Below are 70909 nucleotides of genomic sequence, written 5' to 3' on the forward strand. Positions count from 1 at the left end.
CCTACCAAGAGCACCTGCAGCCTGACACTCTCCTCAGGCAGTCTTCTGAGCCTCACCTCCCAAGTGCCACAGTGCCCTGAAGGACCCCCCACTCCCCATGAGTTCTTTGACAGACACTTCAGTTCTTCCTTTTCTACTTAGCCTGAAAGAAAAACCAGATTCTCCCTGATCCCCTGAGGGGGTGTCGATTCTAGTGGCCCTTCTGACTCATGTTAGTCCTCCAGATTGTGCTGCTTCTGCCAGTGTACCCACTTGCATCAGAACAGTCCTCCCACTACCCAAGGAAATTCTGCCAAGAAAAGAAGCCCTGTCTCTCCAGCATTCATTCCCAGGATTTAGCGTAAAGTAACGTGGAACTGCCCTTCCAAAAACTGCTTGTTACATTTCAGGTACACAATTAACCTGCCCAATTAATTTTGCAGAACCTTGAAATAAAACATGTTTTACAGTAAGTTCACACACACGCTTAATGCAAACCAGAGTAATGCACAGATGATTGCCAAGACCATATTGACAAATTGTGATTAGATTATAACACATAGTAGCCTGCCTTACATTCAGCAAGTTCAAACAGGACACAAAACCACAGTCAACTGAACACAGAGCAGCTCTCTTCGGAAGCATCTCCAGTGAGTGATGCAGAGATTTCAAAAATACAAAGCAGGCAACTTATATACAGCAAATCCTCACACTGCCTGGACATGGGCCACTTTTTTGTTGTTTTTAATATATTTTTCCTTCCTGGTTGCTAGTTTAGACTGAATTCTTAAGGATTTATCTTGATGACTTAGAAAAATACACGTGTCCTTTCTCACTTTGTTTCAGGTAGTACACAGTCATGAAATTGAGTAAGTCTCTTAAAAAAATGGAAGTCCACAGATCCCACTGTGGAAGGTTTCAGGAACCCCTCCCCAGGTAATGATCACGGGATCTTCAACAGCTCAAGGAGTGCTCCAACAGCTCCAAAATAACCCTGAAAGAAAATACACCAAAAATAAGTGCAATTTTCCTTAGACTTATTCAAATCACCTTACACATGATGACTAGTGTTAAAGCCAACAATGCCCTTCACACAGCATACCCATTTCCTGAGCACCCCAGAAGAGCCAAAGCCAGCCTGGGAGCAGAGACGCCCTAAGGAGTCCCTGTCTGGGGAGGGGGGCTGGATGTCCTAGACTATCCAAGCACTTCAGACCATTGTGATAAGAGCAAAACCAAACCCGCAGTGAGGCCGACAGGAGCTATGAGGCCAGCAGCAGCTCAGTTACCTCTGGTAAGAGACAGAACCTGTTTCTGGGGAATGAGGTGAGAAGCAGCAGAGGCCTGGAGCATTTCCAGACAACGCAGGAATGAAGGCGAGGTGGGATGTGAAGTGCAACGAAACAGGTGAAGTTGGGGGGTGGGTCACAGAGGGTGAGAGCCCGACTGAGCTGGGGGAGGGAGGGAGAGTAAGAGATAAGATGGATTCAAGATTCACCCCTAACAGAGGACAGGACAGCAGGAGGGGGCAGCATCCCCGAGAAAGGGGACACGGGAGTAAGAGATGTGGAGAGCAAGGCCGGTGGGTGAGTTCCCCACAGGACATGGGAAGCTGAGGTGCCCACAGCAGCCAAGCAGCTGTGCCCGGGTGGTCACCAGACACCTGGATCACTGGCCCAGAAGCAGGCGGTACAGGAATGAAAACCACCACCCAGAGGCAACGTGAAGAGAGGTACAGAACAAAGAGCAAAGCCTGAGGAAGCATGGAGGTTCCTGAGGGAGGGCAGCCCTCAGCCCTCCTGAGACACAGAAGCAGCAGCTGAGAGAAGACAAGCACTGTACTGTCTCCAGAAGCAAGCAGTCAGGTCACATGCAACCAAGAACTCAAAACCAAAACACAGGAATAGCACATGAGAGAAAACGGGGCAAACCCCATAATGACAGATAAGAGAACACTAGCAAGAATCAGAGGCAAATCCTAAAGCGATGCAGAATCCATCAGGGTCTCCAAACTGTAAGGTAAGGTATCAGACTACTTTTTAAAAGAAATAACTAAAAAAGGAATGAGAAGATCTTCAAAGACTTGTGTATGGATTTTTTAAAAGTAAGTCTCTGAAACATAAATAACTACCACTCTATCTTTCACGAAAAGCTTCTTCAAGAAACATGTGATCAAACGAGAGGCCAAAGCCTTTCTTGTCACACTCTAGTTGGCAATTTAAAAGAAAGGCATATTGGCTGGGCGCAGTGGCTCACAGGTATAACCCAGCACTTCGGGAGGCCGAGGTAGGTGGATCACTTGAGGTCTGGAGCTCGAGACCAGCCTGGCCAATACGGCAAACCCCATGTCTCTACTAAAAATACAAAAATTAGCCAGGTGCGGTGGCACGTGCCTGTAGTCTCAGCTACTCAGGAGGCTTAGACAAGAGAATCACTTGAACCCAGGAGGCAGAAGTTAAAGTGAGCCGAGACTGCGCCACTGCACTCCAGCCTGGCTGACAGAGTGAGACCCCATCTCAAAAAACAAAAACAAAAGAAGGGCATATTGACCATCTTTGGTTTTGGTGTGTATAAATAAAATAAAGGCAGCCACACCAATCTGTGATGTGAGGCGGCCAGCAGCTACAGGACAAGGCACAGCTGAAATACAGAGGCAAGGCTGTTTGTCTTAATAGTTCACTATACAGTTTGTTTATACATATATATGGAGAGAGAGAGAGAGAGAGAGAGAGAGGTCCACTGAAGACTAGGATGCTACTATCAAGACAGAAACAGGTGGTTATAAACTACAACGTGCTAAGATGAGAATAAAGGATCAAAGAGGAAAGGCTTGAGAGAATCTATATGAAGCTTTCACAACAAAAGTTAAAGTGACTTCAATGTGAGGGCAAGAAAATATTTCAAGGCTCAGAGAGGCTAAAATAATCGAAGTTCCGAACTGAACAATGAGAACACTTGGACACAGGAAGGGGAACATCACACACCGGGGCCTGCCATGGGGTGGGGGGAAGGGGGAGGGATAGCATTAGGAGACATACCTAATGTAAATGACGAGTTAATGGGGTGCAGCACATCAACATGGCGCATGTATACATATGTAACAAACCTGCGCGTTGTGCACATGTACCCTAGAACTTAAATAAAAAAATAATAATAATCAAAGTTCCACAAGGGCAGAGATGAACACAAGAGTCAAAGGCCTGAATGCAAATGGAAAACACAGGTACAAATGGACCAGCAAAGCTAACCAGTGGGAAAAACAGAGTCAGCGAGCAATAAGGACAAAATGCAACCAAGAATTTCATGAAGGCTTATAACTATTATGACAATATCAGTTTGGTGTTTTGTTTTTTGTTTTGAGATGGAGTTTCGCTCTTGTTGCCCAGACTGGAGTGCAGTGGTGCGATCTCGGCTCACCGCAACCTCTGCCTCCCAGGTTCAAGAGATTTTCCCATCTCAGCCTCCCAAGTAGCTGGGACTACAGGTATGTGCCACCACATCCAGCTAATTTTTGTATTTTTCGTAGAGACAGGGCTTCTCCATGTTGGTCAGGCTGGTCTTGAACTCCTGACCTCGTGATCCGCCCACCTCGGCCTCCCAAAGTGCTGGGATTACAGGTGTGAGCTGCTGCGCCTGACCTGTTTGGTGTTTTTGTCTTGTTGTTGTTTTTTGTTTTTGTTTTTGAGACAGAGTCTTGTTCTGTTGCCCAGGCTGTAGTACAGTGGTGCGATCTCAGCTCACTGCAACCTCCGCCTCCCAGATTCAAGAGATTCTCCTGTCTCAGCCTCCCGAGTAGCTGGGATTATAGGCGCCCGCCATTGCGCCCAGCTAATTTTTGTATTTTTAGTAGAGACAGGGTTTTGCCATGTTGGCCATGGCTGGCCAGGCTGGTCTCCTGACCTTAGGTGATCTGCCCATCTCAGCCTCCCGAAGTGCTGGGATTACAGACGTGAGCCACCGCACCCAGCCTATTTTTTTTTTTAAGGTTAACTTAAAAAACTAATCTCCATGTTCTACCTAGAAAAAGGTTAAACAAGAGGCAGAAATAAAACAGAAAAAGATCTAACATTCAAGTTTTAAAAATTCTAATATAAAGCAAAATAAAATAAGTCAGAGATCACAAAAAAAGATGTATACAGAAACATTATAAACTGTAAGAAACTTAATGGCAATTCGGTGCTGGTTTACAAATACAGTAATGTTAGAATTTTAAAACTAAGTTAGATGACTTCAATTTTAAGCTTTTTGATATGGGGATTTGTGTACTTTGGACTTCAACTATGAACTAAACCAATTTAAAAAGAAAAACTTAAAGTAAAGGAAAATGTAATCTCTAGCACTTCTAATCTGTGCTATTATCTGGACTTTGATTTCCTTTAATTCATATAGACTGTTAAAATAAATATGCAATACAATTCTGAAAAATGTTCACAATAACAGTATCTAAAATCCAAGAACAGTTGAAAGAATAGTTCAACTGCCCCACAACCAAGAAGGGAAGAAAGAACCCCTACACGCCTTTCCATACCTCTGCTTCTTTTTCCCCAAATAGGAAAAATAAGAGTGCTTTCCAAGACAGGCTATGAGGTTGAGCAATTTGATTCTTTTCCATTTCATCATTTCCAGCCTGTCTACAATTGTACTTAAGTTCTTACGATAGTGTAGTTCTAGTCTGAGAGGTTTACTGATCTATTCATTTTTACAACATGCATCTTAAATAACTGACACAAGAATTACAATATATAAAAACTGGCACTGAAAAAAATGAAAAAACCAGAACCCAGAGTAATGGCACAGTCAGTGCAACAGAAAAAATATAAAGGATAGTTCAGACAAAACTATGGCATCAGAAATATAGGGGAATGTTCATCAAGGGTTTTTCTCTAAAATTCCTTAAGCTTACAATTAAATTAACCAAAAATTTACCTTGCATTAGTAGAAAAAATATAAAGGATAGTTCAGACAAAACTATGGCATCAGAAATATAGGGGAATGTTCATCAAGGGTTTTTCTCTAAAATTCCTTAAGCTTACAATTAAATTAACCCAAAATTACCTTGCAGAGAAGAAACAGCTTTCAAATGTTACAAAGTTAAACTACCAAAAAAGTTCAGGCACAGTGGCTCACACCTGTAATCCTGGAACTTTGGGAGGCTGAGGCTGGCAGATCACTTAAGGTCAGGAGTTTGAGACCAGACCAGCTTTGGCCAACATGGTGAAACCCCATCTCTACTGAAAGTACAAAAATTAGCAGGGTGTGGTGGCGCACACTTGTAATCCCAGCTACTTAAGAGACTGAGGTGGGAGGATTGCTTGAACCCAGGAGGCGGAGGCTGCAGTGAGCCCCAAGACTGTGCCACACACTCCAGCCTAGGTGACAAAGCGAGACTCCGTCTCAAAAAAACAAAACACAAAAGAAACACTGCAGCCCATTTCACCTCCACCCTCTACCTCAAGTTCCATGACAGTGTGACCCACAAGCCCTCTGTGTACATAATATATCACAAGGAACAAGTCAGCTTACCTCGTGTTCCGAAAAAAGTGCTTTCAACTGCCCCTTGGACCAATAATCCAAAGCATATGCCAAAAGCCGCATGGCGATCGTATTAATTCTCAAGAAATTTCCAACAAATACCACCTGGTTAATGTTCTGAGCACACCAAAAAAAGGCAATTAGTTTTCATCTTAATTTCTATTTTCTCATAAAAGCTACCCCAAATACAGCACCATGTGCATAGCTCTTAGCAACAATTTGACTGCTGATCAAATTTAGTCCAGTTGGTCCAGGGCTACTTAAACTTGATCCCCAGACAACTCTGGACCCACTGAAAAGCATGCTAGATAATGTCACAGGAGAGGAAAACAGATTAGGAAAAACATTTGTATTAAATCTGACCAACAATAACTAGTTTTGAATACAATGTTTTATACAGATAAGTTAAAATAAACCAAAAAAAACCAGTATGACTCCAATCCAAAAGGACAGTGACACAAACAGGCAAAGTATACAAGCATTATAACAGGCAGGGAAAAATTCAAACCACTAGTCATCAAACAAAAGTAAAATTTTAGACCTATTAACCTTGCAAAAAAAAGCAACTGAAATTCCACCACCACCATCAGTAGTTGTAGTAAAATTAATCCACTCATTCACCGCTAAAGATGATCTAAATCGGTTTAGTCCTTGTGCAAAGCATCATGGCGATAAATGTCAAAATTCATGAGCATGATCATTTCTGTAGACCAGAAATCTCACTCCTAAGCCCCATATCAAGAATAAAATTCAACCAAAGAATAACTTCATGCTTAAAAATGCCTACTGGCGAGTTATAAGCAAGCAACCAAATGCCAAGCTCTATGTTATTTGATATAAAAGAACTTGATCAAATAAATATACAACCATGAAATGTGTATTTAAGTACAAAATACAAATTGTGGTATGCACACCAACTAAAATTTCTGAAAATACATAAGCACAGGAAAGGGAACATACAATAAAGAAAAAAGAAGTTATGATATTCAAACAAATGTTTAATTACTTGATGCTGATACAGTATTTTTTAATTTAAAATGAGACAAATCCTTTGTGCCTTTTGAGGTTTCCTTTTAAGCTACATGCCTATATTATCTAAAGAATAACTTCTTAAAAATAAAAATAAAAGAATAATTTAACAACTGTACACACAGGGACAAGCCATAAGCTGCACCAACTGGATCCTAGATCCTCTTTCCCCAAGGGCAGCCCATTCTTGGTTCTTTCATAGCCCTGTACAATGCTGCTTGACCTGAATGCTACAAGGCAGCACTGTAAAGAAGCTGAAAGCACAAAGACACAGCTCTGCTGAGGTGGGGGAGCCAAAGAGGGCACTCCTCGGCCTGCTCAGTCTTCTCCCAGCTTCCGTGACTTCCTCTGGATTCCTCCCTAGGGCCTCTAGAGCTCAGCAGTGAGTGTGGAGTCTACATTCAGCATCGTTATCCATCATCACCCCCAGCAGTCCCCAATATCTGGAACACTGGCTACCTTCCATGCTTCCTCTACTTTCTCCTCAAAAGATGTCATTTTACCTCTAGACAAGTGGCAATGTTTATCTTCAGATAGAAAAAAAAAAAAAGAAGATTAATCTGTATTTGAAGAGTTTTAACTTCGTGCTAAAACAAACCCCACCCCAAATGACTACATTTAGGCACTGTTCTGAGAAAACAGACATGTGATGGGGCCCACTTAAGTTCAGTATTTTCCTTAGAGTAATTAAAGAAATCCACGTCCCCTTACTTCATTAAGGGCACACATTCTTGCTATTGAGCCAATGTTGTTGGTGATGGTGATCAAAGTCGCTCTGGCAAGGTCCTCTTTACTGACAGCCTCTCGCTTCTCCTTGCTCATCATGTTTCCAAAGCTGTGATGGGGGAAAAAAAATCCCATAGCTAAACCAATGGGAACAAAGCCCAACAGAACTTGAATGTTATTTTATTGAAATAAAATCAGCTTTTAGGGCAACATTGTTGAAATCTTCAAACCTTTTATTTTGCAATGTAGCATCTGCTTGAAGAGAAATGCAAACTTTAAACAGAGCCCTCAAACATTGTAAATGAGCAGACAGCTTTCCCTGCGGTTTCTACTGAAATCTAGCTTTGATACCAGATATTCACACATTCAGTTCGAATCTCATCAGATGCACTGGAAGGCATCACTGCTCCTGCAACCAGACAGTTCCAGGACAACACCTCTAACAGCAATTCATCTCAACTGCACAGTTGTTCCACTCAGATGTCACATGCACATCTGGTAAACTGCTCTATCAGAGCAGAGTAAAGCACAGACAGCTGAGTCCCAGAGTGAGCTGCTTAAGAATTTCAGGTTTCCCTAGAAAATAAAGTACTTCAAAGTACATGCCCAGCAGAACTGCTACAATAATTTTCCAATCAGAAAAGGAAGTGATGACCAACGAGCAAATGTTACAAACAGAAAATCAACAGCATTTACCAAGTGCCTAAACTTAGTAAACAAGCATATGTGATTTTTCTATTAGTAAAAGCCATGTGCCCCAATATACGAAAAACAATTGTACTTCTAGACAATCTCAAAATGGAGACAATGATTTCATTTATAATAGCATCAGAGAATAAAACGCTTACGGATATACCTAACAAAAGTATTAATACCTATACAATAAAATCTACAAAACACTGCTGAAAGAAAGCAAAGATCTAAATAAATGGAAAGACATTCCATCTTTTTGGATCAGAAGACTTTGTATTAGGATGGCAATATTCTCCAAATTGGCCAAAAGATTCAATGTAATCTCTATTAAAATCCCAGTTGTCTTATTTACAGACCTTGCCAAGTTAACCCTAAAATTCATATTCTCAAGGTACCCAGAATAGCCAAAATAATCTCGAAAAAAGAACAAGTTGGATGATTCACACTTTCTTACTTCAGAACTTAATACAAAGCTACAGTATCAAGGCAGTATGGTACCAGCATAAAAACAGACATATATATCAATGGAACAGAACTTAAGAGTTCAGGATTAAACCCAAACATCTATGGTCAACTAATTTTTGACAATGGGGCCAACAGAATTTAACAGGGAAAGAATCATCTTTTCAACAAATGGTACTAGGACAACTGGATATCCACATGCAAAAGAAATGAACTTGGAGCTCTACCTCACACCATACACAAAAACTTACTCAAAATAGATCAAATATAAGAGCTAAATATAAGAGCTGAAACTGCCTGGCATGGTGGCTCACACCTGTAATCCCAGCACTTTGGGAGGCCGAGGCAGGCGGATTACAAGGTCAAGAGATCGAGACCATCCTGGACAATATGGTGAAACCCTGTTTCTAATAAAAATACAAAAATTAGCTGGGCATGGTGGCACGCACTGTAGTCCCGGCTACTCGGGAGGCTGAGGCAGGAGAATCGCTTGAACCCGGGAGGTGGAGGTTGCAGTGAGCCAAGATCACGCCACTGCACTCCAGCCTGGTGACAGAGCAAGACTCCATCTCAAAAAAAAAAAAACAAAACAAAAAAAACATACATACATACATATATATATATATATATATATATATATATATATATGAGCTAAAACTATAAAACTCTTAAAAGAAAATAAACAATTCTTCATGATCTTAAATTAGGCAATTCTTCATGATCTTAGATTTCTTACATATAACACCAAAAGCACAAGTGACAGAAGATAGATAAGATTAACTTCATCAAAATTTAAAATTTCCATGCTGCAAAGGACACCATCAAGGAAGTGAAAAGACAACCAACAAAATGGGACGAAACATTTGCAAATTATGTATCTAATAAGGGACTTGTATCCAGAACTCAATAATAAAAAGACAATCCAACTAAAAACTTAGCAATAGACTTGAGCAGATATTTATCCAAAGACTACAGACAGATGGCCAGTAAACACATGAAAAGATGTTCGGGCTGGGCACTGTGGCTCACACCTGTAATCCCAGCACTTTGGGAGGCCAAGGTGGGTGGATCACTTGAGGTCAGGAGCTCAAGACCAGCCTGGCCAACATGGCCAAACCCTATCTCTACTAAAAATACAGAAATTAGCCAGGCATGCTGGCATAATTTACAGGTGTGCCTGTAATCCCAGCTACTTGCGAGGTGAAGCAGGAGAATCGCTAAAACCCAGGAGGTAGAGGTTTCAGTGAGATAAGATGGTGTCACTGCACTCCAGCCTGGGCAAGAGAGAGAGACCCTGCCACACACACAAAAAAGATGTTCAGCCAGGAGTGATGGCTCACACCTGTAATCCCAACATGTTGGGAAGCCAAAGTGGGAGGATCACTTGAGGCGAGGACAGCCTAGGCAACATACCAAGACCCTATCTCTACAAAAAATAAATTAGGCAAGGCAATGCACAGCTGTAGTCCTAGTGACTCAGGAGACTGAGGCAGGAGAAACACTTGAGCCCAGGAGATCCAGGCTGCAGTGAGCTATGATCGCAACACTGCACTCTCATGTGGGCAACAGGGCGAGACCCTGCCTCTTAAAAAATAAAAACGCTACAAGATATCACTTCACTCCTATTAAGACAACTAAAACCAAGAAGACAGATAATAACAAGTGTTGACAAGAAATATAAAGGCTCATAAACTGCTAAGATTGTAACATGGGACTGCCACTTTGGAAAACAGTGTAGCAGTTCCTCAAAAGATTAAACATTAAGTTACCATATGACTCAGCAATTCTACTCTCAGGTATATACCCAATAGAATTAGAAATATATATGTAGGCCGGGCGCAGTGGCTCACGCCTATAATCCCAGCACTCTGGGAGGCCAAGGTGGGCGGATCACGAGGTCAGCAAATCAAGACCATCCTGGCTAACACAGTGAAACCCCATCTCTACTAAAAATACAAAAAAATTAGCCAGGCATGGTGGCAGGCGCCTGTAGTCCCAGCTACTCAGAAGGCTGAAGCAGGAGAATGGCATGAACCCAGGAGGCAGAGCTTGCAGTAAGCCAAGATCACGCCACTGCACTCCAGCCTGGGCAACAGACCGAGACTCCATCTCAAAAAAAAAAAAAAAAAAAAAAAAAAAAATATATATATATATATATATGTGTGCATACATACAAAGACTTACACATAAATGTTCAACATTATAACCAAAAAATGGAAACAACCCAAATGTTCATCAACCAATAAATGGATAAAATGTAGTATTATCCACGTAATGAAATATTATGTGGCAGCCAGGCGCGGTGGCTCACGCCTGTAATCCTAGCACTTTGGGAGGCCAAGGCGGGCAGATCACCTGAGTTCGAGACCTGCCTGGCCAACATGGAGAAATCCTTTCTCTACTAAAAAATACAAAATTTGCCAGGCTTGGTGGCGCATGCCTGTAATCCCAGCTACTCGGGAGGCTGAGGCAGGAGAATTGCTTGAACCTGGGAGGTGGGGGTTGTGCTGAGCCGAGATCACGCCACTGCACTCCAGCCTGGGCAAAAAGAACAAAACTCTGTCTCAGAAAAAAGAAATATTATTTGGCAATAAAAAAGAATAAAGTACTGATTCACACTGTAATGTGAACGTTTGCAAAACATTATGCTAAATGAAGAAGTAATCACAAAAGATCATACACTGTATGATACCACTTATATGAAATGTTCAGAAGAGGCAAACCTACAGAGAGAAAATAAATTACTGTTTGGCAGAGGCTGTGGGGGGAATAGAGAGTGGTAGCTAATGAATACAAGATTTCTTTCTAGGATGAAAAAATGTCCTAAAATTGGGATTACAGTGATGGTTGCACAATCCTGTAAATATACTAGAAACCACCAAATTGTACACTTTAAACAGGTGACTTTATAGTACATAAATTATATCTCAATAGAGCTTTTTTAAAAAATATGCCCAATATTATTATTTTATGTCTGTCTTTTTTTTTTTTTTTTTGAGACAGAGTCTCACTCCGTCACCCAGGCTGGAGTGAAGTGGCATGATCTCAGCTCACCGCAACCTCCACCTCCAGGGTTCAAGTGATTCTCCTGCCTCAGCCTCCCAAGTACCTGGGTCTACAGGCACACACCACCATGCCTAGCTAATTTTTGTATTTTTAGTAGAGACAGGGTTACACTATGTTGGCCAGGCTGGTCTCAAACTCCTGACCTCGTGATCTGCCCATGTTGGCCTCTCAAAGTTTTGGGATTACAGGCATGAGCCACCGCGCCTGGCCCGCCTGTATTTCTTAGAACACACATGCCCCCTTACCTTGAAGCCACAGCCCAGCCTGGCAGTCCAAACCTCTCATAGTCCCCTCCATAAATATCTCGTACTAGTTTATCCACTTTGGTGCTATCTCCACGAGATGCCATTTCAAGAGCTTCTTCAAAAGTGGTACAGCCAGTAAGAAGACAGCAGAGACCAAAAAAAGTTCCTCCTCCAAGACTATGATTAAAAACAATTAACACAGTATTATAACATTTTTAAAAATAAGAACAAGAAGTTAACATTTATGAACCCCAAAACCATATTCACATATCCAACCCAATCATGCAAATGCTACTGGTAGGAAACAAGTCTGTGAAAAGATAAGGTGCCTGATATACACCTTTAAGGCACATATGCATGTGAGCCAACATGCAAAGTGCAAAACACAGGGCCCATGTCCCCAGTGCAGTCTGGCTGTCTGCCAAGTATGAAGAGCCTCAGGTGCAAATTAGCCCGACACGCCTGGGGCCATGCTAACACCTCCTCCCTTTCCCTCTCCAAGTACATTCCCTGAGTCATTCTCATCCAAGCACCTTGTCACCCTGGCTTATCAGTGCACCCCCAATCATACTCCTCCTGCAATGTGTTTTGTCATAAAAAAATTACTCCTCTATTTAAATCACAACTGTTTTTTTAAAAAAATTGTTTATCCCAATCCCTAGATCCCTGTTTTTCCTGAAGTGACTTCTGACCCTTAAGCTGAAACATTCTCTTCTTCCATCTAATCCTCTCTTTTTTTTTTTTTTGAGATGGAGTTTAGCTCTTTTTGCCCAGGCTGGAGTACAATGGCATGATCTCGGCTCATCACAACCTTTGCCTCCTGGTTCAAGTGATTTTTCTGCCTCAGCCTCCCAAGTATATGGGATTACAGGTATATGCCACCATGCCCGGCTAATTCTGTATTTTTAGTAGAGACGGGGTTTCTCCATGTTGGCCAGGCTGGTCTCGAACTCCTGACCTCAGGTGATCCACCCGCCTCGGCCTCCCAAAGTGCTGGGATTACAGGCATGAGCTGCCATGCCTGGCCCTAATCCTCTCTTTTCTTTTTCTTTCTGAGACGGAGTCTCACTCTGTCACCCAGGCTGGAGTGCAGTGGCATAATCTCGGCTTACTGCAACCTCCACCCTCTGAATTCAAGCAATTCTCCCGCCTCAGCCTCCCGAGTAGCTGGGATTCACAGGCGCCTGCCACTGCGCCCGGCTGATTTTTGTATTTTTAGTAGAGATGGGGTTTCACCATGTTGGCCAGGCTGGTCTTGAACTCCTGACCTCGTGACCCACTCGCCCCAGCCTCCCAAAGTGCTGGGATTACAGGCATGAGCCACCACGCCCGGCTAATCCTCTCTTTTCACACTACCTTCCCTCAATAATTTTTCTACTGATCAGTACATATCAACTTCTAAATCACATACGTAGAATACATCATTACTCTACACACACGTGTGTAGAAGCATGAAATTTACACAGGTTTCAAAGCTAGGTCCTTTCCCGTGCCTTCTCCTTACAGATGCTGCCTAATAACTTTAGCTAGTTTGTGTATGCACACCATAAACTATCTGAGGGCAAGGGCTACAATGAGTCTGCTGATGTGATCTTTTAAGAAACACCTAGGATAATAAATCTTGAACAGTAGAGATTAAAGAAAACTAGGTCATAAAATCAGAATTTTCAAAGAGAAACATTCGTTTGCATAATCCAGAACCACTTTCACCTAACAGGTTCTTCAAGCTGTAGTTACATGAAATACCTGAAAACTCAGCCCGTTAGGATACTAAGAATAAACAATGAGTTTTATATACAACTTACCTAGTACCTGTGACCCGTTTGTAATTATCTTTGGAATATACTGCTAAGATGCTAACCCCTGAGCCAATGTTCACCAGAAGCAGAGGATACGGATTTTTCAAATCAAATGGTAACTTCTGACACTTTTCAGAATCAGCAGGGTTTTCAAAGTAATAGCACTGTGACCGTCCATTGAATCCAACTGAGTCAATGTATAAAATTCCTTTTATCAAGCAATCTAGTTCATCCAGTTTGCAAAGCTGAAGATCACCTATCTGTAATGAAATAAGAATGTACTCAGACTTTTTAATAAGCCAACAGAAACAAAAATTCCACTCAATAAGACATCCCCACTATGTGAAACAACCATAAAAGTGCACTCACAGATGTGTATTATTTGTGCATGCTTTACAGAACAGATTTAGGGGCAAACCTAGGGACAGAGTGCTGAGACAGACTCCTGCTACTACAGACCCAAATACACTCTACATAGAAACTACTGCAGCAGCTGAATAAGTGTGACCAAAAAAAAACAAACACAGCATTTATCAACCTTCAAGCAGGAATTCAGATCTCTGCTTACAGGGACAATGGGGCTGATACGAAGCTCAGGCCACAGCACTATCAGAAACCACCTTGTGACACAGGGCGGGAGCCACAAGGACTGTAACAGAGGATCATCTCAAGGCTTTGGAGCATCAAGAGAGGCCACACATTATTTAACAAACTGAAGCCAAAAGGCTGAAAGTATCCAGTTAGAAGGTAAGATTTTTTTCACTATCTAAACTAGCTACAGCCTCTTGGGAGGGAGGGGAATTTTAGCAGTCCAAATTTGAACTGTTTCATAATCAATTAATTCCATTTAAATAATAAAGGAAATGACTAAATTATTATTCGTATTATGGAGCACTGTATAGCAACTAAAAATGAAGAGGATCAGCCGGGCACGGTGGCTCACGCCTGTAATCCCAGCACTTTGGGAGGCTGAGGCAGGTAGATCACAAGGTCAGGAGTTCAAGATCAGCCTGGCCAACATGGTGAAACCCAGTCTCTACTAAAGATTAAAAAAAAAATTAGCCGGGTGTGGTGGCGCACGCCTGTAAACCCAGCTACTCGGGAGGCTGAGGCAGGAGAATCTCTTGAACCCAGGAGGCGGAGGTTGCAGTGAGCTGAGATGGCACCACTGCACTCCAACCTGGGAGACAGGGCGAGACTCCGTCTCAAAACAAACAAACAAAAAAAACAAAACAAAAAAAAAAATGAAGAGGATCTGTATGTTCTGAAGTGGGAAGAACTCCAAGGCATGTTAGTCAAAAAGTTGAGGCCAGGAACGGTGGCTCACACCTGTAATTCCAGCACTTTGGGAGGCCAAGGCAGGCAGATCACTTGAGGTCAGGTGTTCCAGACCAGCCTGGACAACATGGTGAAACCCCATCTCTACTAAAAGACATGCAGAATAACAGGTAGAATCTGGGCTGGGCAAGGTGACTCACCCCTGTAATCCCAGCACTTTGGGAAGCTGAAGCAGGCAGATCACCTGAGATCAGGAGTTCGAGACCAGCCTGACCAACATGGAGAAACCCTGTCTCTACTAAAAACACAAAATTAGCCGGGCATGGTGGCACATGCCTGTAATCCCAGCTACTTGGGAGGCTGAAGCAGGAGAATCGCTTGAACCCGAGAGGTGGAGGTTATGTTGAGCCAAGATCATGCCATTGCACTCCAGCCTGGGAACAAGAACGCAACTCCATCTCAAGAAAACAAAACAAAACAAAACAAAAAGGCAGAATCTCTTTCGGACTAATATTCTCTCATTTAGCAACAGAAAAACAGTCAGTCACTGAAGACATTTTCAATCTGCATTGCACCCTGAAGGTCGGGATCTTGGCCAATTCATTTGTCAGTTCTCTGGCCTACCCCCACCACCCACCCTGAAAGGACCTAGCCTCAAGGCCTTGCTCACGATGTTCTCCAGTGTTCACTCAATGAAAGCAAGATAGAGCGCCTAGCAGCATTCCTCCAGGGGCCAGACATGGTGGCGAGACTCCAGTTAAGTGTGCAGCACAGAACACATCAGAAAGCATTCTGGGAGAGGAGGGCTCTGCAGTCACCCATCTTAGACCAGCCCTGAGCCTGAAAACACCACTTTTGACAAGAGTTCCTTATTTTTTCAGTTAGTGAACATGCCAGCAAACAACTGAGGGAGACAAGAGAAATTATGTGGTAGACAAGACTAAAAACAATTTGGACGTGAAATGATTTTAATTATATTTCAATCTCATTGTTCATGATCTAATGATGTTCCTTTTAGGTAGTTTCTTCCTCAATGTATAGCAGATGCCCTAATTTTTCATACTAAAGGAACAATAAAATGCTGCCCTTTTAGTGGCTGTGACTGTCGTACACACATCTGAACTATACAACCACCTCTAGATGGCTAACTCCTGACTATCATTAGCGTACCTTTCATCTTCATTTGACTCAAGAAAATTCAAGATCCATTAGAGATAGAAATTATTTCACCACTTGCTACTGGCATTATTTTTAACAATCAAATTACCATAAATTGTATATAAGCTAAAAAATGCATACTGTGAGAAAATCCTGCTCAAATTTGTACGCTCCACCTCCAGTGGCACAAAAGACAGTGTGGAGACTCGAGAAGTTTTTATCTCTGCCCATTTGAATAAAAGCAGGCATGTCATGAGTGGGAAAGCGTATAAAGTGCAGATTGCCTTTGCGTCCACACAGAGTCAGGTCCTTCAGCTCGAGGTGCACGTCCCGAATGCCTGTAGACCCATAAGCCACATTGGAGGTCAGGTACTTCCGAATGCTTTTAAGACTTTCCACTTCTTCCTCTTCTTCTTCAGCAGTGATGTCTTTGGGTTCAAAATAAACCAGCTTGACCAGAGTTCCACCAATATCCAGTCCAAACCATGGAAAAACTAAATGGGGAAGAAAAGTAAGTCAGAACAGCTTTTTTCTGAAAATTAAATTTACACTTACCACAGTAGCAACTTATTTCAAACCCTAGGGTTTCCAAAGAACATAATTCTAAGCAAAAGGGTTTTGGGGCAAAGAAATGTGATTCTGTCTTGATTTAGATGCATAACTTAAAAAAAAAAATACTACGGCAAAGATGAAAAAGAAAAACATCAAAGTATTGAGCCAACCCAACCATCCTGTCAGAAAAGCCCAAACTGCACTATGAAGTATTTTAAAAATAACAAGATGACTACTCATAAGCCTCAACTGTGAAAAACAGAGATTCAGAATGAAAATCTATCTTTCCTATTGGCTTAAAAAAAAAAAAAAGTTGAGACTTCAGAGTTCTGGTTTAGCAGCAAACTAGAAACAGGAAATTCCCAAACCTATGTAACATATAACCTCCAATGGTCAATTTATCTTTCAAAATCTGATATTCCAAAAATAAAAGGTTTCAATAGACGTTAACACCGGTTCCCAAAATGTCCTTTAGGCCAAGCGCAGTGGCTCACACCTGTAATTGCAACACTTTGGGAGGCCGAGGTGGGTGGATCACCTGAGGTCAGAAGTTTGAGACCAGCCTGACCAATATGGTAAAACTCCATCTCTACTAAAAATACAAAAATTAGCCACGCATGGTGACGTGCACCTGTAGTACCAGCTACTCAGGAATCTGAAACAGAACTGCTTCAACCTGGGAGGTGGAGACTGCAGTGAGCTGAGATCACACCACTGCACTCCAACCTGGGTGACAGAGTGAGGCTCTGTCTCAAAAAAAAAAAAAAAAAAAGGAGGCAGGGCCGGGCGCAGTGGCTCACGCCTGTAATTTCAACACTTTGGGAGGCCGAGGCGGGCAGATCACCTGAGGTCAGGAATTCGACACCAGCATAGCCAACATGGTAAAACCTTGTCTCTACTAAAAATACAAAAATTAGCCAGGCATGCTGGTGGGCGCCTGTAATCCCAGCACTCCGGAGGCTGAGGAAGGATGAGGACGGAGAATCGCTTGAACCCGGGAGGTGGAGGCTTTAGTGAGCCGAGATCACACCACTACACTCCAGCCTGGGCAACAGAGCGAGACTCCATCTCAAAAAAATAAATAAATAAAAATAAAAAAAGGCCAGGTGTGGGGGCTCACACCTGTAATCCCAACACTTGGGGAGGCTAAGGCAGGTGAATCACAAGGTCAAGAGACCAAGATCATCCTGGCTAACATGGTGAAACCATCTCTACTAAAAATACAGAAATTAGCTGGCTGTGGTGGCGTGTGCTTGTAGTCCCAGCTACTCCAGAGGCTGAGGCAGGAGAATTGCTTGAAACCACGAGGCAGAGGTTGCAGTGAGCCGAGATCGCGCCACTGCACTCTAGCCTGGCAACAGAGCGAGACTCCATCTCAAAGAAAAAAAAAAAGAAAAAAAAGGCCTGAAGAGATTGGATCAAAATGGACTGCACAGACATACGGAAGGTCCCATGAGGGTTCAATGTAATGATTTTTCAAATTTACAATGGTGCAATAAGCATTCAGTAGAAACTCTACTTCAAGTTTTTTTTTATTTTTAGTACAGTAGTCAATAAATTCCAAGAGATATTTGACATTTTATTGTAAAATAATTATCTTTTATATTATTCATTATTAAATCATCTAGCTTTATGCTAGAAGATTTTGCCCAACTGTAGGCTAATATAAGTGTTCTAAGCACATTTAAGGTAGGTTTGGCTAAGATATGATGTTCAATAGGTTGGGTATATTAAATGCATTTTGACTTACAGTATTTTCTTTTTCTCTTTTTTGAGGTAAGGTCTCACTGTCACCCAGGCTAGAACACAACGCCACAATCTCAGCTCACTACAACCTCTGCCTCCTGGGCTCAAGTAATCCTCCTACCTCAGCCTCCTGAGCAGCTGGGACTAAAGGTGCATGCCACCACACCCAGCTAATTTTTGTATTTTTTGTAGAAACAGGGTTTCCCCATGTTGCCAGGCTGGTCTTGAACTGGGCTCAAGCAATCCACCCACATCAGCCTCCCAAAGTGCTGGGATTACAAGTGTGAACCACTGCGCCCAGCCTGATTTACAGTATTTTGAACTTCTGATGGGTTTATGGAATGTAGCATAAACATCGTAAGTCAAAGAGCATCTGTACATGCTTCCCTTCCCAATCTAAATCCTAGAAATTACTAAAGATGTGGGTTTAGGCCAGGCACGGTGGCTCACACCTGTAATCCCAGCACTTTGGAAGGATGAGGAGGGCGGATCACCTGAGGTCAGGAGTTCGAGAACAGCCTGGCCAACATGGTGAAACCCCCATCTCTACTAAAAATACAAAATTAGCCGGGCGTGGTGGCAGGCACCTGTAATCATAGCTACTTAGGAGGCTGAGGCAGGAGAACTGCTTGAACCCGGGAGGTGGAGGTTTCAGTGAGCCAAGACTGCACTACTGCACTACAGCCTGGGTGACAGAGCAAAACTCCGCCTCAAAAAAAAAAAAAAAAAAAAAAAAAGGTGTGGATTTATTGATATATTATTTTCTAAAATAATTCTGGGAAACAAGAAGAGATAGCAGCAGCAGAACTAGGTTTACAGAGGCAATAACCATGCATAAGCCTCAAAAGAGGAATGCTATTAAAACTGGGATCAGCTGTGAAGGTGAGCGAGAGAATGTAGGGGTATTCTATCCAAGCTGTAGGTTTAGGGTGGCTACCATGGGGAAACAAAAGCAGGTCTGGTGCAGTCACAAGTGATGGTGGGGAAATGTGTTTGGCACAAGTGGACACGCCACTCCCTCTACCAATAACCATGTTCTATCCCCAACACCGACAGAAGCAAAGTCTTCACTGGAAACAGGCACTGGAGCCCCAGAATCAGGATGGCACTCAGGTGGCTGCTATTACCCAGAAGAAATAAGAGAGACATTTTACCCCATATTTTGCCACATATCTCATACCTCCCCTAAAATCAGTCCTGACCAACTGGTAAACAGACACTGAATCCACTGGCAGAAGAACAGGAATTCTCAAACCAGAGATTATCACTTTTACAAACTAGAAAAACTACAAGGGAAATAAACAATACAAAAATGAGAAACTAAATATCTGAAGAAAGAGTTGCAGGAATAAACAGAATCAAAAATATTCTCAGAGGTAAAATCATATCTCATCCATAAAAAAAGCTACCATAGAGAAAAATCAAAAATTAAAAAACGATTGCCAGATGTGTGTGGTTGCAAAAATTAACACAATAAAATTATATACAACTAAATACACAACGTACAAAAGAATCCATGCAAAACTGTTTCTATTTATTTTTCACCTTTTTATTTTTAGAGACAGCATGTCGCTCTGTTTCCCAGGCTGGAGTGCAATGGCTCAATCACAACTGACTGTAACCTTGAACTCCTGGGCTCAAGCAATCCTCCTGCCTCAGCATCCCAAGTAACTACAACTACAGGAACACAACCATGCCAGCTAATTTTTTAATTTTTTGGAGAGACAAGGTCTCACTGTGTTGTCCAGGCTGGTCTCCAACTCCTGGCCTCAAGCTATCCTCCCACTTTGGCCTCCCAAAGTGCTGGGATTACACGCCTGAGTCATCATGCCCAGCCAAAATTGGCAAAATTTAAATACAGTTTGTCCATGTTAATTTCCTGATTGTGGGAAAGAATGCTCTGAAAACCAAAAAAAAGGGACAAACTACTACATACTTAATTTTCATGAATCTCAAAAATAGGGTAAAATAAACCTTGCACAAAAGGCTACATACTATATTATTCCATTTATATGAAACTTTTGAAAATGCAAACTGGCCAGGCACAGTGGCTCAAGCCTGTAATCCCAGCACTTTGGGAGGCCGAGGCGGGCAGATCACCTGAGGTCAGGAGTTCGAGACTAGCCTGGCCAATATGGTGAAATCATATTATACTAAAATATGTACATATGTACTAAACATATGTACTAAAAATACAAAACATTAGGCTGGGCGCAGTGGCTCACGCCTGTAATCCCAACACTTTGGGAGGCTGAGGCGGCCGGATCACAAGGTCAGGAGTTCGAGATCAGCCTGACCAACATGGTGAAACCACGTCTCTACTAAAAATAAAAAAAATTAGCCGGACGTGGTGGCACATGCCTCTAATCCCAGCTACTAAGGAAGCTGAGGCAGGAGAATCGCTGGAACCCAGGAGATGGATGCTGCAGTGAGCCGAGATCACACCACTGCACTCCAGCCTGGGCAACAGAGTAAGACTCCATCTCAAAAAAAAAAAAAAAATTAGCTGGGTATGGTGGAACGTGCCTGAAATCCCAACTACTTGGGAGGCTGAGGCAGGAGAATCACTTGAACTGGGAGGCAGAGGTTACAGTGAGCTGAGATTATGCCATTGCACTCCAGCCTGGGCAACAAGAGCAAAACTCGGTCTCAAAAAAAAAAAAGGAAAAGAAAAAAAAAAAGCCGGACGTCGTGGCTCATGCCTGTAATCCCAGCACTTTGGGAGGCCAAGGCGGGCGGATCACCTGAGGTCAGGAGTTCAAGACCAGACTGGCCAACATGCCAAAACCTCGTTTCTATTAAAAACACAAAAATTAGCCCGGTGTGGCGGTGCATGCCTGTAATCCCAGCTACTCAGGAGGCTGAGGCAGGAGAATCACTTGAACCCAGGACGAGGAGTGAATTTCAATGAGCCAAAATTGCACCACTGTACTCCAGCCTGGGCGACAGAGGGAGACTCCATCTCAAAAAGGAAAAAAAAAAAAAGGGCAAGCTAATCATTTTTACATCTGAAAGCAAGCAAATCATGGGCTAGAGAGCTGGGGTTGCACTGCACAGGAGGAGGGAAAAACTCTGGTAACCCAACTCTTGTTTGGGGGTAAAAGGGTTGTGTGTGTGTGTGGCTATACCATCTGTCAAAACTCATAGAATTGTATATTTTAAATGGATGCAGTTTATTGTATGTAAATTACAACATTAAAGATGCTGTTATAAAAGAGAAAAAACAATTGCTAAAATAAAACTTGACAGATATATTTAACATCAAAATGGGCACAGAAAAAACAAATGGAAAACAAAATTAACAGATTATCCCCAAATGCTTTTCAAGTATGAAGGAAAGGTCAATATAGTCAATATAGAGAAAATGGAACCTGGCTGGGTGCGGTGACTCACACCTGTAATCTCAACATTTGGGGAGGCCGAGATGGATCACTTGAAGCCAGGAGTCCAAGATCAGCCAGGACAACACAGCCAGACCCCATCTCTAAAAAAAACAAAACAAAACTAGGCCGGGTGCAGTGGCTCATGCCTGCAATCCTAGCCCTTTAGGAGGCCGAGGTGGGTGGATCACTTGAAGTCAGGAGTTTGAGACCAGCCAGGCCAACATGATGAAACCTCATCTCTACTAAAAATACAAAAATTGGCCGGAAATCGCTTGCAGCCGGGAGGTGGAAGTTGCAGTGAACCGAGATTGCCCCACTGTACTACAGTCTGGGCCACAGAGTGAGCTTCCGTCGCAAAAATAAAAAATAATAAAAAAATTAGCCAGGCGCACACCTGTAGTCACAGCTACTTGAGAGGTTGAAGTGAGAGGATAGCTTGAGCCCAGGAGGTCAAGGTTGTAGCAAGCTATGACCATTGCACTGCACTCCAGCCTGGGTAACAGAGTGAGACTCTGTCTCTAATTAAAAAAAAAAAAAAAAAAAAAAAAGAGAGGGAGAGAATATAGAACCAGAAAGACCAACATCTTATGTGAGTTCCAGAAATTTCCTTGGGGAGAGGGAAGACGCCAATCATCAGGTTACTCTAAGTGTTGAACAGCGTTTATCAGTCAGGAGAGATGGGGAAGACAACTTAGACACATCCTATTGAAATTTCAAGATATAAGGAAAAAACTGAATTCCTATAAAGATACATAAATCACATAAAAGTCAGTATCAGACTTTTCATCAGCAGCACAGATGCCAGAAGACAACAGAGTACTGGCTTGAAAGTTATAAGGAAAATGATTTTGAAACTTGTATCCAGCCAACCAAATAAGCTTTCAAGTGGGAGTGCAAAAACAATTTTCACATATGTAAGGGATCAACTTTACTATTCAAAGACCTTCTCTAACATAATTGGTAGATGAACGCCATCATAATTTTAAAACATCCAAGAGCTTTAAGAAACTTATCAAAGAGCTTTAAGAAATAAACAAAAGTACTGACTTTTACAAAAATAAGCAATCTGAAACTAAAATACTTACATGATTTTGACATAGGAAGTCGAAGAGGGAAGAGAAGGGAGAAGGAAATGAAAGCAAGCAGCAGTTCTGTCTTGTTGGAAAAGGGAAGAAAAGATAGATTCTGATTAATTCTACACAAGAATACAGAAGTGATAGTTTAAATGTGTCAAAATTTAGAGGTAACTCCAGAGGAGAAAAAAAAAAATGACTTTCACATTAGAAAAAAAATAAAGCAATCAGTTCAAAAAAACTGATTGACAAGAAATGGGGAAAAGTACAGTAAATACAAAACAGCCAGGTGTGGTGGCTCATGCCTGTAATTCCAACACTTTGAGAGGCCAAGGTGGGTGGATCACTTGAGGCCAGGAGTTGGGAGACCAGCCTAGACAACATAGCAAGACCACATCTCTAAAAAAAAAATTTAGGTATGATCACATGCACCCGTAGTCCCAGCTACTCCAGGGGCTGAGGCAGGAGGATCGCTTGAGCCCAGGAGTTTGAGGCTAGTGAGCTGTGATACAGCCACTGTACTCCAGCCTGGCAGCAGAGCAAGATCCTGTCAAATAAATAAATAAATAAATAAATAAATAATAAAGCCTGTAATCCCAGCACTCTGGGAGGCCAAGGCAGGTGGATCACTTGAGGTCAGGAGTTCGAGACCAGCCTGGCCAACATCGTGAAACCCCATCTCCACTAAAAATACAAAAATTAGGCAGGTGCGGTGGTGCACACCTGTAACCCCAGCTACTCGGTAGTCTGAGGCAGGAGAATCGCTTGAACCCATGAGGCAGAGGTTGCAGTGAGCCAAGATCGCACCACTGCATTCCAGCCTAGGCGACAGAGCAAGACTTCATCTCAAAAAAATTTAAAAATAATTTAATAAATAAATAAATGATAGGAATGAATGCACTTATCAGTAATCACAAATAGCTCAAATTTCTCTTCTAGACTGAAGAGGAAATTCTGTGAGCTTAACCAGGAATTAGGAGAAAAAAGGAGAAATTCAAGTATATGTTGATGTAAAAAGACACCTCAAACAAGATTATACAAGTAAACTGAAGGAAAAATGGTAAATCACCCACAATGGAGTCACATGATGAGGAGGAGTTGAATGCTTTGAAAGATGAAAATGGCATTTAGTCAAAAGTATTACACATTATAAAAATCTTAAGCACTCTTGAGCACCTCACTAGAGATGAATACTAGATAAAGCAGCTGATTTGCATTAAGAACCATAGTACAGTAAAGGTCATACCTTGTTTCAAGACCAGTATTTCATTTGGCAAAGAGCTATGCTCACATTATAAGAGGTGCCCCTCCAGACAATCACTGCCCCTTCCTTTCCCTACAGGGGAAAGGAGATTCACCATTCTCATCCCTATACTCACTCATAATCATATAGTTACTGACGGAAACACTGGGTAGAATCACTGGCACCATTCACTTAACTCACTTGCTCAATTTATACACTTGAATTTAAATGACTAAAATAAATGCCTGGAGAATGCTAGCAGACCAAACAACACAAACAAAAAAGCATTAAAAAGGGACAAAAAAAACTCTCTCATGCGCATAAAAAGTACAACTGATGGGCCAGGCACAGTGGTTCACACCTGTAATCCCAGCACACTGGGAGGCCGAGGCAGGCGAATCACGAGGTCATGAGATCGAGACCATCCTGTGAATCGTGAAACCCCGTCTCTACTAAAAATACAAAAAATTAGCCAGGCGTGGTGGCGGGAGCCTGTAGTCCCAGCTACTTGGGAGGCTGAGGCAGGAGAATGGCGTGAAGCCGGGAGGCAGAGCTTGCAGCGAGCCAAGATCGCAGCACTGCACTCCAGCCTGGGCAACAGAGCGAGACTCCATCTCAAAAAAAAAAAAAAAAAAAGTACAACCGATGAATGTAATAGCCATGTTCCTTATGCACATAACACATACTTCAAAAACACTAACAAAGAGAAACTGACACATCTACAAGTCAGTATGAGAATGACACAGACCTCAGAAATTTGTAGATTGCACACACACCTACAAAATTATGGTAGAGAATTTTAATATCATGGCTAATAAGGTGGATCTAGTAAACACAAATAGAACTCTGGGGGAAAAAAAAAAAACAAAAACAGCCAGACGTAATGGCTCACGTCTGTAATCCCAGCACTTTGGGAGGCCGAGGTGGGTGGACCACCTGAGGTTAGGAGTTCGAGACGAGCCTGACTAACATGGTGAAGCCCCGTCTCTAATAAATAAAAAAAAATTAGCCGGGTGTGGTGGCACATGCCTGTAATCCCAGCTACTTGGGAGCCTGAGGTAGCAGAATCACTTGAACCCAGGAGGTGGAGGTTGCAGTGAGCCTACACTGCATCACTGCACTCCAGCCTGGGTGACAGAGCGAGACTCCATCTCAAAAAAAAAAAAAGCTGGCTGGGCACGGTGGCTGGCGCCTGTAATCCCAGCACTTTGGGGGGCCAAGGTGGGTGGATCACAAGGTCAGGGGTTCGAGACCAGCCTGGCCAAGATGGTGAAACCCCGTCTCTACTAAAAATATAAAAAATTAGCCAGATGCAGTGGTGGGCACCTGTAATCCCAGCTACTCGGGAGGCTAAGACAGGAGAATCACTTGAATCCGGGAGGCAGAGGGTGCAGTGAGCCGAGGTCACACCACTGCACTCCAGCCTGGGCAACAGCAAGTCTGCTTCCCAAAACAAACAAACAAAAAAAAACACTCAACACCAGCAAGACTGCTTCCCAAAACAAAACCACGCAAACAAACATTCCTTTAAAAACCCATAAAGCATTCACAAAAATTAACTGCACTAGCTTAAAGAACTTCAAATTCCAAAGAACAAGTCACATTCACTTACTGCAAAACTTCAAAATTAGAAATTAATCCAACAGACAAAGAAATAATCTATCTACTTCGAAATTTTTAAACTATTAACTCTGGGATTAACAAGGAAATCAAAACAAAATTTATTTTTAAATGAATGACAATGAGAATACAATATATAGAAACCAACAGGATATACCCAAAGTAGTACTTAAACGGAAACATCTAGCCTTACATATTTATTAAATATACTCAACAAGAAAGCCTAAGGGCGCGGTAGTTTACGCCTATAATCCCAGCATTTTGGGAGGCCGAAGCGAGTGGATGACCTGAGGTAAGGAGTTCGAGACCAGTCTGGCCAACATGGTAAAACCCCATCTCTATTAAAAATACAAAAATTAGTCAGGCGTGGTGGTGGGCGCCTGTAATCCCAGATACTCGGGAGGCTGAGGCAGGAGAATTGCTTGAACTCGGGAGGCGGGGACTGCAGTTAGCCAAGATAGTGCCACTGCACTCCAGCCTGGGTGACAGAAAGACTCCATCTCAAAATAAATAAATAATAAAATAAAAAATGGAATCTAGTTGTACAGTAAGATTAATAGGCCATGGCCAAAAGGGATTCTTCTCAGTAATGCAGCGATGGCTTTTACATTAGAAATTCCAATTAGTAAGATGAAGCAAAAAAAATCATGATTATCTCAACAGATTCCAAAAAATAAAATCCAATATAATTAAAACCAAGAGAATTTTTTTTTGAGATGGAGTCTCGCTCTGTTGCTCAGATGGAGTGCAGTGACAGACCTCAGCTCACTGCGACCTCTGCCTCCCAGTTGTTCAAGCGATTCTCCTGCCTCAGCCTCCCGATTAGCTGGGATTACAGGCTCGTACCACCACGCCCAGCTAGTTTTCATATTTTAGTAGAGACAGTTTCACCATGTTGGCCAAGCTGGTCTTGAACTCGTAACCTCAACTAATCCTCCCACCTCGGCCTCCCAAAGTGCTGGGATTATAGGCATGAGCCACTGCACCCAGGTTTTGTTTTCGTTTTTGTTTTTTTGAGAGACACAGTCTCATTCTGTCATCCAGGCTAGAGTACAGTGGTACAATCACTGGGTTCAGGCTCACTCTAGCCTCAACCTCTCTGGCTCAAGTGATCCTCCCACCTCAGCCTCCCAAGTAGCTGGACTACAGGTGCAGGCCACCACAACCAGCTAATTTTTTGTAGAGACGAGGTTTCACCATGTTGCCCGGGCTGGTCTCAAACTCCTGAGCTCAAGCGATCCACCCACCCCAGCCTCCCAAAGTACTGAGATTACAGACGTGAGCTAACACACCCAGCCTAGAGCTTTTATTATATCATCCCATTCCTCATCTCACTGATAAGAGAAGGCCCCCCTCCTTCTAGTTAGTGAGTCCTGGCCATTAATTTTCAGATATTTCAGTCTATTCACAGCCCTTAACATATTTCCTGATATTAAGACCTCCAAGGTACTCAATCTAGACAACCTATACTTGACTTAGGCCACATTTCAAAACGTATGCAAAGCACAAGGTCCCATAATGGTCTCAACGACTGAAATGCTTTAAGAGTGTGGAAAAACAAACTTTTCCCTCTGCTCTCACACCACAGCAACGATCAACACAGAAGACTTCTGTGAGCCCACACACAAAGCAAGCAACCAATTCTGCAGCAGTCACCAGCTGGGTGCCCTCCAATGCAATTCCAACAACTATCTACCTGGAGATAGCTTCATATGCCACAGGTTAAGGGCTAAGTCCCTCAAGACTGCTCCTCCAGCACACCTCTACCAGACACCAGTTGCCAATCTGGGCCTCCAGAACTTCTGATCAACTGGCTTCAAGCTGTAGTTCGCGTGACCCCTCTTTGGTTTGGATTAATTTGCTAGACTGGCTCACAGAACCCAAGAAACACATTTACCGGTTTATTATAAAGACATTTCAAAAGATTCAGAGGAAGAGACGCATAGTACACAGTATAGGCAAGGGACACAGAACTTCTGTGCTCTCGGGCACTGCACCCTCCTGGAACCTCTTGTTTGGCCATCCAGAAGCTCTCCAAACCCCGTCCTCCTGGGTTTTTATTGGAGGCTTCATTAGCAGGTATAATTGATTAAATCACTGGCCACTGGTGATCAGCTTAACCTTCAAGCCCCTGCCCCTCCCCAGAGGCTGGGGAGGAGTGAAAGTCCCAACCCTCTAATCCTGTCTTGTTCTTTCCATGACTAAGTCCCAGAGGCTTCCAGCCGTCAGTTAACTCCTTAGCACACAAAAGGACATCACTGTGGAGTTTCTAAGGATTTCAGGAGTTGTATGCCAGGAAATGGGCAAAAGACCAATATATTTCACAACATCACACTTTCCAATGGGAAATACATAGTTCAGTAGGCTGGGCATGGTGGCTCATGCTTGTAATCCCAGCACTTCGGGAGGCCGAGGCAGGTGGATCACAAGGTCAGGAGATAGAGACCATCCTGGCTAACATGGTGAAACCCCGTCTCTACTAAAAATACAAAAAAAAAAAATTAGTCAGGCGTGGTGGCGGGCGCCTGTAGTCCCAGCTACTCAGGAGGCTGAGGCAAGAGAATGGGCATGAACCCGGGAGAAGGAGCTTTCAGTGAGCCAAGATCGCACCACTGCACCCCAGCCTGGGCGACAGAGCAAGACTCCGTCTCAAAAAAAAAAAAAAAAACACAGTTTACTTTTAAAAGTGTGCTCAATTTTCCAATATTATGAACTACACTTTTACCAGACCACAGATGGTTAATAACATCGCAAATCCATGTCTAGGCTGTTCTAGGAAGCAATAACTTGGCCTAACATTACAAGATGTACTTTAATAATTATTCTTATTCCCAAAATAGTTTTAAACTCAGAGACTAGATACTTATAAAAGACCACATATCGTAAAATCAGCAGATTCAACAACAAATTCTACATTCAGGAAATATAAACACACAAAATGTAACAGACTACTAAAAAACTGAGACGGGTTTCATTTTTAGAAAGCAAACTTTAAGCCACAATTTAGAAAAGGAAGTTTTCATATCCCAGTCAGTCTTACCTGAACAGTGCCTGAAGATAAAGATACCCCAAATTATGAACCTGAGAAAAGCTCACAAGGCTACAAACTTTAAGTCCAAAAAAATCACTGCTCTTTTAAATAATCAAAATAGCCATTCTTTTCATTGCCTGATGCTCTACAATAGCCTAATCTTCCTCCTCCTATTTTTTGAAATGTTTTGAGAAAAAAAAAAACAAAACACGGAGATACAGTCTCCCTCTGTCGCCCAGGCTCAAGTGCAGTGGCATGACCATAGCTCAGTGCAACCTCAATCTTCCGGGCTCAAGCAATCCTCCTGTCACCATGTGCCACGACATTCTGCTAATTTGTTTATTATCATTTATTTATTTATTTATTTATTTATTTGAGATGGCGTCTCGCCCTGTCTCCCAGGCTGGAGTGCAGTGGCGCAATCTCGGCTCACTGCAACTTCCACCTCCTGGGTTCGAGTGATTCTCCTGCCTCAGCCTCCCGAATAGCTGGGATTACAGGTGTGAGCCACCATGCATGTCCTTTTTATTTTTGGAGAGACAAGGTCTGGCTATGTTGCCCACGCTGGTCTTGAACTCATGGTCTCAAGTGACCTTCTCACCTCAGCCTCCTACAGTGCTAGGATTACAGGAATGAGCCAGCATACACAGCCAGCAAAATATTTTTAACAACATACATCTCTTCCTGCTATGGTCTCCCCAGATAGAGGGCAGGGACACCAACACTAAACAATCATATTATCCAACTGCATGATTCTTACACATGGGCCCTAGTAATATACTGTACCATTTTACACAGCTGCATAACTGGACGATTTTTAGTCCCTGCTTATTGCTTAGTATTTATTATATATCTAAGAAGATAGGCCGTATTTACTTTGGTTCCATTTAAAGTTGATAAATTGGCCAGGCATTTAAAGTTGATAAATTGGCCAGGCATGGTGGCACACACCTGTAGTCCCAGCTACTCAGGAGGCTGAGGCAGGAGAATCACTTGAACCTGGGAGACAGAGGTTGCAGTGAGCCAAAATCCTGCCACTGCACTCCAGCCTGGGCGACAGAGTAAGATTTCGTCTCAATAAATAAATAAATAAAAAGTTGATAAATCAATAGGTTAAAAAACACCTTCAGGCCTGGTGCGGTGGCTCACACCTGTAATCCCAGCACTTTGGGAGGCTGAGGTGGGCAGATCACTGCAGGTCTGGAGCTCAAGACCAGCCTGACCAACATGGAGAAACCTCGTCTCTACTAAAAATACAAAATTAGCCAGGCGTGGTAGCACATGCCTGTAATCCCAGCTATTCAGGAGGCTGAGGCAGGAGAATCACTTGAACCTGGGAGGTAGAGGTTGTGGTGAGCCGAGATCATGCCATTGCACTCCAGCCTGGGCAACAAGAGTGAAACTCTGTCTCAAAAAAAACCAACAAACAAACAACATCTTTTCAGCCAGGCACAGTGGCTCACACCTGTAATCCCAGCACTTTGGGAGGCCGAGGCAGATGGATCACCTGAGGTCAGGAGTTCAAGACCAGCCTGACCAACATGGTGAAATCCCATCTCTACCAAACACAAAAAATTAGTCGGGCATGGTGGCACATGCCTGTAATCCCAGCTACTTGCGAGGCTGAGGCAGGAGAATTCCTTGAATCCAGGAAGCGGAGGTTGCAGTGAGCCAAGATTGCGCCACTGCACTCTGGCCTGGGCAACAAGAGTGAAACTCCGTCTAAAAAAAAAAAAAAAAAAAAACCTCCCATCTTGCCTCTCCAAATGAGCCACAAAGCTATAGCAATCTAACATTTTTCCTCAGCTCCCAGGGGTCAATCCGTCCTAATTCCCTGAAGCTGAAATGCTGAGCCTAATAAAGGCAGCCTAACAGGGCCCCAGCTCCAGTTCCATACTGCCAACAGCAACGCTCCTCCGAAAGCCAAGAAAAAATGATCCATTTTCTAGGCTAGTGTTGTCAAGCTACAAACAAAAGCTTTATTATGAAGGTTATATTTGTAGGAGTCCAAAATCAACAAGCCCCAAAGGTCTCCTTGGCAGGCTACAACATGCCTTGCGAGTCATCTTCAAAGGATGAGTTTGTCCTCCACACTACTGTGGAGCACTCTGATCACAGGGCTTCCACACCTTCTGCACACCTGCTGCACATATGCTGAACACCTGGAGCCCTTGATAAAAATGTATGTTCTCTTGTTACATGAGTGTCTACACTTGCCAAAATTGTACATTTTACTCTATTTAATTATGCCTCAATAAAATTTAAAATACAATTTTAGACCCCTTTGCAGACCTATATCATGCAATGGTAGGTTGGGGGAAAGTTTTAAAAACTTGAGAACCACAGCTCTGGATTACATCACGCATACCTTCCCCCACCCCAAAACGTGGACCAAGAACACTGGATCTGAAGTCAAGACACCAGGAATCAAAACCCAACTCCATCACTAACTCACTATATGGCCTTGTACAAAAGGACAATTTCACTAAGCCTGTTTTCTCATCTGGAAATTGGGGATAAAAAACACCTACCTCACAGGATAGCTATGAGACTTAACTAAGATGTTTATAAAATACTTGGCATAGTGTCCAAGACAAATAAGCACTCAGAAAATGGTAGCTACATTACCATCATTAGCGTCTTGGTTTCCATCATTTTAAAATCAATCTTTATTTGGTATTCCTTTCAGCCCTGCGAGACATACCCCGCTCCCCACCTGATGCAAAACTTTTGAAGAACTTAAATATACACATGCTTAGCCTCATCGCTAGGGATTCTGATGCAGTAAGTCTGGGACAAGGGCAGGTTTGGGAACTACAATGCTCTAGGAAATGCATGACAGAACACGACTATAACCAGGACCACAAGAATGCCTAAGATAACCTGAATAACTCCTTCGAGTTTCAAATGACAACTAGTATCTATCTGCACCTTTAGACAAGTAGTGCAGTAACAGAGTAAGGCTTTTTTTTTTTTTTTTGAGACGGAGTCGCTCTGTCGCCCAGGCTGGAGTGCAGTGGCGCGATCTTGGCTCACTGCAACCTCTGCCTCCCGGGTTCAAGCAATTCTCTGCCTCAGCCTCCCGAGTAGCTGGGACTACAGGCACGCGTCACCACACCCGGCTAATTTTTTTGTATTTTTAGTAGAGATAGGGTTTCACCAGAAAGGTGGCACCATTCCATACCCAACCCTCCCAACAATAAATACAAAAAGATTTAGTCTTAGTTGAATTCTCTCGGAGATAAGACTAAAGTATACTCTAGGAGGGTTCAGCAGTCAACAAGCTGCTTCTCCATTTTTTTTTTTTTTTTGAGGAGTCTCACTGTATCATACAGGCTGCAGTGCACTGGCACAATTTTGGCTCACTGCAACCTCCACCTCCCAGGTTCAAATGCTTCTCCTGCATCAGCCTCCTGAGTAGCTGGGATCACAGGCGTGCACCACCACGCCCAGCTAATTTTTGTATTTTTAGTAGCGACAGGGTTTCAACATGCTTGGCAAGGCTGGTCTCTGGTCTCGAACTCCTGACCTCAGGTGATCCACCCGCCTTTGGCCTCCCAAAGTGCTGAGATTACAGGCGTGAGCCACTGCGCCCAGCCTGCTTCTCCATCTAACAGGGGCACCCCTAGATAGTACAGAAGAAACAAATGGAAGGAAAAACAATCAGTATCCTGTTTATTCCTTTAGCAGGTCTTATACTGGAAAGATGGGTTTTCATGATTTATCAGCCAGAGAAGATAATGAAGGGAATCACGACAAACATCAAACACCAAAACAAAATATTAATCCTATAGCATGAATATGTGTCTACTTAGTTCCCTAAAAGAAGTTTCAAAATTACCTTAATATAATTCTCCCCACCCAGTGTAAACTAGTTTTTCTGAGTGTGGTCTTTGAGTCACCTGTATCTGAATATGAGGAGCTTAACTGGGCCCACTGAATCTGCACTTTTACCAGGTCATTCTCATGCTCAACATTTGGAAGTACTTCCACAGTATCTAAAAATTTTCGCCTCAAGTCAGTCAGTCTTGAACACAAAAGATCAAACTTATGCTTGGTCTTAGAGCAATGAAGAAACAACTAATAGAACGTAAATAATTCAGAAAAACACAGTGGTCCACAGCAAAAGCTATGAAGCTAGCAATTCTGAGTTTACATTTCTATTTCACAACGCACTAGCCATTTGACTAGGCAAACGTATCCAGTTTTCTCATCTGTAAAATGGAATACCACCACCTACCTCAGAGCCACGAGGCTAATGAGTTACCAAAGCTCTTAGAGGACTGCCAGGCCGGGCACAATGGCTCCCGTCTATAATCCCAGCACTTTGGAAGGCCGAAGTGGGAAGATCGCTTGAGACCAGGAGGAATTCAAGACCAGCCTGGGCAACATAAGAGATCCCATCTCTATTTAAAAAAACAAAAATTGAAAAATTAGCCTGGCATAGTGGCACGTGCCTTTAGTCCCAGCAATGCAGGAGGCTGAAGCAAGAGGATGGCTTGAGCCCAGGAGGTTAAGGCCACCATGAGCCATGATCATGCCACTGCACTTCAGCCTGGGCAACAGAACAAAGCGCTGTCTCAAACTAAAAAACAAAAAACAAACCAAAAAAACCCTTGTGGCTAATGGCTATATTTTTATTTGCTGAATCTTTGGAATTTACATGCATTTCCAATAATGTAATACAAAACCATGAAGCATCTCATATTTTGCATTGCTTCAAACTCAGGTGCTTCTCAAATAAAACTAGGTGACTGACTCTGAAAATGGCACAGGTTAAGAATCTGTTTTCCAAATCTATTGCAAGAAAATGGAAAAAGACAAAAGAACTGAAAACTCCCAAACTTTTCACAGCAAAATAGAACTACATTAAATCATCCGTATCAGAGAAGATTCAAAAAAGCAGTTGGGTGACTGGGCTAAGGTACAAGACTATTCAATAAAAATCTCACATCTTGCCATTTTCCCTCCCTCTCACAATCTGCATTTAAACAAGTCAATTTCCTGAAATAGGAATCTGGCAACACCCACCAAAAAGTCCAACCATATGTAAAATGGCATCACACTGTAAAGCTCGTATTACAGAATCAGGACAATTGATACTTTCAACAGTAGCAATGGCTGCCAGGCAGCGGTCTTGAATTGAAGACTTGTAAAGGGGAGAAAATACAACACGGAAAAAGAAACCTGATAATAAAATGGGGAAACCGATTCTCTGGGAGGAGCGTATGCAACTCCCAAGGCAAAATTCAGAAAGATGTTGTTTCCCCTCAAAACAAAGAGCCTTAATGCCCAGAATGCCACAGTTCTGAATCGTGAGTACCTGCAAATAGACAGAAGGAAAACGGAGGGGATATGTGGGTGAGAGACGACCTGGATTCTCACGGGAGGAAGGGCAGCCACCTTAGAGGTGCACGGAATACAGTTTTAGGCCTGGTGCAACTCAAGGGGCAGTTAACCATTTTCCAGTAAGCCCGAAATTGACGAATAAAAGAAACTTAAAGTACTAGAGAGCAGCTCTTTGGAAACCCACGGAAAACAAACATTGGGGATTCAAAGGATTTGGGGGGAGAGGAGGTGGAAATGAGTCAAAAGAAGCTTTCTCGAGGATAAAATCATGTGACCCTCAGGAAGAGAATGCCCAAGGAGCTAAGAAAAGGGAGGACAGGTCCTGCGGAAAAGCCCTCCACTCCAACAAGAGGGAAGTGCATACCAATGAGTGCGGGGGGGCCCCCGAAGGTACCGCTTTCGGAGCACCCGAGGCCTCCAGCCGGATGTCAGGCCACGCACCAACGAGGGACCACCGTGCGGGGATAGTGTCCGCGCGCGGGAAAAACGGCGGCGGGGCCGGAAGGGGACAGGGTGGGCCGGAAGGGGAGCAGGGCGGGCCGGGAGGCCGCCCCACGGGACACTTACGCGGCCGCTTTTTCCTCAGGCTTTCGACGCGCTGGCGGGAGACCGAGGTGGGGCCGCTGTAGGAGCCCAGTCGGTCCCGCCTCGTGCCCTCAGCCGAGGCCCCGACCGCGGGCACCGACGCGCTGCTCGCCCGGCGCCGCAGTGGCTCCCGCCGCCGCCCTTCGGGGCCCCCGGCCGCCTGCTCCCCAGCCGACGAGACGGAGGTGGCGGAAGCCCTGCCGTGGCGCTCCATGGGCGCGCCGAGCCGGCCCGCTCCCATCCGCAGCAGCCACCGCTGCCTCCCGAGCAAGCCCCCCAGCGTCGGACTTCTTCTCGCCTCCTCCGCGGCAGTCCAGCCAGAGCAAAGGCGCGCCCTCGGCCGGCCGCCTCTTCCGTTGCGCCAACGCGCAGGAAGCCAATCCGACGAGGCTGGGGACGGCCCGTAGGCCTCGCGTCCAGTCGGCTCCCTAACTCGAGGAGGATTGACTGTGCCTCCGTCCAATGAGAGGCTCCCGTGACGGGACGGGGAGAGGGTGGTGGAGGAGGGGATCCGGGTTCCGCGGAGGAAGAGAATGCGGTGTAGCCCAGAAGAGAGTGATGGCGGCGCCGCCCAATGGACGCGTGGGTGGAAGGGCCCGAGCCTCCTCATCCACCCCCTCCATCCGCCCCCACTTGTGCATGCCTCTGCCCCCCCCCCCCCCCCCGGGCCGCGGAACTCTCCCGGGGCGACCCCGAGTCCCACCCCGCTGCTCCGTGCCATACTCGCAGCTCGAGCCCTCCTCCAGCCCAGCAGTGCTCCCGCAGCGTCTGGCCGCTGGTCGTCGGCAGACGAAAGGGCTTGAACCGCGGCTGACCTTAGCCTTTGTCCCTCGGCCTGGTTCCGCAGCTGCCGTCGAGGCCGCCAGCCCCTCCCCCAGCATGTTTGGGCTAAGCCGCCTCCTTTCCGCCTGCGTTGGAGAGGTACCAGAAGGAATGAAAGGACTGGGGCTTGTCTCCATGGCAACTGAAAGAAAGAGGTGGGTTATAAATCCTTCGCCACCCTCCTGTGGCGAAGGAGGGGAAGTGGGAGTCGGGAAGTAGAGTTGGCCTTTTGCAGGAGAGTCTGGAGCCCCTTTCTGGGTGATGCATTGGGGGGCATAGAAGGATTTGGCTGCCGCTTTGGAGCATGGATTTTTTTTTTTAATTATCTTCCTTTGTCTTTTGGAGAGAAAAGTTGGTCACCTCCAGGACTGAGACCCTGACCCCTTCCAAGCATCCCCACTACCAAAGGCTGCCCAAGCCCGGAAGGATCCCATCCTGTTCTGTATTCTGAGGTCACTTCCTCACTCCGTCAAATTTCACTGGACTGTGGGCTTATTAAAAGTGCCTCCCTATTAGCGGGGCGTGGTGGCCCATGCCTATAATCCCAGCTACTTGGGAAGCAGAGGCAGGAAAATCGCTTGAACCCGGGTGGCGGAGGTTGCAGTGACCCAACATTGTGCAACAAGAGCGAAACTCCGTCTCAAAAAAAATAAAAAATTAAAAAGAGTGCGTCCTTGGGGAGACTGTAATGCCCCTTGGGCAGTGATCCTTATTCCCCTCTCCCATAATGATTGGTTGTAGCAGGCTGAACAAAAAGGTTGAGCTTCACTTGTGCTTGCTGAATAAAATTCTCATGCCCACTGCGCGTTAGCTCCCCTCACTGTAGGACTAGCTCTGGAAATTCTAGCTCCTGCGGGAAGCCAACGCAGATCTACAAGAACCAAAAACAGCTGTAGCTACTCTTCTAAATCTCAGTGCCTGACATTGCCTCTCTTTCTGCCTCCTCTCTCCACCCCCCAAAAAATGTGGTCCTCCTTGACCTGAGGGAGCTTCCGTCCAAGTCTGTGAGCTCTGATCATCCTGAAGAATCAAAGTATCATCATCCCTTGGCTGGCAAGATGAACTCCAGCATCAAAACAGTTGAAACAGTAGTATTTTTTGCACAATTTGCCCACTGCCTCTACATCTCACTTAGTCCTTGCAGTAACATTTGGATGATGAGGCAACTTATCCAGAAGCACAAAGCCTAAAGAATGACAGAGCCTGGACTCCTGAGAAGTTCAGCTGCTGCCCGCCTTATGATAACCAAAAGAAGGCGGCTGGGTGCAGTGGCTCACACCTGTAATCCCAGCACTTTGGGAGGCCGAGGCGTGCGAATCACAAGGTCAGGATTTCGAGACCAGCCTGGCCAACACAGTGAAACCCCGTCTCTACTAAAAAAACAAACACAAAAATTAGTTGGGCGTGGTGGTGGGCACCTGTAACCCCAGCCATTTGGGAGGCTGAGGCAGGAGAGTCGCTTAAATCCTGTAGGCGGAGGTTGCAGTGAGTCGAGATCATGCCACTGCACTCCCATCCTGGGAGACAGTGAGACTCCGTCTCTAAAAAAAAAATGAATAAATAAATAAATAAGGCACACCACAAGTTCGAGACCACTTCTACAAAAAAAATAAAAAAAATTAGGCCAGGCGCAGTGGCTCATGCCTGTAATCCAAGCACTTTGGGAGGCTGAGACAGGCGGATCACTGGAGGTCAGGAGTTTCAGACCAGCCTGGCCCAACATGGTGAAACCCTGTCTCTACTAAAAATACAAAACTTAGCTGGGCGTGGTGGTGCGTGCCTGTAATCCCACTTACTCCAGAAGCTGAGGCAGAAGAACTACTTGAACCTGGGATGCAGAGGTTGCAGTGAGCTGAGATTGCACCACTGCACTCCAGCCTGGGCAATAGAGTGGGACTCTGCCTCAAAAAAAAAAAAAAAAAAAAAAAACAAACAAAATGAAGATGACCAAATAGGCTTCTAGATGGCTAATGATATTCTGTTTCTTTGATCTGGGTGGGGGTTACATGGTTGTGTTCCCTTTGTAATATGTTATCAAGACATTTTGTGCACTTTTTTGGATATTATACTGAAAGAAAACATTTATTTTTTAAAAAATTGAAAAATTGCCTTGGAGCAGAGTAAGGTAAACCTATGATTAAGCTTAGACTTTTTTTTTTTTCCAAAAAAAATGAGGCCGGGCACGGTGGCTCACACTTGTAATCCCAGCACTTTGGGAGGCCGAGGCGGGCAGATCACGAGGTCAGGAGATCGAGACCATCCTGGCTAACACAGTGAAACCCCATCTCTACTAAAAATACAAAAAATTAGCTGGGCATGGTGGCGGGCACCTGTAGTCCCAGCTACTCAGGAAGCTGAGGCAGGAGAATGGCATGAACCCGGGAGGCAGAGCTTTCAGTGAGCCGAGATCACACCACTGCACTCCAGCCTGGGCGATAGAGCAAGACTCTGTCTCAAAAAAAAAAAAAAAAAACTACATCTTTGTAGTGGACATATTTGACATCTACCAACTTACAACCATTCCTTCTATAGATCACAGATTGGCCCCAACAGCCATGTTTGTACCTCCTAACCCCACCACCTTGGAATAGAGACTCAGTTCTCAAAGTGTGATGCCACATTCTTCGTGGGGTCAAAGAAGCAGAAAAAGTTGGTTTGCGGCCAGGCGCGGTGGCTCACGCCTGTAATCCCAGCACTTTGGGAAGCCGAGGCAGACGGATCACCTGAGGTCAGGAGTTCGAAACCAGCCTGGCCAACATGGCAAAACCCGGTCTCTACTAAAAATACAAAAATTAGCTGGGTATGGTGGAGGGAGCTACTCCGGAGGCTGAGGCAGGAGAATTGCCTGAACCCAGGAGGCGGAGGTTGAAATGAGCCGAGATCGCACCACTGCACTCCAGCCTGGGTGACAGTGCAAAACTCCATCTCAAAAAAAAAAAAAGTTGGTTTGCACAGAGATCCAAGAGTGAACAGATGAACAGAACAGAAAAAGCACTTTGCCAGCTCTCCCAGTCCTGCCTGTTTCTATCCATTCCCTAGGCTGAATACATTCCTGTCTGGGTTCCATATGTTTCCCCCCTGCAACATTAAAATAAGTTTATTAAGTCTCCCGCCCCATATTTTTATCTGGCTTACATTGTCTTCTATTACTTGCAACCAAGAGTCTTTTTTTTTGAGATGGAGTCTTGCCCTTTCGCCCAAGCTGGAGTGCAGTGGCACGATCTCGGCTCACTGCAAGCTCCGCCTCCCGGGTTCACGCCATTCTCCTGCCTCAGCCTCCTGAGTAGCTGGGACTACAGGCGCCTGCCACCATGCCCAGCTAATTTTTTTTTTTTTTTTTGTATGTTTTTAGTAGAGACAGGGTTTCACCGTGTTAGCCAGGATGGTCTCGATCTCCTGACCTTGTGATCCACCCTCCTTGGCCACCCAAAGTGCTGAGATTACAGGCGTGAGCCACTGCGCCTAGCTGGAACCAAGAGTCTTAAACAATCATGATGGAGACCAAGCCCATATTTTTAAGGCCACCTAATCCTGGCCCCTCCATGATCCAATAACCTGAGTTACAGCTTTCCTACCATAAGGACTTAGAGCTAATTTCTTAAAGCCTGTAGTGGAGGCTGAGGTAAGAGGATTGATTGAGACAAGGAGTTCGAGTCCAGCCTAGGCAACATAGCAAGACCCAGTCTCTTAAGTAAATTTTTTAAAACATCAATTTAGTTTCCAAATGAGATCAACATATTAACATATTATATTTGATTGCTTTGCCTTTTTTTTTTTTTTTTTTTGAGGTGGAGTTTCGCTCTTGTTGCCCAGGCTGAAGTACAATGGCGCAATCTCAGCTCACCACAACTTCTGCCTCCCAGGTTCAAGCGATTCTTCTGCCTCAGCCTCCTGAGTAGCTGAGATTACAGGCATGCACCACCACACCTGCCTCATTTTGTATTTGTATTAGAGATGGTGTTTCTCCATGTTGGTCAGGCTGATCTCAAACTCCCGACCTCAGGTGATCTGCCTGCCTCAGCCTCCCAAAGTCCTGGGATTACAGGCATGAGCCACCGCGCCTGGCCCAGGTTTGATTTCTTTAAAAGAATTCTTTACAGGTGCTATTTACCTTTTTAAACATTATTTTTCTATTTTTGTTTTGTTTTTGAGATGGGGTCTCACCCTGTCACCCAAGCAAGAGTGCAGTGGCGCAGTCACAGCTTACTGCAGCCTCAAACCCCTGGGCTCAAGCAATTCTCCCACTTCAGCCTCCCAAGCACCTGGGGGTACAGGTGTGCACCACCACGCCCAGCTAATTTTTTTTTTTTTTTTTTTAGAGACAAGGGTCTCACTATGTTGCCCAGGCTGGTCTCAAACTCCTGGCCTCAAACGATCCTCCCACCTTGGCCTCCCAAAGTGGCTCCCACTTATAAGTGAAAACATTACAGGTGTGAGCCACTGTGTCTCACTATTTACTTTTTATTCATCTCATCAAGAGAAGAGAAATTCATAACGTTAACTACTTACATTAGGGGCTACAGCCCCTAACGTAATTTTCTAATCAGGTAGTTTCCTCTATGCTTGGTTAACTGGAATGTGTGTGTGTGTGTGAGAGACAGACAGACAGAGTCTCACTCTGTCACCCAGGCCAGAGTGCAGTGACACGACCTCAGCTCACCGCAACTTCCTCCTCCCGGGTTCAAGCGATTCTCCTGCCCCGGCCTCCCGAGTAGCTGGGATTACGACTGTGCGCCACAACACCCGGCTACTTTTCTTTTGTATTTTTAGTAGAGATGGGGTTTCGACATGTTGGCCAGTCTATTCTCGAACTCCTGACCTCAAGTGATCTGCCTGCCTGGCCTCCCAAAGTGCTGGGATTATAGGTGTGAGCCACTGCACCCAGCCTAACTGGAATATTTCTATAAAGAATCTTCCCTCATCAACTCTTTGTTATCCTGAAGTACCTCAACCTCAGCCTCCAGAGGAGCTGGAACTACTCAAATAGAAAAGGCAGGATCAATTATTTCCCTTTACTGACCAGTTTTCAGAATGAGTTGGTTTCCTGGGGCATCCTCTAGAGGTCAACAATGAATTCTTTTTAGTATTATCAAGAACTCGTGTAATTTTTTTTTTTTTTTTTGAGACGGTCTCACTCTGTTGCCCAGGCTGGAGTGCAGTGGTGCGATCTCGGCTCACTGCAACCTCCGCCTTCTGGGTTCAAGCGATTCTCCTGCCTCAGCCTCCTGAGTAACTGGGACTACAGGCACGCGCCACCACACCCAGCTAACTTTTTCTATTTTAGTAGAGAGGAGGTTTCACCATGTTGCCCAGGGTGGTCTCGAACTCCTGAGCTCATAGAATCCACCCGCCTTGGCCTCCCAAAGTGCTGGGATTACAAGCATGCGCCACCATGCCCGGCGGGTTTTGTTTTTTTTTTTTTTTGAGACGGAGCCTCACACTGTTGCCGGGGCTGGTGTGCACTGGCGTGATCTCGGCTCGCCGCAACCTCCACCTCCCAGGTTCAAGCGATTCTCCTTCCTCAGCCTCCTGAGTAGCTGGGACTACAGGCGCATGCCACCACGTCCAGCTTATTTTTGTTGGTTTTTTTTTTTGAGACAGAGTCTCTGTTGCCCAGGCTGGAGTGCAGTGACGTGATGTCGGCTCACTGCAAGCTCCGCCTCCCAGGTTCACGCCATTCTCCTGCCTCAGCCTCCCGAGTAGCTGGGACTACAGGCTACCTGCCACCACGCCTGGCTAATTTTTTGTATTTTTTTTTTTTTTTTAGTAGAGTCGGGGTTTCACCGTGTTAGCCAGGATGGTCTCAATCTCCTGACCTGGTGATCTGCCCGCCTCAGCCTCCTAAAGTGCTGGGATTACAGGCATGAGCCACCACACCCAGCCTGTATTTTTTTTTAGTAGAGACGGGGTTTCACTATGTTGGCCAGGCTGGTCTCAAACTCCTGACCTCATGATCCACCTGCCTTGGCCTCCCAAAGCACTGGGATTACAGGCGTGAGCCACCGCACCCGGCCAACTCATGGATTTTAAAAGCCTATTTGATGAGTTTTAGTCCACTGGAGTCCGGTCTTTTTTTTTGGAAGTGGTGTGATCTTGGCTTACTGCAACCTCTGCCTCCCAGGTTCAAGCAATTCTCCTGCCTCAGCCTCCCAAGTAGCTGGGACTACAGGCACGTACCACCATGCCCAGCTAATTTTTTTGTATTTTTAGTAGAGACGGGGTTTCCCCATGTTGGCCAGGATGGTCTCAATCTCCTGACATAATCCGCCTGCCCTGGCCTCCCAAAGTGCTGGGATTACAGGCATGAGCCACCGCCCAGCCCAAAGATTCTATATTATATATACAGTTTTCCACTTTTTTTTCCTCTTAGCAAAACATCATGGAGTTCACTGCATAGCAGTATAGAGATACTCATTTCTATTCACAGCTGCATAGCACTCCAATGTAGATATACCTTGGTTTATTGCCAATGTCCTGTAGATGGACACCTGAGTTATTTCCAGGCTTTTGCTATTTACAAAGTGTGCTATAATGACTAGCCTTGTACATATAGCTTTATTTTTGCCAATGTTATCTTTGGCTTAGACTACTAGAAATGGAATTGCTGGGTCAAAAAACACATGCATATGTCATTTTATAGGACAGAATCAAATTCCCCTCCTGAAGAAGCAGCTGCTATAATGGTGCTTCCAGTGGTTCCTACTTCTGGGTAAATTGCCCCTTGACTGCAATTTACAGAAGTAATGGGACTGGATGCAGAGGCTCATGCCTGTAATCCTAGCACTTTGGGAGGCTGAGGCAGGAGGATCACTTGAGCCCAGCAGTCTGAGACTAACATAGGCAACACAGTGAGACCTCATCTCTACTAAAAATCATGGAAGTTAGCCAGGCATGGTAGCGTGTGCCTCTGGTCCCAGCAACTCAGGAGGCTGAGGTGGGAGGATTGCTTGAGCCCAGGAGTTTGAGGCTGCAGTGAGCCATTCTACTCCACTCTACTCCAACCTGGGCGATAGAGCGTGCCCTTGTCTTAAAAAAAAAAAAAAAAAAAAAAGTGCTGGGATGTCACTTTCAAGATTAAGTACCAAAGGACTGTGACTTCTGTTTTGCTCTCACACATTCTCTGTCTGAGAGCTGGGAGCTTGTCTTTAAGTAGAAACTCACCCATCCCCAGGTAGAAGGCAGGAGGGAAAAGGAGGAGACGTCACAGACAAGTCCCCTGACTCTGTTGATCGTCACTGCAGTAGCTTCTCATTACAAGCAGGCATCTGGCCATTGTAGACCATTATAACTGTAGTTCTAGAAGTAATAATAGCAGATTTACTGTACGGAAGTGTCCACGGGCTTACAATTCTAAGGACATCATCATGACAGCAAGTAGGAAAAAAAATTAAAGTAATTCTTTCACCAATTACCAGTTTCTCTCTTCTCCAATTCCTTTGGATACGCCTCCTGCAAGAAGCCGATTTCCAGCTGTATGTGATAATGAAAGGGTTTTTCTTTCTTATGTTAAATACAAGTGAAGTGATTAACTGGAAGATAGCGTCTGATTGCGAGGAAATCAGTGATTCAGATGGTGTGGGAATGGCACCTGGGCATGGGGGAGGTGGGACGGAGATGGAGGAAGCTGGTGCAGCCTAGCCTGCCTTGTGCCAAGGACACCCAAGGGCGGAGGGACTGAGCTCTGGGGGAGGACGGATTTGACATAACTGGTCCAGCCCCACAGTTTACAGGTCCTGGAGGGTGAGGAAAGTGGGAGCTGGCTGCGGACGCAGGACAAGAACCCAGGGCTTCCCTTCATTTTGCCTGCCCTGCCACTTCCTCCCCCCACTTCCACCCTTCCTACCCCTCCACCTCCCTTGTGCCTTTCACTGCCTTTTACAGCATTTACATTACACTTCAGTAAAAAGTTGTGGGGGGGTTTTTGTTTTGTTTTTTTTTTTTAATAAAAACAGCACTGAAGAAGTAGAAGGAAGATATTCAGGGTTTTTATTTTTATTTTTTGAGTCTGGGTCTCGCATTGTCACCCAGGCTGGAGTACAGTGGTGAGATCATAGCTTACTGTAGCCTCGACCTCCCGGGCTCAAAGATCCTCACACCTCAGCCCTCCAAGTAGTTGGGACTACAGGCGCATATCATCATGCCTGGCTAAATTAATTATTTTATTTTAAGAGATGTGGTCTAGCTATGTTACCCAGGCTGGTCTGGAACTCCTGGCTTCTAGCAATCCTCCCACCTCAGTCTCCTGAATCACTGGGATTACAGGCTGGGGCCATCATGCCCAGCTCTAGGTTTTTAAAATGTAGGCAAGGAGGTCAGCATTTACACAAAAGCAGGGTTTGATTTTAGGAGGCTTAATAAAGAGAGGGGTCTAATCAAGGTTTCCTGTAGGATCTGGGCTTTAAGTTAGGCCTTAAAGAACGAAGAATGTTTGTGGGTGTAGTAAGCAATGAGTTGGAGCAGAGCCCTCTAGCCATTGGGCTCACCCTCACAGGCAGGCACCACTGACCCCAGGGGGTGTAGGCAGCTGGAGGAAGTGCTGTGTGTCTCCCATTCCAGCGATGGCGGCCCCTCTGAGAGTCAATACCCTTCCTTCCAAGAGACTGAACATACAGCCGGACAATGGTCAGGCCACATATGACAAAAGACTCTGACCAGAAACCCATAACCAGCCTGGGAAGCCAAGGAAGCCAAACCACAGCCTCAGCAGCAATCGGACCCAGAACAGTCTGAACTTAGTGGCTGCCAGCTTCTTCCCAATCCCCAGCCACCACACCCCTTCTTCCAACTCCAGACCAACCAGAGAAAGCCAAATATACCCCCCCAGCCAACCAAAGATGCCCCTCCACAGTTAGTCTGCTCTGTCCCCATGCTAACAATCTCCAATCACAGCACACCGAGAGCCTTCCCTTTTTTTCCACTATAACGTTTCCCAGTCCCTGCCTGCCTTTGACCCCTGCCAAATGCAAGCAATCATGGCTGACTCCTTTGCAAACTTTGACTAAATGGCCTCTCTGCTCGTTTAGGTGGTTTTTATTTCCACATCTCCAACAGGGAGTCTGGACACAAACTGACAATACTCGTGAAATCAACACCCAGATGAGGAGGTAGACCAGCACTCCAGGATGCCCCTCCCCAGTATCCCTCCCCTGGTAACCGTTCCCCTAGCTTCTAACACCATGGATCAGTTTTGCTTATTTCTGTACTTTTTGTAGGAAGAGAATCATACAATGAATTCTCTCTTGATGGTGAGGACTCTGACCTCTTTTGCCTGACCTCATGTCTGTGAAATTTATCTATGTTGCTGTGCATAGCGATATTTTCATTCATATTCGTTGCTGTACAGTAGTATTCGACCCTGTGACTTCACTGCAACTTCAACTGTGGATGGACATTTGGGTTGGTGGATGGACATTTGGGTTGTTTCAAGTTTGGGGCTACAGTCAGCATGGTGGTTAGAAACATTCTTGCCAGTGTCTCGGTGGACATAGCTTTCTGTGGTGTACACACCCAGGAGTGGAACTGCTGAATCACAGTTTATATGTATGTTCGGCTTTTGGTAGATAACTGCCAGTTTTCCAACAGGGTCACACCAGCTTGGTCCATTCAGGCTACAATGAAACACCTTAGCCTGGGTAATTTGTAAACAACAAAAAATTATTTCTCAGAGTTCTAGAGGCTGGGAAGTCCAAGATCAAGGTGCCAGCAGATCCAGTGTCCAGGGCGGGCTCTCTGCTTCAGAGATACGGTGCTTTCTCACTGCATCTCCACATGGTAGAAGGGACAGAAGGGCTCCCTCAAGCCTGTTTTATAAGGTGCTAACTCCATTCATGATCTCCACCCTCATGACCTAACCACCTCCCACAGGCCCCACATCTTTATTTTATTATTTTTTTGAGATGGAGTCTCGCTCTGTCACCCAGGCTGGAGTGCGGTGGCACGATCTCGGCTCACTGAAATCTCCACCTCCTGGGTTCAAGCTATTCTCCTGTCTCAGCCTCCCGAGTGGCTGGGATTACAGATGTACACCATCACACCTGGCTAATTTTTGTATTTTTAGTACAGATGGGGTTTCACCATGTTGGCCAGGCTGATCTCAGACTCCTGGCTTCAAGTGATCTGCCCCCTGCCAGCCTCCCAAAGTGCTGGGATTACAGTCATGAGCCACCATACCCAGCCCCAAAGGCCCCACCTCTTAATGCCATTGCTTTGGGGGTTAGGTTTCAACATATGAATTCAAAGGGTATACCTACATTCAGAACACAGCACTGACTTAGATTCCCTGCAAAACCCATGAGAGTTTCATTTCCTCCATATTTTCATCAGCATTTTATCTTGTCAGATTTACTCTCTATAGGTTCTAAGTATTATTCCCCCTCCCCTGATTTACTTATTGTAAACAGTACATAACTGATCAGATAAACACCTGTCCCCTTGCCACCACCCCTAATGCCTGCCCCCACTTCATGTTCCAGGAACACTCCATTAAACCACCCCCTACTGTACTGGTGGGTGGTGGGAGGGGGCTCATCAGGTGGGGTCTTTGCTGTATTATTCTGTGTCACTGAGGCCTATCCCAGTGCTCTGCACATGCAGGTGCAAATATTTGTTGTATGATTACATAAAAGAATGATGTGAAAGCCTATTTGTCTGTACCACAATCGTGAACGTCCCCAACCACTTGAAGGCACTCATAGTGTCTTAATCATCTTAGGCCTTTGATCTGGCATAGGGAACTCCTTTAATAAACAATGTCTGCTAAACCAAATGGCTTCCTGAGGCCTGGCATTTTAGGCTGTGTCCCCTGCCCCACCTCACCCAGCCTCGGGGCATTGAGCCTGGCTGGGCACACACATGATAGTTGTAATCATATTGTCATAACATCCCTGAGACTACATTAATTACATATTAAGTGTTATAGTACTATTATAGCAGGTGGCAGATCTTGGCATACTGGGCAGGGATGTGTTGGTGTGAAAATCTCTATGTACTTTAGAGACAGGGTCTCCCTCTGTTGCCCAGGCTGAAGTGCAGTGGTGCCATCATAGCTCACTGTAACTTCACACTCCTGTGCTCAAGTGATCCTCCCACCTCAGCCTCCTGAGTAGCTGGAACTTGAGGCACGTACCACCACACCCAGCTAATTTTTAAATTTTTTGTAGAGATAGGCTCTGGCTATTACCTACACTGGTTTTGAACTCCTGGCCTCAAGCAGTCCTTCTGCCTTGGTCTCCCAAAGTGCTGGGATTATAGGTGTGATCCACCACCTCCAGCCAAAATCTCACTTTAAGTGGGGTCCCTGACTCCAGACATGTGATAAGCTGTGGTTCACAGGCATAAAGAGCATCCAGCCTGGGGCCCCGGGGTCAGAGTTTTCCCTCGCATTGTCCCCTGGGTCCTTCATCCCTCCTATTCTTGCAAACCAGCTGTCAATTGGGTTGAGATGGTATCTCTTTCATAGGGTCATTGTGAGGATTAAATGACTTAATATATGTAAAGCACTTAGCTTAATGCCTGGCAGACAGTAAGGTATGGAGTAAGTTGTAACCCTTATTATTATTGCTGTTGCTGTAAGCAACAGAGTGAGGAATGCTAGGAGTGACCATGCCCAGCACCGAATGAGGCCTTCATAGCCTTGGGCTAAAGGAAAAAGAGCAGAAAGGTGAACACGGGAAGGCCTCAATTTCAACACAGATGGATTAGACCAAGGACTCTGAACTTACTTTCCCTGGAGGTGGGGGTGCTATCAGCTGCTTAATGGAGCATCATGGAAAACGTGGGACTCAAGGCCTGAAGGACTCCATTCCTAAGAGATGGGAGCAGGAGACATGCTACAGAGTTTGAATCTTGCCTAGCACAGGGATTTCTGCCTGCTGGAAGGGCTCTGTCAGGGCCTAGTGGAAGCCCCTGCCTCAGTGGGGCAAACTGCCGCTGGACACACCCATCATTCATCATCACCTCTCTGGGACAGTAGTAGCAGCCAGGCACCTCCAAAGAGCTTGACAACAGAGGAACCCGCTTCGGCCCCTCCTCCAAAGACAGGATCCAGCGCTACTCCAGCTCTGAACTGGTTCAAGGTGAGAGACGTCATCCACAGAGGCCACAAAACCAAGAGGTGGATGCCTCATTGTTACTTCATGCTGCCTGGGAGCAAAGAGAGGGCCTTAGGCACAAAATCCTCCAGACCCGCATCTGCCCCTTGGCTTTCTCAACCCTTCACTCTCCAACTTCTATAAAGAACCTGTACAGTGGCCAGGCACCGTGGCTCACACCTGTAATCCCAGCATTTTGAGAGGCCAAGGCGGGCGGATCACTTGAGGTCAGGAGTTCGAGACCAGCCTGGCCAACATGGTGAAACCCCATCTCTAACAAAAATACGAAAATTAGCCAGGTGTGGTGGCGGGCATCTGTAATCCCAGCTACTTGAGAGGCTGAAGCAGGATAATCACTTGAACCCGGGAGGCGGAGGTTGCAGTGAGCAGAAGTTGCGCCACTGCACTCCAGCCTGGGCAACAGAGCAACACTCTGTCTCAAAAAAAAAAAAAAAGAAAAGAACCTCTGCAGAACGAGGGGAAGCAGGGAAGCAGGCAGGGGTGAACAAGATGGCCATGAATTGATAATTACTGAAGTTGGGTGATGGGCTCATGGGGATTTGTTATTCTACTCTCTCTACTTTTTTGTGTTTGAAAGTTCATAATAAATAATGTTGCTCAAAGGAAGCTATTAATAATTTAAGGCCAAGCAGGGTAAAGAGCATCTCCTAGATTTGATTTTTTTTTTTTTTTTTTTTTTTTAGAGATGGGGTCTTGCTTTGTTGCCCAGGCTTGTCTCAAACTCCTGGCTTCAAGGGATCCTCCCACCTCGGCTTCCCAAAATGCTGGGATTACAGGCACGAGCCACCACATCCAACCTCCCTCATATTTAAGAAGTCTCATAAATCTGAGAACATCTAGCAAGGAATTAAGGCGAGGCTGTGGCACTGTTCTGGCTTCAGTGTGTCACCAGGCAGAGTCCACTCATTCTTCCCAGGGAGAAAGAAGCAGTGACAGCTCTTGGGCTTTGAGGGAAATGATTCAGCAGGAGAAAGAAGGTGGAGAGGGGCTAATATGCAGATACCATTGCTGCAGGTGGCTCTGCCCCTAAGCACTGAGGAGGGCACTGGTCCCTCTGGCCCCACCCAGCCTTCACCCCAAGGTGAAGTACGCTTTCTCAGGTCCCCAAGGATGGGTAGCCAGGTCCCCCACTGGGAGTTGAGGTCTCACTCCCTTCCTTGGGTTCTGACCTCCACATTATCTGGCTGTGAGGGTGACCGGCCTGGCTTTCCCCACTAAATGCAGCTCCCCGCAGCTGAAAGCCACACTCTCAACACAGGACTCCTGAGATCTGACACTGGCCAATTCACACCCTGCTTGAAGCTGGCATTTGAGAGGCCTTCAGGTTGACAGCAGCAGCAACAAGTTTGCTGTTCAAAGTAGGCCAAGTCACGGCTTTGGGCGGCATCATTTGAAAAGTGCTGGGGTCAGCCAGGTGCAGTGGCTCACGCCTGTATCCCAGCACTTTGGGAAGCCAAAGCAGGTGGAGCACTTGAGGTCAGGAGTTCAAGAACAGCCTGGCCAACATGGAGAAACCCCGTCTCTACTAAAAATACGAAAATTAGTCGGGTATGTTGGCAGGCCTCTGTAATCCCAGCTACTTGGGAGGCTGAGGCAGGAGAATTGCTTGAACCCGGGAGGCGGAGGTTGCAGTGAGCCAAGATCATGCCACTGCACTCCAACAGCCTGGGCAATGGAGTAAGACTATCTCAAAAAAAGAAAAAAGAAAAAAAAGAAGCGGTGGGGGTTGGGTGCAGTGTCTCGCATCTGTAATCCCATCACTTTGGGAGGCTAAGGCAAGATCTCATGAGGCCAACCTGGGCAACGTAACAGCATGACCTCATCTCTATAAAAAATTTAATTTGGCTGGGCGCGGTGGCTCACACCTGTAATCCCAGCACTTTGGGAGGCCGAGGCGGGTGGATCACAAGGTCAGGAGATCGAGACCATCCTGGCTAACACAGTGAAACCCTGTCTCTACTAAAAATGCAAAAAAATTAGCCAGGCGTTTTGGCGGGCGCCTGTAGTCCCAGCTACTTGGGAGGCTGAGGCGGGAGAATGGCCTGAACCTGGGAGGTGGAGGTCGCAGTGAGCTAAGATCGTGCCACTGCACTCCAACCTGGGCGACAGAGCAAGACTCCATCTCAAAAAAAAAAAAAAAAAGAAAAAAAATTTAATTAGCCGGGCATGGTGGCAGGTACCTAAAGTCCTAGTTACTCAGAAGGCTGAGGCAGGAGGATCGCTTAAGCCCAGGAGTTTGAGGATACAGTGAGTTATGATTGTACCACTTCGCTCCAGGCTGGGTGATTCTCTAAAAAAAAAAAAAAAGAAAAGATGGGAGGATGGGAGGCGGGGCTGGGGGGCTGGGGGGCTGGGGAGGTCCCTCAACCCTTTCTACATGCCTTACCCAGGGTATCTCCCATAATGGCTGGTTACTGTGCTAAAATTATTATTTTTTTTTTTTTGAGACAGAGTATCACTCTGTCACCCAGGCTGGAGTGCAGTAGTGTGATCTCAGCTCACTGCAACCTCCGCCTCCTGGCGGGCTCAAGTGATCTTCCCACCTCAGCCTCCCCTGTAGCTGGGACTATAGATGAGTGCCACCATGCCCAGTTACTTTTTGTATTTTTTACCTAGGCTGGTACTGTGCTAAAATTCTAGCACCTGGGCAACAGTCTTTGGGGCTACATATTGCCTTTTTTTTTGAAACAGAGTACCACTCTGTCGCCCAGGCTGGAGTGCAGTGGCACAATCTCGGCTCACTGCAACCTCCGCCTCGTGGGTTCATGGAATTCTCGTGCCTCAGCCTCCCGAATAGCTGGGATTACAGATGTGTGCCACTACACCTGGCTAATTTTCTTATTTTTAGTGGAGACGGGGTTTCACCCTGTTGGCCAGGCTGGTCTTGAACTCCCGACCTCAGGCGATCTGCCCACCTTGGCCTCCCAAAGTGCTGGGATTACAGGCGTGAGCCACCGCACTCGGCCCATGTTGCCTTTTTGAGATACTTTTTTCAAAGCTACCCTGGGACGGTAATACAATAAAACTAGTACCTGTGCATAAATTGTTAACTGACCTGCCCAGCATGGGTACCTAACTGGGGTTTAGGGTAGGGGGACAGAGGGCTTTTTAAGATTGGTGGTGAGGGATGGGGATTAATACAGACAGATCGGGTAGGGTCCACTCCTGGTTCCAGGGTGCAGGTTGCTGCACTTGGAGCATGGGATGAAGAGATGTTCAGAGATAGAGATCATTAGGTTGCTGAACTCCCCTAGGGCAGTGGAGTGAAAAAGCTGTAGCAGCCAAGGCAGGGTGTAGATCCCTCGAGGCTGACAGCTTGGGGAGGGGCCACAGTGAGCCCAACCCCTGATGGCTCTAGTTCTTGTCCCTTGCAGAACTCAGAAATGGAGGTGGCTCTTGTGCCTTGTCCAGCAATGGTTCCCTGAAAAGAACCCATAAGGATACCCCCAATCCACCCCAATGTGTTTCTGGTGTTATTGTAGCTAATCTCCCCACCAGTGGGTGAGCTTGGGGTGGGAGAACCTGGCTGCTGGGAGTGGAAACGCCCTAGAGCCTCCATCCTGTACAGCTGCCCAGTGGTGGACACACCTCTCTCCCCAGCAATTTCTCAAGGCACAAGATAAAGTAAGTGGCAAATACAAAGATAAAGCTGTGAGGCAGGAGGGTCTGAGTCTGCCTCTAAAGGAGTAGCCAAGGCTCCTGTTTCTCTGCATTTTTTTTTCTTGAGACAGGGTCTCACTGTGTCACCCAGGTTGGAGTGCAGTGGCACGATCCTAGCTCACTGCAGCTTCAAGCTTCTGGGCTCAAGTGATCCTCCCACCTCAGCCTCCCAAGTAGCTAAGATGACAGGTGCACCACCACACCTGGCTAATTTTTTAAACTTTTTTGTAGAGATGGGGTCCCTGTTGCCCACCACGCCTGGACCCTCAACACTTAATAGTGATAATAACATATATCCAATCCTTAGTAAATGCCAGGACTCATCCTAAGACCTACATCGATAAACTCCTTTAATCTTCACAACACTGGGAAATATATATATATACTTATCCTCCTTTTACAGGTGAGAAAACTAAGGGACAGACAGATAAATCCCTTGCCCAAGGTCACAGAGCTGGTGAGAGGCAGGGTGGGATGCAGGCCTAGGCTGCCTGTGCTGCAGAGCTGCACCCTTGACCACTGTGCACTCTGCCTCTCATGCCCTCAGCTCTACCAGGTAGGGCAGGAGAGAGGTGGAAGAAGCAGTGGCCACTTGCTCTGGGCCAGGCACTTGGCAAACAAAGAACCCAGTGAAGAATGAGCCAGATACTCACTGTCCACGTGGAGAAGCAAGACCAGAAGTCTGACATCCGCCAAAGCCACACAGCCCCAGAAGTGAGGGAGCTGAAATCCAAACCTCTGCCTGAGCTCTGCCCACCAGGTGTCTCCTCCCCAGCCCATGTAGGGAGCTGAAGAGAATGGAGACCAGAGGGGAGGGAAAGAGGAGGCTGGAGAAGAGCTCCAGAGGTCTTCCTCAGGCCTGGCAGCTGCCCCTGGCTTCCCTGAGGTCCACAGGAACCTCCAGACCTTCCCAGGATTGCCCAGCAGGGGAGGGGGCCCAGTAGGGCAGGAACCCAAGGCAGTTGGGCTCCTGGAGAGCAGCCACCCTGCCGCTCCTGCCTGCCTCAGTGCAACGGTCTCAGGCTGGGCGGCCAGGGTGGGAGGCAGGTCTTGTGGAGTCGCCCACTCACCACACACTTGCTCTGAGGCCTTCAGGGACCAATGCAACAGGAGAAGCATTCCCAAGCACCGCGTGCTCCAGTGGTCCGTCCTGCTCCACCTGGGCCAACAGGGCTGAGGCCTGGAGGAGGAAGCTCCTCTGGAGGACATGGATGATTGCCAGTGTTGGTCTGGAGCACTGGGGGCAGCCCAGGACCCAGAAAGCCAAGGACGGGGACCCACACAAGGCACAGTGGGGACAGAGATGCTGCTCTCAGGACTTGGTTCAGCCAAGGCATGTCCTGCTGCCAGGCCTGCGGTCCCTTAACTCCCCTCTGACCCAGCCTCCACCATCCCCAAGAAAGGGACAAGGGGCTTCAGAGAGGGGCCAGGTGTACTGCAGGAACGGAGCAGATGGGTGGTGGGAAGGGCCCAGGGCTTCACTAGTGCAGACGCCGCCGGTACAGCACCACCAGGAGTGTGACTACCAGCACCCCTGTCACAGCCACCTGGAGCCACAGAGCCCCAGGTGAGGGCCTGTGGCATGGCACCTCCCCCTCCTGGAACTTCTGGTTGGTTTGTGGCCTGGGGCCACACTCCGGGTCCGTAGGTGGCCCAGGGTTGCCCTCCAGGAGCTGGATGCTGGGGTTCTCAGCCACGTGGATCCCAAAGGTGCCCTCAGACTTGTACTCATTCTCCTCTGGGCCATGGCAGGGCCCTATGCCCAAGGAGGTGCTGGCACTGATGGCAAGATCCTCGAAGCAGCCCGAGAACGGGCTGTCTACCTGGGATGCCAGCACGCCAGGCTTACTCAGCTCCGACCCAAGGCCCCCATTCTCAGAGCTGCTGTCTAGCCAGGCTGAGCTGCCTCCAGTGGCACCGGCGGGTGTTGGAGCTGCTGGGGTCTCCTGGGAAAGAAAGGAGAGCACTGGAAGGGACTGGGGTTGGCAGGGAGACGAGCCTGGTGGGGCGGTCCCATTCCCAGGCCAGGGCATGAACTAACACTCCAACCCCTCAATTCCCAATCCATAATGCCCCTAGGCCACCTTTTCTTGGAGCAGTGGGGGTAGAGGGGACCAAGGACCTGCACCAATGGTGGCCTCCTCCAGGGCAGCCTTTCCCTACTCCCTGGCCTGCCTGTGAGCTCATGCCCACCTGGAAGCCCTTGGTAGGGCGGGGCCCCATCCTGCACTGACATCCTGCCTGGGCCTGAGAACTAGAGAGCAGCCACAGGGTCAGAGGCCTGGCCATGTGCCCAAAGGGCCCTATGGACTTGGCTCCTCCCAGCAGACAGCCGCAGCTAGGGTTAGATGTGAGGCTTGGAGCAGGCAACAATGGGGGGCTGCTGAGTCAGAGTGGCTGCTCCAGGTGGGACAGCGTTTTGTAAAGCCCGGCCATGGAGGGACGTGCCGGGCATCCTGGTGGTGAAGAGCAAGGCAAGAGGCAGACGGGCCACTGCGCTGTCCCCCTCACTGCTTCCTTATGTGCAAAACGGCACTGCTCGGCTTCACTAGGAACTATGAGCCCTAAAAGAACTTATGCACCCGACCAGTGGGTGCCCCCTGTGGCTGACCCTCCTGAGGTGTCCAGACTTAGGAGCTCAATGACTGCTCCTCCTGGAGAACATGGTGTGGGGCCTGCATGAGGCTGGCTCTCAACTGTGTGTATGCCGTCAAGGAGAGGGCCACGAGCAGCACAGGCTGGAGACAGAATGCAGACTGGGAACGGGCCAAGGCCGGGGCCAGGTGGGCAAGCTGTCCCGGGGGAAGGGGCCAGGATCCCTGCCAGGAAGGGTGAGGACTCACCTCATTTCTGCTGCTCCTGTCGGTGGGGACTGTGCTGGCAGACACCTTGGTGAGCACCATGCTAGTAGGCACTTTGGATGGCACCATGCCAGCACGGGTGGAGTTGATGGGCAATTTGGATGGTGCTGGATTGGTGAGCACATTAGAAGGCACTGCACCAGGGGGCTTTGAGCTAGCTGGCAACTTGGAGGGCACTGTGCTGACAGATGCTGGGTTGGCAGGCACTTTCAGGGCCACTGTGTTCACAGGCATCAAGGTGGTAGGCACTTTGGAGGGCCGAGAGTTGGCAGGTGCCTCTGCCCCAATGGAGCAGATGATAGGCTCGGCCTGGTCACTCTCTGCACCCTGTTTACCCTCTGCAGCCCCTGCAGAGGCCAAGCCAGGGGATGAGGAGGAGGAGGAGGTGCCAGTAGATAGAACTGACCCTGTGGGTCCAGGCAAGCGGCTTGCCCTGGGGGTGGAACGGGCCAGGGGCTGGAAGGAGACAGATGGAGACACAGGCCCACGGGATGGTGTGAGGCTGGAGGTCGCACCTGCCAGTGGAAAAACACAAGTGGAAACACAGACCCAAAGACCATTACCTTGAGGCCTCGAGAAGGGTCCCTCTGGCCCAGGTCTCATAGTCCCTACTGTGTCTAGGCCTCCAAATCTCCTGCCCTTGGAGGAGATGCCACAGTCCCTTTGGTCGCTGCTTCCTGGCCTGAAAGCCCAGCAGCTGCCCTCAGTCCTTGACCTGTAGCCCCAGGTCTGTCCTGGCATACAGTGAAATGGTACCTAGGAGCTTGAAGACCATTATTAATTATTCTCTCCGCTTTTTCCTCTCCCACCTGGGAAACCTCCCCTCTCCTGTGTCTGCCTTTTCTACCTTGACCTTAGCCTCATGGAATCCTGGACACTTCCCCCACTGCTGTCCCTCTCCCACCACCATGCGTGGGAGCAGCCATGGATCAGGGCGAGGGGTGGCAGGATGGCTCATGCAGAACAGCTCACACCAGCTGAGAGGCCTGGCCATCCCGGAGGCTTGGGAAGAGAGGGGACAGGGACAAAGCCACCCCTGGGAGGCTGCCTGACCTGGGTGGGGGAAGCAGGGGATAGCAGATGGTGATGGTCTATAAAGGCAGTTGCAGCAGGACTCTCCACGGAACTCGGAATGCACATGCCAAGTCCCACAGCTGGCAAAAGTCAGGGTGATTCTGATGTACACCTCCCCCACCACAATCTAATACCACAGAATCTCATGGGACCTGTGTCTACAAACGTACTGAAACCTAAGCACCCTCTGCCTCTGTGGTCTACAGCAACTCCTGAAAGGCATCCCATGGCCAGGTGACACTGCAAAGCACAGACAGGTGCTTGGAGCAGTTTGGGGATGACAAAAGTACTAAGATGACATCTCCTAGCCTTTAACTGCTCATGTGTCTTGTGGCTGTCCCAGGGCACTGAGGGCTGACTGGGCACCAGCGTCATGTGGAATAGTTTGGGAAGTAGGAAAGAGACATGCTAGCCTGAGAGGTCCAGATGGACAACTATATATTTCTGAGGGGGAGCACTGACATCTGGAGTTGGGTCCAGGCCACTGGATGATGAAGACCTTACTTCCTCTGGGGACTGAGAAGTTTTCATGATTCACTGGGAACTGGAGATCTCTGCGGTAAGGCAGTGCCTAAAGGTTCCCCTGCCAACAGCTGATGCAGCCCTGCACTGTCCCTCTCCCACTGCCCTACAGGCCCTGGCTGCTCCCTACAGTCCCTTTGGCAGAGTGCAAAAATGGCCCTACTTATCTCGCTCGCCTCCACCCAGCCCCTCTGCACTGTGCCTGTCAGTCCTCCCGTCTAGGGAGGGAGTCTATTTCCCTACTCCTTGAATCTAGGCTGGCCTTATAACTTGCTTTTGCCCACAGAATGGGGCACAGGGGACACTGTGCCAGTTTTGAGCCCTCTCTCTCTCTCTCTCTGAGAACTCTGCCCAGCTGCCATGATGGGTGTGTGTGCTGGAGGATGAGAGACTACATAGAAGAGAACCAAGGTGCTCAGCAAACAACCAGAGGCAGAACTTATGTATATACCGGTGAGTACTTGAAAGGAAATTCAGCCAAGACCAGAAGAAATGCCCATGTAGGTAGCCCAAATGCCTGACCCACAGGATCATATGCTAAATAAATGGCTGTATTTTAAGCTACTAAAAAAAAAAAAATTGGAAAACTGGAGTGGACTATTTGTTACACAGCAAATGCTAATTCATACACCCGCTAAGGAACTGGTTTGCTTCCTGGGTTGAACTCCCTTTATTCCCACCTTGTCTCCTGTTTAAGGAAGCCAGATGGGGCAACTCTAATTCTCACCCTCACTTGAGAGATCAGAAGGACCCTATAATTCCAGATTCCATGCATACCTGCTATGTGGGTACTGCCCAGTTCTGTGTCCTGCTCCTGATGCCCGCTGGAGGTCAGAGGGCTGAGGGCTGCCAGGTCAGAGGAGGACTCCAGGGGGCCACCATCTGGACTCCTTGGGATGGCTCTGGGGCTAAGCATCTGCCGGGCTTGTTCTGAACTCTGCAATGAGGGAAAATATGAATAAGGCAGTTGCCTCTCCCAAGAGCTCACAAAGGGCAGCTTGTGCTCTTGGGGCATCTCCTATAGGCCTCAGCCCACACCATGGAGCACAGGAGCCAGGGGAGCCCTTGCCTGGGTTCTGGTAATTCCCAGACCCTCTGTCCACAGGTGTCCTTGCGTCTACCTCACAGAAAACACACAGCATTGCCAGGCACGGTGGCTCATGCCTGTAATCCCAGCATTTTGGGAGGCAAAGGTGGGCAGATCACCTGATGTCAGGAGTTCGAGACCAGCCTCGCTGACATGGCAAAACCACATCTCTACTAAAAATACAAAAATTAGCTGGGCGTGGCGGTGGGTGCCTGTAATCCCAGCTACTCAGGAAGCTGAGGCAGGAGAATGGCCTGAACCCAGGAGGCAGAGGTTGCAATGAGCCAAGATCACTCCACTGTACTCCAGCCTGGGTGACAGAATGAGACACTGACACACACACACACACACACACACACACACACACCACACACACACAACACACACACACATACAACACACACACACACACACACACACACACACACTGTGGTCTCCCAGCTGGTTGCTGACAGAGGATTAGGGCTGCCACAGGGTGAAGACCTGGTCAGCAGCCTGGAAGCTGGTCTGGGGCAGATCCCAACTGAAGAAGCCCTAGGGTTCTGAGCAGAGATTAGGCGTGATTTATAGGGGACGGGAGAGGGTTTCTGGAAGGCTCAATGGGCAGAAGTGGGCAGATAGGAACACAAAAAATGGTAGCTCAAGGTAGACTGTGAGGACAGACCTCTCCTGGGGACTCTGGTGCCTGGGTCTCCTGGACAGGCATGGGGTAACTTGGCTCCTTCTCTCTGCAGCCGTTGTAGGGGATGCTGTGGGCCGCAGCAGGCGTGGGGGGCCCTGGCCCCTCAGCAGGAAGTGACGGTGGCTCCAGTGGGTCTGGGGGACGGTCCAAGGTCCCTGGAGGACAAAGATGTAGTGATATCAAGAAGGAATCAGGGCTGGGCACAGTGGCTCACGCCTTTAATCTCAGCACTTTGGGAGGCCAAGGCAGGCGGATCACGAGGTCAGATCGAGACCATCCTGGCTAACACAGTGAAACCCCATCTCTACTAAAAATACAACATTATTATTAGCCGGGCGTGGTGGCGGGTGCCTGTAGTCCCAGCTACTCAGGAGGTTGAGGCAGGAGAATGGTGTGAACCGGGAGGCGGAGCTTGCAGTGAGCCAAGATCGCGCCACTGCACTCCAGCCTGGGAGACAGAGCGAGACTCCGTCTAAAAAAAAAAAAAGAAAAAAAAGAAGGAATCAGGGGCTGGGCACGGTGGCTCATGCCTGTAATCCCAGGATTTGAGGAGGCCAAGGCAGATGGATTAGGAGGTCAGGAGTTCAAGACCAGCCTGGCCAACATAGTGAAACCCCATCTCTACTAAAAATACAAAAATTAGCCGGGCGTGCTGGCAGGCACCTGTAATCCCAGCTACTCGGGAGGCTGAGGCAGGAGAATTGCTTCAATCTGGGAAACGGAGGTTGCAGTGAGCTGAGATCGCACCACTGCACTCCAGCCTGGGCAACAGAGCAAGACTCTCGGGGGAAAAAAAGAAAAAGAAGCCAGACGCGGTGGCTCACGCCTGTAATCCCAGCACTTTGGGAGGCCGAAGTGGGTGGATCACCTGAGGTCGGGAGTTCGAGACCAGCCTGACCAACATGGAGAAACCCCGTCTCTACTAAAAATAACAGAATTAGCCAGGCGTGGAGGCGCATGCCTGTAATCCCAGCTACTCAAGAGGCTGAGGCAGGAGAATTGCTTGAACCTGGGAGGTGAAGGTTGCCGTGAGCTGAGATTGCACCATTGCACTCCAGCCTGGGCAACAAGAACGAGACTCCGTCTCAAAAAAAAAAACAAAAATTGGAAGGAATCAGGGACTATAGGGAGGCTGAGGAAGGAGAACCACTTGAACCCGGGAGGCAGAGGTTGTGGTGAGCCAAAGTCATGCCACTGCACTCCAGCCTGGGCGACTGAGCAAGACTCCGTCTCAAAAAAAAGGAATTGGGGGTTCTCCTCATGATTAAAGAGGGTTGGGTGCTCTTGGGTATAGCCCCTGCCCCACCCATAGGTCCAAAAGCTGTTCTGTTGTGGGTCCACTCCTCAAGAGTGACAAGCAGGGCCAGGCTTGGTGGCTCACGCCTGTAATCCCAGCACTTTGGGAAGCCAAGGCGGGTGGATCACGAGGTCAGGAGATCCAGACTATCCTGGCTAACACAGTGAAACCCCATCTCTACTAAAAAATACAAAAAGTTAGCCGGGCACGGTGGCAGGCGCCTGTAGTCCCAGCTACTCGGGAGGCTGAGGCAGGAGAATGGCGTGAACCCAGGAGGCGGAGCTTGCAGTGAGCCGAGATCGCACCACTGCACTCCAGCCTGGGCGACAGAGCAAAACTCCATTTCAAAAAAAAAAGGAGTGACAAGCATCACTTGGCAAGGGGCAGGAGTGGGAGGGTGAGAGCAGTTGGAGGACAAGGTAGCAAGGGAGGAAGGGGAGTATAGGGGGGCCTCGTGGGTCTCTAGCCACCCACACGGTGTCAGCAGTCACCCTTCTCTGTCCCCAGGCATCCTAGGACACAGTGGCTTTCTCCTCCACATGACTATCATTGCTCACTGACCCCTGCCCTGATGCTGCCGCCTGAGCCCCTCCCCTTTGCCCCCACCACTCATCAGGCCCTACCACAGCCATTGTATTCAGGGGATCACTATTTTTTTCTTTTGTTTTGTTTTTTTGAGACAGAGTCTCGCTCTGTCGTCCAGGCTGGAGTGCAGTGGTGCAATCTCAGCTCACTGCAACCTCTACCTCGCCGGTTCAAGCAATTCTCCTGCCTCAGCCTCCCAAGTAGCTGGGATTATAGGCTTGCACCACCACGCCCAGCTAATTTTTTTGTGTTTTTGGTAGAGACAGGGTTTCACCATATTGGCCAGGCTGGTCTCGAACTCCTGACCTTGTGATCCGCCCGCCTCGGCCTCCCAAAGTGCTGGGATTACAGGTGTGAGCCACCGTGCCCAGCCAGGGATCACTATTAATCTCCACACATGAAGAGACATATTTAAAAAGAAGGAAGGAAAAAAAGGAAGAAAGAGAGGAAGGGAGGGAGGGAGGAAAAGCAAGGAAGAGAAAAAGGAAAGAAAAGCAAGCATGAGAGCTAGACGCGGTGGCTCACACCTATGATCCCAGCACTCTGGGAGGCCGATCGCTTCAGCCCAGGAGTTCGAGACCAGCCTAGGCAACACAGTGAGACGTCATCTCTACAAAAAATTTAAAAATTAGCCAGGTATAGTTGCCCATGCCTGTAGTTCCAGCTACTCTGGAGGCTGACGTAGAAGGATCACTTGAGCCCAGGAGGTCAAGGCTGCAGTGAGCTATGATTGCACCACTGCGCTCCAGCCTGGGTGGCACAGCAAGACTCTGTCTCTAAAAGGAAAAAAAAAAAAGAGAGAGAGAGAGAGAGAAAGAAAAGAAAAACATGGATGTCTCACAGCTATAAATGTGACCAGGGTCTCGGAGGTTACCTCTAGTTTGAAATATAAATAGGGCTGGCTTGATTTTTTTCCCATGTCTTTTTTTTTTTATTGAGATGGAGTCTCGCTCTGTCACCCAGGCTGGAGTGCAGTGGTGCGATCTCGGCTCACTGCAACCTCTGCCTCCCTGGTTCAAGTGATTCTCCTGCCTCAGCCTCCTGAGTAGCTGGGACAACATGTCCAGCTAATTTTTTGTATTTTTAGTAGAGACAGGGTTTCACCGTTTTAGCCAGGATGGTCTCCATCTCCTGACCTCATGATCCGCCTGCCTCGGCCTCCCAAGTGCTGGGATTACAGGCGTGAAACACCGTGCCCAGCCTCTTCCCATGTCTTGCTCTCACTCAGGACCAAACTCAATCTCACCAAATCCCCTCCGAGCACTCAGAGTGGCAGGGACACTGAGAGGGACTTAAAGAATAACTAGGCAGCTGATAGAGGGCGTCGAAGGCTCTCAGGGTAAACCAGAGGAGAGGAAGAGAAGATGGAGAGAGGGAGGGTGAATGAGTAGGTGGGGGAGAAGAAATGAGGAAGGGTGGGAGGTGAACGCTACAGCCGTGAAAGTTAGAGGAGACCCCATGTGCTGGGCATACAGGAAGCGCCCAGCCCAGCTCAATACTCAACACGCATCGTCCTGCGGTATCACCCACTGCAGCTCCCCGCGGCAGATGCTGCCATGAGCTTCATTTTACAGAAGAGAGGCCTGAGGCTCAGGGAAATTAAGAGACTTGGCCAAAGGGACACAGCTGGTAAGTGGCTCAGCCTGGATCTACACCCAGGCTTATTCATCGCTTCACAGTGACAAGAAGGAGGATGACAGAGAAAGGCAGGAAGTACAGGGAGAGGGGAAGGGACAGCGGAGGCCAGGGAGCAGGCTGGGGGTCCAGGAGGAGGGCAAGGGCAGGACGCTTACGAGGCTGGTAGCTCTGGTAGACACAGGCCACTTCGTCCGCGAGATCAGATAGCTCACAGCCCCTCAGCGCCGCAATGAAGTACTCCACCCAGCCAGGCCGCCGCTGAAGGGTATTGAAGAGATACCAGAGGGTGTCCCGGTTCCCTGAGAGTGTGCAGGTGGCCCGCAGTCGATCCTGGAAGACACAATGCCACTGTCCTGCTCAAGCCAGGTGGCCCCTGCCGCTTCCCCACCCAGAATGAAGCCACAGCAGGGGGGTGGGGTGCCAAGAAAGCCACAAGAGCAAGGCGGCCACGTGAAACTGGATCAGAGCCCAGGACAGGGCCAGGTATGGAGTGAGGAAGAGCAATTAGCAGCCACATCAATAAAGGCAGCTGCCGGAAACTGGCAATTAACTATGTCCTGGGCTCTCCGTTAAGGGCTTTGCATGTATCATCTTTATTTAATGCCATTATTATCTCCACTTTACTAATGAGGAAACTGAGGCTTAGCAGAAGCAAAGTACTATAGCAAAGATCCTACAACAGTGGGGCAGGAATCCAAACCCAGTTAATCTGATACAAAAGCCTTGGATTTATATGGCCCCCACAGCAAAAAGAAAGGTTTGGATTAGGAGAGAAGGAAAAGGTAGATAGCAAAAGTATGATGAAAGGGGCAAAAGACGGAAAGAGAGGGGGCCGACAATAAGAAACAAGGAAGCTGAGAAAGCTGGGGAGATTGCGGGCAGATGACAGTGGCTGCAGAGTTTTTTTGTTTCTTTTTTTTTTTTTTCAGATGGAGTCCCACTCCATCGCCCAAGCTGGAGTGCAATGCCGCGATCTCAGCTTACTGCAACCTCTGCCTCCTGGGTTTAAGCAATTCTCCTGCCTCAGCCTCCCGAGTAGCTGGGATTACAGGAGCCCACCACCACGCCCGACTAATTTTTTTGTATTTTTAGTAGAGACGTGGTTTCGCCATGTTGGCCAGGCTGGTCTCGAACTCCTGACCTCAGGTGATCCGCCTGCCTTGGCCTCCCAAAGCGCTGGGATTACAGGCGTGAGCCACCGTGCCCAGCCCTAGAGTTTTTATGTCTACCTGAATTCTCACATAAAAACAAGCAACCAGATAGCAGAAACAAAAACTCACAGAATCCTGCAGGAGCTAGATTTTTAGAAAAAGGAAAATAGCCAGGTGCAGTGGCTCACACCTGTAATCCCAGCATTTTGGAAGGCCGGGGATCACGAGGTCAGGAATTCAAGACCAGCCTGACCAACATGGTGAAACCCCATCTCTACCAAAAATACAAAAATTAGCCGGGCGTGGTAGCACATACCTGTAATCCCAGCTATCAGGAGGCTGAAGCAGGAGAATCGCTTGAACCCAGGAGGCAGAGGTTGCGGTGACCCAAGATGGCACCACTGCACTCCAGCCTGGAAGACACAGCGAGACTCCATCTCAAAAAAAAAAAAAAATGCTGGGCGCAGTGGCTCACGCCTGTAATCCCAGCACTTTGGGAGGCCAAGGCGGGCGGATCATGAGGTCAGGAGATAGAGACCATCCTGGCTAACACGGTGAAACCCCGTCTCTATTAAAAATACAAAAAATTAGCCGGGCATGATGGTGGGCGCCTGTAGTCCCATCTACTCAAGAGGCTGAGGCAGAAGAATGGCGTAAACCCAGAAGGCAGAGCTTGCAGTGGGCCAAGATCGTGCCACTGCACTCCAGCCTGGGTGACAGAGCGAGACTCCATCTCAAAAAAAAAAAAAAAATCGTGCCACTGCACTCCAGCCTGAGTAACAGAGCAAGACTCTGTCTCAAAAATAAAACTAAAGACCAGCCTGGCCAACATGGTGAAACTCCATCTCTACTACAAATACAAAATCAGCCAGGTGTGGTGGCATGCGCCTGTAACCCCAGCTACTCAGGAGGCTGAGGCGCGAGAATCACTTGAACCTGGGAGGCAGAGGTTGCAGTGAGCTGAGATCGTGCCATTGCACTGCAGCCTGGGCAACACGGCGAGACTCCGTCTCAAAAAAAATTTTTTTAAAGAAAATAAAGAAAACCCACAGAAAATATTTACTACAAAACAAGATATCCCTATAAACCCCAAAATACAAGAGGGAGGAGCAAACCCCAAACAGACCTGCATACTAACATGATCTGTGTGGGAGGACACCAGAGACAACAATGGGGCTCCTGAGAAATCTGAGCACAGGAGGCCCCAAAAGAGCCAACAGGTACCCTCTGGAGCACAGGGGTCCAATCTGAGAACAGCAGCTACAACGGGGAGGGGTTGTGCCCATTTCACCAGCTAGTGAGTGCCAGGGGCCTGCAGCAAGTTCTGTTGGGGCTAGAGCGACCTGGATCCTGCCAGCTCTCAAACCTGAGTCCCAGCTCCGTGCCAGGACAGGGCCCCATGACAAGGAGAATGGAATCAAAACTGAACAGGACAAGGAAGGGCAAGAGAGATGAAAGAAATAGGAGGTTCCAAAAAAAGTGGGCAAGTGGACCAGAGCCAGGAAATCTCAGAGAGCCAGCGCCATATTTTTGAGCAGTGCACAAAAGCAACACAAGGGGGAGCTCGGCGAAGTCAGCAATGCCACCCTGAGCCACACTTCATCCAAAAGTTAGAAAAGCAGCAAGGGTGCGGTGGCTCACGCCTGTAATCCCAGCACTTTGGGAGGCAGAGGCAGGCAGATCACAAGGTCAAGAGATCAAGACCATCCTGGCCAACATGGTGAAACCCTGTGTCTATTAAAAACACAAAAATTAGCTGGGCGTGGTGGCACGCACCTGTAATCCCAGCTACTCAGGAGGCTGAGGCAGGAGAATCACTTGAACCCAGGAGGCGGAGGTCGCAATGAGCCAAGATCGTGCCACTGCACTCCAGCCTGGCAACAGAACGAGACTCAATCTCAAAAAAAAAAAAAAAGAAAAGCAGCAAGGACAAAAGGAGCAAGACACAGCAAGAGGAAGAAGGAAGGAGCAGGCTGAGGCTTGGGTGAGAAACTAGGATGGGGCTGAGCTTTGAATTCCACAGCCCTGCCTCCAGGCCAGTGTTGGGCTGTCACTTCCCTTGCTCACCTGGTCTCTTGCTGTGAGGCAGGGCAGGTAAGGCAGAATCTCTACAACATCCACATTGCAAAAATTGCTGAAATTGTGGCAGATATACTTATAGGTCTTGTCTTCAGCAAACGGCATTGCTGCTCAGATTCTGGAGAGAGGGCTCCGGCCCCATGAAGGGTGGATGGACTGAGAGGAAATGAGACTGGAAGAAAACAGATCACACATTACAACAGGGTTGGGGGGTTGGGAGTGGGGCTAGATAAAAGGCAATTCTTTCTCAACTTTTTGGAATGTTTGTTTTCTTTCATCTTTAATTTCTTCTTCTTCTTCTTTTTTTTTTTTTTTTTTTTGAGAGTGAGTCTCACTTTGTTGCCAGGCTGGAGTGCAGTGGCGCAATCTCGGCTCACTGCAACCTCCGCCTCCTGGGTTCAATTGAGTCTCTTGCCTCAGCCTCCCTTCCGAGTAGCTGGGATTACAGATGCGCACCACCACGCCCAGCTAATTTTTGTATTTTTAGTAGAGATGGGGTTTCACCATGTTGGCAAGCTGGTCATGGACTCCTGACCTCAAGTGATCCACCCGCCTCAGCCTCCCAAGTTTGGGGATTACAGGTGTGAGCCACCATACCTGGCCATTTTTTTTGTTTTGTTTTGTTTTTAAGAGATGGGGTCTCAGGCTGGGTGCCGTGGTTCACGCCTATAATCCCAGCACTTTGGGAGGCCAATTTGGGGGATTACCTGAGGTTGGGAGTTGGAAACCAGACTGATCAACATGGAGAAACCCCGTCTCTACTAAAAATACAAAAAAAAAAAATTAGCTGGGCATGGTGGCCCATGCCTGAAATCCCAGCTACTCAGGAGGTTGAGGCAGGAGAATTGCTTGAACCTGGGAGGCAGAGGTTGCGGTGAGCCAAGATCGCGCCATTGCACTCCAGCCTGGGCAACAAGAGCGAAACTCTGTCTCAAAAACAAACAAACAGATGGGGTCTCACTCTGTCACCCAAATTGGGTGCAGTGGTACAATCATAGTTCACTTCAGCCTCAAACTCCTGGGCTCAAGCAATTCTCCCGCCTCAGCATCCCTGGTAGCTGGAACTACAGACCTACGCCACTATGCCCAGCTAATTTTTTTGTTTTTTCTAGAGACAGGGTCTCATGATGCTGCCCAGGCTGGTCTCAAACGCCTGGCCTCAAGGGATCCTCCTGCCTCAGCCTGTCAAGTAGCTCGGATTACAAGCGCCAGCCAATGTGCCCAACCATCTTTAAATTCTTTTTTTTTTTTTTTTTTTTTTGAGACGGAGTCTTGCTCTGTTGCCCAGGCTGGAGTGCAGTGGCGCGATCTCGGCTCACTGCAAGCTCCGCCTCTCGGGTTCACGCCATTCTCCTGCCTCAGCCTCCTGAGTAGCTGGGACTACAGGCGCCCGCCACGACGCCCGGCTAATTTTTTTGTATTTTTAGTAGAAACAGGGTTTCACCGTCTTAGCCAGGATGGTCTCGACCTCCTGACCTCGTGATGCGCCCGCCTTGGCCTCCCAAAGTGCTGGGATTACAGGCGTGAGCCACCGCGCCCGGCCGCCATCTTTAATTTCTGTAAACATCCTGTTTTATTACTGCCTGGATCTCTCCAAAATTCTTGCAGAAGCCGGGCGCGGTGGCTCACGCCTGTAACCCCAGTACGTTGGGAGGCCGAGGCGGGTGGATCACGAGGTCAGGAGTTCAATACCAACCTGGCCAAGATGGTGAAACCCCGTCTCTACTAAAATTACAAAAAAATTAGCCAGGCATGGTGGCGGGCGCCTGCAATCCCAGCTATTCAGGAGGCTGAGGCAGAGAATTGCTTGAACCCAAGAGGCGGAGGTTGCAGTGAGCCGAGATCACGCCACTGCACTCCAGCCTGGACGACAGAGTGAGACTCCGTCTCAAAAAAAAAAAAAAAAATCTGCAGAATTTGCTAAAAATGAATTGATGACCACCAGCTACTCAAGAAGCTAGGGCAGGAGGATCGCTTGAGCCCAGCTGTTCGAGGCCAGCCTGGGCAACACAGTGAGTCCCTGTCTCTAAAAAAATAAAAATAAAAATAATTGATGACCAAAAAGAATCAGATCCAGAATACCTAGGGCCTATTTCTTCTCTGCAGGTTGGTCAGCACTGGGGAGGTCTGCATGTACCCCTAGCACATGTGGTGGGGGGATCTGTACGTGACCCTACTTTCTGTGCCTATAAATGTCCTGGCTCCCCTCCTGGCTCTAAGGCCCTCAAGCTGATAGCAAGAGGGCTATACCTAAACGGCTGCTGCTTTGGGACACACTGAAAAACTAAAAAGTGAACCCCAACACAATCATAATAGGATCATTCTACTTTAAAGAAGAAATTGAGGTACGCTTGCTAGTTAGTAGAAGAGGAAAGAACTGAGATCTTCAGGTCAGCTTCTTTCCATGACATGGCTGCAGGCCCACCATTAAAGCCTACTACACATACATTCTTTTTTTCTTTTTTGAGACAGTTCCACTCTTGTTGCCCAGGCTGGAGTACAATGGCGCAATCTCGGCTCACCACAACCTCCGCCTTCCGGGTTCAAGTGATTTTCCTGCCTCAGCCTCCTGAATAGCTGGAATTACAGACATGAACCACCACACCTGGTTAATTTTGTATTTTTAGTAGAGACAGGGTTTATCCATGTTGGTCAGGCTGGTCTTGAACTCCTGACCTCAGATGATCTGCCTGCCTTGGCCTCCCAAAGCGCTGGGATTACAGCTGTGAGCCACCATGCCCGGCTCACATACATTCTTAAGATAGGAGACTGAGTTCCATGCCTTGAACTCACTGTGTGTCCTGGGCAAGTTATCAGTTTCCAGACTTCCTCACCCTTAAAATGGCTCAGATAGCTTGTTTTGACAGTACAGTAATTCAGCCTAATAAGCTTTTTTTTTTTTTTTTTTGAGACAGAGTCTCCCTGTCGCCCAGGCTGGAGTGCAGTGGTGTGATCTCGGCTCACTGCAGCCTCCATCTCCCACGTTCAAGCAATTCTCCTACCTCAGCCTCCCGAGTAGCTGGGATTACATGTGCCCACCATCACGCCTGGCTAATTTGTTTGTTTGTTGTTGTTGTTGTTGTTTTTGAGACAGAGTCTCGCTCTGTTGCCCAGGCTGGAGTGCAGTGGCATAATCTCGGTTCACTGCAACCTCTGCTTCTCAGGTTTAAGCAATTCTCCTACCTCAGCCTCCCGAGTAGCTGGGATTACGGGTACACGCCACCATGTCTGGATAATTTTTATATTTTTAGTAGAGACGGGGTTTTGTATGTTTTAATGTTGGCCAGGCCGGTCCTGAACTCCTGACCTCAGGTGATCTGCCTGCGTTGGTCTCCCAAGTTGCTAGGATTACAGGCGCCAGCCAACGCGCCTGGCCAATTTTTGTATTTTTTAGTAGAGACAGAGTTTCACCATGTTGGCCAAGCTGATCTCGAACTCCTGACCTCAAGTGATCCTCTTGCCTTGGCCTCCCACAGTGCTAAGCCACTGTGGCCGGCCTGTAAGCTTAAATTTTTTTTTTTTTTTTGAGACGGAGTTTCGCTCTGCCACCCAAGCTGGAGTGCAGTGGTGCAATCTCGGCTCACTGCAAGCTCCACCTCCCGGGTTCACGCCACTCTCCTGCCTCAGCCTCCCGAGTAGCTGGGACCACAGGCGCCCGCCACCACGCCCAGCTAATTTTTTGTATTTTTAGTAGAGACAGGGTTTCACCTTGTTAGCCAGGATGGTCTCAATCTCCTGACCTCATGATCCGCCTGCCTTGGCCTCCCAGAGTGCTGGGATTACAGGCGTGAGCCACTGCGCCTGGCCTTTTTTTTTTTTTTTTTTGAGATGGAGTTCACTCTTTTTGCCCAGGCTGGAGTACAATGGCGCGATCTCGGCTCACTGCAAGCTCCGCCTCCCGGGTTCACAGCATTCTCCTGCCTCAGCCTTCCCAGTAGCTGGGACTACAGGCGCCCACTACCACACTCAGCTAATTTTTTGTATTTGTAGTAGAGACGGGTTTCACTGTGTTAGCCAGGATGGTCTCGATCTCCTGACCTTGTGATCTGCCCGCCTCGGCCTCCCAAAGTGCTGGGATTACAGGCGTGAGCCACCGCGCCCAGCCAGCTTAAAAATTTTTAAGCGCCTCAAATATAAGCAATTGCTGCCAGTTGTTTATGTAGGAGTTACCACAATTTGCAATTGTAGATGTATTTGCTTGTTACTTTTTTGCCTCCCCCATCAGGGAATGCTGCAGGGAATAAAAGAGACAAGGTCTATGCCACATCCAATTTATATTCTAGTGGGGTGGGACAAATAACAGATCAGTAAATTAATACCCAAATAAGAGTTCCAGACAGCAATAAAAGTTCTAAAGAAAATAAAGCAGGTAATGAGACAGAGCCCCTGGAGAGAGGCATGCTACTTGAACTAGAGGGTCAAAGCAGCCTTTCTGAACTAGCGTGCAGAACACAGCTGAGCCGTTCTCAGGCTGAGAAGACTGGTGTTTTAGGCAGAGGGCATGGTAAATGCAAAAGTCCTAAAACGGGAATGAGCTTGGCATGTTTGAAGAATAGAAAGCAGGTCAGTGTGGTCTAGGTTAAGAAAGCTAGGGATGGCTGGCTGCGGTGGCTCACGCCTATAATCCCAGCACTTTGGGAGGCCTAGGTGGGTGGATCACCTGAGCTCAGGAGGTCGAGACCAGCCTCACCAACATGGGGAAACCCTTTCTCTACTAAAAATACAAAAATTAGCATGGTGGTGGGCGCCTGTAATCCCAGCTACTCAGGAGGCTGAGGCAGGAGAATCGCTTGAACCCAGGAGGCAGAGGTTGCAGTGAGCCGAAATCGTCCCATTGCACTCCAGCCTGGGCAACAAGATCAAAACTCCGTCATAGGAAAAAAAAAAAAAAGCAAGCAAGCTAGGGAAAGGGGCAGAGATTTTCAAGGTCAAGGAGGTGGCAGGGGCCACTCATGTAGAGTGCTGTAGGAAAGGACTCTGGGTTTTAGTTGGAGTGAAACACGGAACCACTGGAAGGCTGTGGCAGGGAAAGAAGAGGATCTGATTTACATTAAAGACTTCTCTGGCGGTTGTGAGGACTTTGGAGGGGCCAGGATGAAAACTGGGAGACCAGGCAGGAGGCCACAGCCCAGGAGACAGGATGATTATGGTCAGCAAGGGAACCACAGAGATGGCAGGAGGCAGCCAGATTCCTGGTGTTTTGAGGGTGTAGGAGATAAGGGAGAGAAAAGAAGGATGACTCCTTGGACACTGGGTGAATGGAAGGTGCCCTTTTACCAGGCCAGAGAAGCCAGGGGAGGAGCAGTGGCTCAGAAGGGACTCCGGAACTCAGTTCTGAACAAGTGAAGCTTGAGATGCTATTGGATTCCAAGTGGGTTGTCAGGGAGGGAAGGAGGCAGGAGAGGACCAAGTGGGCATCAGCCAGGCATGAGACCTCTCTCAGGAGGCAGTGCTGTAGAGCAGACAGCACCTAAAAGCTGCTGGGCAACCAGACCCCCCCTCACAGGGGAAACAGTCCTGTCACTGGCCTCAGAGCCTCACATGCACGAGTTGCTTTGCCAACCAGCAGGCGCTGCTACATTCCTCGTGAGGCAAGTACTAATGACAGGTCAGGAGAGTCAGGAAGGTGAGGCGGGGGTCCTCTGAGCCTTCAAGAAATTAGCAAAGAACAACTCTATGGGAGTTAATAGACCCCTTTCTCGGCCAGGCATGGTGGTTCATGCCTGTAATCCCAGCACTTTGGGAGGCCAAGGCAGGCAGATCACTTGAGGTCAGGAGTTTGAGACCAGCCTGGCCAACATGGTGAAACCCCGTCTCTACTAAAAATGCAAAAATTAGCCAGGCGTGATATCAGACACCTGTAATCCCTGCTACTTGGGAGGCTGAGGCATGAGAATCTCTAAACCCAGGAGGCAGAGGTTGCAGTGAGCTGAGATTGGACCGCTGCGCTCCAGCCTGGGCAAGAGAGCGAGACTCCATTTCAAAAAAAAAAAGACCCCTTTCTCCTTCTTCTCATAGCATCAGCCAGGTACCAGAAGGAAGTCAGATGAGGCACTCTTCTGCATTCCAGCCTCAGCCACAGATGGAGGGGAAGGGATGATGTGGCCCAAACAAAAGGAAAGGAAGAAAGGAAGCCCACATTTGTTCACATTTATGGAGGGCCCACTGTAGACAGGCACATCCTAAGGTTCTTTCAGTTAATCCTTCCCCAATCCCGTGACAGGGAAAGTGATGCCAAGGTGCACAGCTGGCCAGAAGCTAGCACAGGATTTGAACCCAGAACCTGCTGCCTCACTGCCCCTGGTCATACACCTTGCAGGGCACAGAGACCCCTGCAGCGAGACCCACACAGCCACCTGTCTTCAAGCCCAAAAAGGACCCAAGGTCACTTGGCGGGAGGGAGGCTGAGGGTGCACTTAAGAGGAAGCAACATTTAGTCCTGACATTAACCCTGCCCTCACATGGCTGCCACAGGTCCCAGGTCGCTGGCTGTCCTCCTAGAGATTTTTGAGGCTTCACGGCTTCCATACAGAGAATGCCTTTTTCGTGTTTTTGGTTTGTTTCATGTTTTCCTGGCACCTCCTTCCCAACTGAAAAGGAAGGAGGTGACAGAGTGTTCCTGATACAGCAAAGTTTCCGACCTGACTGTCCAGAGGCTCTGAGTGCATCCCGGAAATAAATACCCACACTTCTCAAAGGGACAGGCCTCACAGCCTTGGATCAGATTCCTGGGCGCGACCCAGGTCCGCGGAGGGCGGGGAAGCTGTTCTGAGCCGGTGTCGCCGCCGAGAA

General features: G+C 47.4%; 2 protein-coding genes across 11 annotated transcripts in view; both read right to left on the reverse strand.

The window, feature by feature from the left end:
- Positions 1 to 410: 410 nt before the first annotated feature.
- PANK2 (pantothenate kinase 2) lies at positions 411 to 35478 on the reverse strand. 8 transcript variants are annotated; one of them, XM_063720599.1, is made up of 7 exons: positions 35273 to 35478; positions 16109 to 16461; positions 13538 to 13791; positions 11733 to 11909; positions 7252 to 7375; positions 5503 to 5628; positions 411 to 973 (listed from the first exon to the last, which is right to left on the reverse strand). In XM_063720599.1, the coding sequence occupies exons 2-7, from the start codon at positions 16214 to 16216 to the stop codon at positions 923 to 925; spliced, it is 840 nt and encodes a 279-aa protein (XP_063576669.1). In that variant the 5' UTR covers positions 16217 to 16461; positions 35273 to 35478; the 3' UTR covers positions 411 to 922. The 8 variants fall into 8 exon arrangements, with proteins under 8 accessions (XP_063576669.1, XP_024094837.1, XP_024094835.2 ...); XM_024239069.3 differs by having other exon boundaries at positions 35365 to 35476; XM_024239067.3 differs by having other exon boundaries at positions 34532 to 35347.
- Positions 35479 to 48129: 12651 nt separating this feature from the next.
- The window catches only part of MAVS (mitochondrial antiviral signaling protein), a 23288-nt gene continuing 508 nt past the window's right edge, over positions 48130 to 70909 (reverse strand). For 2 of the 3 annotated variants that reach the window (XM_003779305.5, XM_024239076.3), the window contains exons 2-7: positions 64106 to 64289; positions 61043 to 61217; positions 57350 to 57522; positions 56376 to 56535; positions 53985 to 54517; positions 48130 to 53087 (exon numbers count right to left, since the gene is read on the reverse strand). In XM_003779305.5, coding sequence (XP_003779353.2) covers positions 52623 to 53087; positions 53985 to 54517; positions 56376 to 56535; positions 57350 to 57522; positions 61043 to 61217; positions 64106 to 64222 — 1623 coding nt within the window. In that variant the 5' untranslated portion in view covers positions 64223 to 64289 and the 3' untranslated portion in view covers positions 48130 to 52622. The remainder of the gene's footprint in view (positions 53088 to 53984; positions 54518 to 56375; positions 56536 to 57349; positions 57523 to 61042; positions 61218 to 64105; positions 64290 to 70909) is intronic. The other variant, XM_024239077.3, reaches the window with a different exon arrangement.

The sequence above is a fragment of the Pongo abelii genome, chromosome 21, assembly GCF_028885655.2.
Source record: "Pongo abelii isolate AG06213 chromosome 21, NHGRI_mPonAbe1-v2.0_pri, whole genome shotgun sequence".
In the NCBI taxonomy this organism is placed as follows: Eukaryota; Metazoa; Chordata; class Mammalia; order Primates; family Hominidae; genus Pongo; species Pongo abelii.

Coding starts and splice junctions, on each gene's coding strand:
- PANK2 (XM_024239067.3), bottom strand. CDS start 35,270: ATGGCACGGAGCAGCGGGGTGGGACTCGGGGTCGCCCCGGGAGAGTTC. Junction 11,910..13,537: donor AAACGGGTCACAGGTACTAG/GTAAGTTGTATA, acceptor TTTTAATCATAG/TCTTGGAGGAGGAACTTTTT. Junction 5,629..7,251: donor GAATGTGTGCCCTTAATGAA/GTAAGGGGACGT, acceptor TGGTGTGCTCAG/AACATTAACCAGGTGGTATT.